This window comes from Rhinoraja longicauda, chromosome 1 (assembly GCF_053455715.1).
Source record: "Rhinoraja longicauda isolate Sanriku21f chromosome 1, sRhiLon1.1, whole genome shotgun sequence".
NCBI classification, from domain to species: domain Eukaryota; kingdom Metazoa; phylum Chordata; class Chondrichthyes; order Rajiformes; family Arhynchobatidae; genus Rhinoraja; species Rhinoraja longicauda.
In genome coordinates, this window is record NC_135953.1 from 22,265,558 (window position 1) to 22,337,646 (window position 72,089).

Consider the following 72,089-nt stretch of genomic DNA (forward strand, 5'->3'; position numbering starts at 1 on the left):
TTAGTAAAAATTGTAAATTGTCCCGAGTGTGTAGGATAGTACTAGTGTACTGGGATTGCTGACCGGTGTGGACTCGGTGAGCTGAAGGGCCTGGTTTTGCGCTGCATCTCTAAACTAAAACTCAACTACTTCAGAGCCACTCCAGATTATGTTGGCAAGTGTTTTGCCAAACAGCAAGAGCCACGCTAGAAATGTGTGGTTGGAATTTGCCGTTGAAATTTGGGGCAAATTCTTGTTGGGAAAGCAAAGCTGCTTGATTCAGTCTCCTATGGGATTCTTAACTTTTAATTACCGTTCCATTTCACACAGCCATCACCATTGCCTTAATTTGCAGAATGAACATTGGTGTGGCTCAAAGAATGAGTTCTGATCAGTACTTCCCAGAGCCTGATTACCTCCTGGCTGCTTTCTTATAGGAAGCAGCAGGCAGGAAGAGTTATGTAAATTATTGGCAAATGTTTATCACTTATGGGACGATTGGTGCCATATTCAGCGTTCAAATGGCTATTATTTCCTCTCTAAGTGGCTGCAATGCTCCTCATTGGCCCCTTAAGGGTCATCTGCATCCAATTACTGCATCAGCCAATGAATTCTGAATCCCCAGATCTGGCACTGGACAGCTTAACTGTCTTTTTACCACTTTACATAATGCAATTTCATTACACTACATGAAATAATGCAATTAGCTGTGTTTCTATTAGATTTAATTTAGCCACGGGTGGGTGACTTTACTGTGACCCAGCGTGTCACGGCACAAGCAGTGAGATTGTTTTTCTAAAACCGATGACAAGCATTGGAGAAGGCAATTCAATGACATTCGGATTGTTTCGTTTCAGAGATGCAGCGTGGAAACAGGCCCTTCGGCCCACCGAGACCGCACCGATCAACCATCACCCGTACACTAGCTCTATCCTGCACACCAGGGACAATTTTTACATTAGCCAATTAACCTGTGCACCCGCAAGTCTTTTGTGAGCGGAGACATGAGCACCCGGAGAAAACCCACGTGGTCACAGGGAGAATGTGCAAACTCCGAACAGACAGCACCGTTAGTCAGGATGGAACCCGGGTCTGTGGCGCTGTAAGGCAGCCATTCTACTGCTACTCCACTGTGCCGCAATTAATTGTTTGAAAAACTTTCAACAATTTTTTTTTAAAGTCTGGCAGCATGAGTGGTTAACGAGCAACAATGCTGACAACATTGAGGTTATTTTAATTTGATTGGAATTACAACTGAGCATCAGCCAAAGACTAAATACCAATGTGTGAGAAGCAAGTCTGAGAATCATAATCTTTCCACTGTGATTTCAATGGTAACTAAACATTTAGTTTAGACTTTAGGGATATAGCATGGAAACAGTGGCTTTGGCCACTGTTTTTCCAACTTTGGCTCACTAAGCCCACGCTGACCATTGATCATCTGTTCATATTATTTATCCCACTACACATTGGGGCAATTTACAGAGGCCAATTAACCTACAAACCTGCACGTCTTTGGGATGTGGGAGGAAACCCAGAGGAAATCCACGTGGTCACAGGAAGAATGTGCAAACTCTACACAGACAGCATCTGAGGTCAGGATTGAACCTGGGTCTCTGGCGCTGTGAGGCAGCAGCTCTCCCAGCTGCGCCACAGTGTTGACTGATTTTTTTAAATGGTATTCATTTTTGTGGATTATAGCATTACAGGGAAGACTAGAATGTACTGCTCTTCCCCACATACCCTGGTACCACCTTCTCAGACCACTGCTGCCCTGGTGAATATTGGGGAGGGAATTCCAAGATTCAGACCCAGTGACCTTCTGAGGTCAAATATGGGATTGAGATTGTGAACACTGACTTGGTTTCAAACGGTTGCCAAGATGAGTGATGGAATCAGTTGCTAGTGTCAGTGACAAGGTCCAAAGACCATGGTGTTTGTCTTGCCAACATTTAGCAAATTTGCGGATGACACAAAGCTGGGTGGCAGTGTGAACTGTGAGGAGGATGCTATGAGGATGCAAGGTGACTTGGACAGATTGTGTGGGTGGGCAGATGCATGGCAGATGCAGTTTAATATGGATAAATGTGAGGTTATCCACTTTGGTGGTAAGAACAGGAAGGCAGATTATTATCTGAATGGTGTCAAGCTAGGAAATGAGGAAGTACAAAGAAATCTGGGTGTCCTTGTTCATCAGTCACTTAAAGTTAGCATGCAGGTACAGCAGGCAGTGAAGAAAGCTAATGGCATGTTGGCCTTTATAACAAGAGGAGTTGAGTATAGGAGCAAATAGGTCCTTGTGCAGTTGTGCAGGGCCCTAGTGAGGCCGCACCTGGAGTACTGTGTGCAGTTTTGGTCTCCAAATTTGAGGAAGGATATTCTTGCTATTGAGGGCATGCAGCGTAGGTTTACTAGGTTAATTCCCGGAATGGCGGGACTGTCATATGTTGAAAGAGTGGAGCGACTAGGCTTGTATACACTGGAATTTAGAAGGATGAGAGGGGTTCTTATTGAAACATATAAGATTATTAAGGGATTGGACACGTTAGAGACAGGAAACATGTTCCCGATGTTACGGGAGTGCAGAACCATGGACCACAGTTTAAGAAAAAGGGGTAGACCATTTAGAACGGAGATGAGGAAAAACTTTTTCACCCAGAGAGTAGTGAATCTGTGGAATTCTCTGCCTCAGAAGGCAGTGGAGGCCGATTCTCTGGATGCTTTCAAGAACGAGTTAGATAGAGCTAGAAGGTGATAAATCTGTGGAATTCATTGCAACAGATGACTGTGAAGGTGAACCTTTGGATATTTTAAAAACGGAGATTGATTGATTCTTGATTAGCAAGGTTTAGTTTAGTTTAGTTTAGAGATACAGCGCGGAAACTTATCCTTCGGCCCACCAAGTCCACATCGACCAGCGAACCCCACACATTAATGCTATCCTACACACATTAGGGACTATTTACACTTATTGAATTGAATTGAATTGAATTGAACATATTTTATTAGCCAAGTATGTATACATACAAGGAATTTCCCTTGGTGCTTTGCTCGCAAGTAACAACACGATATATAGTAGACAATTAAAATTAAAACATTATAATTTAAACATGTGAAGAATGAAATAACATACCAGAGCAAAAGGAGGCTACAGACTTTTGGCTGTTGAGTAGAGCTACTGCTCGTGGAAAAAAAGCTGTTTTTATGTCTGGCTGTGGCAGCTTTGACAGTCCAGAGTCGCCTTCCAGTGGGAAGTGCTTCAAAGAGTTTGTGGCCTGGGTGAGAGGGGTCAGAGATGATCTTTCCCGCTCTCTTCTTGGTCCTTGCAGTGCACAGTTCATCGACGGGGAGAAGGTTGCAGCCAACAACCTTCTCCGCTGGTCGAACAATGCGCTGCAGCCTCCGGATGTCGTGCTTGGTGGCTGAGCCAAACCAGACCATGATGGAGAAGGCGAAGACAGACTCTACAATGGCAGTATAAAACTGGACCATCATTGCCTGTGGCAGATTGTGTTTTCTCAGCTGCCGCAGGAAGTACATCCTCTTTTGGGCCTTTTTGGCTCGATGGTGGCCTCCCATTTAAGGTCCCTGGAGATGATGGTTCCAAGGAACTTAAATGACTCCACAGATGTGACTGTGGTGTTGTTGATGGTAAGTCGGGGGAGGGGAGGGGAGGGGGAGCTCTCCTAATGTCTACAATCAATTCCACTGTCTTTTCAGTCAGAGATATGTGAATCTGTGGAATTCTCTGCCTCAGAAGGCAGTGGAGGCCAATTCTCTGAATGCATTCAAGAGAGAGCTAGATAGAGCTCTTAAGGATAGCGGAGTCAGGGGGTATGGGGAGAAGGCAGGAACGGGGTACTGATTGAGAATGATCAGCCATGATCACATTGAATGGCGGTGCTGGCTCGAAGGGCCGAATGGCCTCCTCCTGCACCTATTGTCTATTATCTATTGTCTATTGTCTTAAGAGCATTGAGCTCCAGGTTGTTGTGATGGCACCAGGACGCCAGCTGTGTCACTTCCTGACCACTTTGTCTGGCGGTCTCGGTGCTGGAGGATGAAGTGCAGACCAAGGTTGACTGCGTCACATCCACTGATCTATTTGCCCGGTATGCAAACTGCAGGGGGTTTGTGATATTTTTCAGGTGGGCCAGAACAAGTCTTTCAGGGGTCTCCATGATTACCGTGGTCAGTGGGATAGGCCTGTTGTCATTCATACTAGTAATCCTTGGCTTTTTGGGTATGGGAACAATAGTGGAGACTTTGAAGCAGGCAGGGACAGTGCAGGTTTGCAGGGACCGATTGAAAATGTCTGTGTAGATCGGTGCCAGTTGTTCGGCACAGAGCTAGATGGTAGAGGGGGAAACATTGACCGGTCCTGGAGATTTCCGGCTTTTCTGTCTTCTGAATAGCTTTTCCACCTCCTCAATTGCTATTGTTAGTGATGGAGAAGTGGCCAGACTGATGTTGGGCAGCAAGGAGGGGGTGGGTAGTGGAGGAGAGCCCAGTCTTTGCAGACTGGAGTCAGGCTGTAGTGGGTGTGAAATGGTGATTGGGGAGGAGTGGGTGGGGGAGGGAGGGAGGGGGTACCTGGGTTATGTTTCTGTCTATCGAACCCGCAGTAAAACTCGTTCAGGTCATTGGTCAGCTGACGATTGTCCAAGGAGCGGGGGCTTTTCCTCTTGTAGCTGGTGATTTCTTGCAAGCCCTTCCACACTGAAGAGGAGTCATTACCTGATAACTTGCTCCTCAACTTCTCAGAGTACTTTTCCTTGGCAGCTCTGATTCCTCTCAGCTTGTACTTGGCCTGCATGCAGAGGTCTGCATCCCCGCTCCTGTAGGCCTCATCTTTAGACTGGCGGAGCTGTCTGAGTTCTGCTGTAAACCAGGGCTTGTCATTGTTGAACCTGATCCTGGTCCTATTGGGAATACCAAGCCAATTAACCTACAAACCTGTAAGTCTTTGGAGTGTGGGAGCAAACCGAAGATCTTATAGTTCCACAGGGGTCGGTGCTGGGGCCGCTACTCCTCACCTTGTATATTAATGATTTGGACGAGGGGAATGATGGCTTTGTGGCCAAGTTTGCGGATGATATGAAACTAGGTTGAAGGGTAAGGAGTGTAGAGAAAGCAGGGACTCTGCAGAAGAACTTGGACAGGTTGGGAGAGGGGGCAGGGAAGTGGCAGATGGAATACAGTGTGGCCAAGTGTGGACTTATGCATTTTGATAGTGGGAATAAATGCGTAGACTATTTTCTAAATGGGGAATGAATCCAGAAATCGGAAGTGCAAAGGGACTTAGGAGTGCTGGTGCAGGACGCCCAAAACGTTAATCTGCATGTCAAATCAGTAGTAAAGACTGCATTTATTTCAAGAGGGCTTGAATGCAAAAACAGGGGTGTAATGTTGAGGCTGTACAAGGCGCTGGTAAGGCTGCATTTGGAATATTATGAGTAATTTTCGGCACCATATCTGAGGAAGGATGTTCTGGCTCTGGAGAGGGTCCAGTGGAGATTTACAAGAATGATCCGAGGAATGAGTAGGTTAACATATGATGAGCATTTGTTGACACTGGGCCTGTACTCGCTGGAGTTTAGAAGAATGAGGGGGGACCTCATTGAAACAAACAGAATAAGAAAGGCTTGGGTAGAATGGGTGTGGAGAGGATGTTTTCACTAGTGGGAGAGGCTAAGACTAGAGGTCATAGACTCAGAATTAAAGGACGTTCTTTTAGGAAGGAGATTTTTCTTTCGTCACAGGTTGGTGAATGTGTGGAATTCTTTGCCACAGAAGGCTGTGGAGGCCCAGTCAGTTGATATTTTTAAGGCAGAGATAGATAGATTCTTGATTAGTGCAGGTGTCAGAGGTTATGGGGAGAAGGCAGGAGAATGGGGTTAGGAGGGAGAGATAGATCAGCCATGATTGAATGGCGGAGTAGACTTGATGGGCCGAATGGCCTAATTCCTCTCCTATCGCTTATGACCTTATGACCTAAAACCCACGTGATCACGGGGAGAACATACAAATTCTGTACGGACAGCACCCATAGTCAGGTTTGAACCCGGGTCTCGAGCGCTGCAAGCACGGTAATAGAAACATAGAAAGGCAGCATAGAAACTGTAAGGCGAACTCTACCACTGTGCCACCGTCCCGCCCCTAAAAAGGCCATCACTGGGTATTTTAAAAAAAGAGAAATTAATAGGTTCTCGATTAGTACCATCGTCAAATGTTACTGGGAGAAGGCAGGAGAATGGAATCAAGAGGGGATGATAGATCAGCCATGATCTATTGGCAGAGTAGATGCAATGGGCCGAATGGCCTAATTTTGCCTTTGACTTATGAACTTATGAACTCTAACGTTGTTCTCCCACCTTCTCCCCGTAACCTTTGATGACCTTACTAATCAAGAACCTATTCATCTCTGCTTTAAAAATACTCAATGAAGGTCTCCATGGCCGCCTGTGGCAATTAATTCCCTCTGGCTAAAGAAATTCCTCCTCATCTCTATTCTAAAGGTATGTCCTTTTATTCTGAGCCTCTCTGGTCCTAGACTCTCCCAGGCAAGCAGATGTGGACAGTGAAGAGGCAGTGAATGGTGAAGTCTTAATTCTGCATTGTCTCCATCTACAGACAGAGACTAACATTAATCTGATGAAAGGACATTAACCTGAAATGTTAACTTTGCTTCTCCCCCACACCTTGGGCCCGACCATCAAAATATTTCCAGTCTTTTCAGATTTATTTCAGATTTTCATCGTCTTTTCAACAAAAATTGCTCTTCGGTTCTCAGTCACATGAACGGTGACGTTGAGAGAATACCAAACTTGTATTGGTCACATTTCAAAAGCTGAATAAAGGGACATTTATGTTTTTTGTTTACTCCCCAAAAATGTTGGATTAGTATATTTGCTTATTTAGCAAAAATGAAATTGTCTTTAACGCTGCTGTATCAGTATTTCAGTAAACATTTTCATAAAGCCATGCAAATTATGGAGATATTTAAAACCAGTTTGTTTCTAACCTTAGCTCCATTACATTCTGCTCATCCAAGGGGTAACATAAACTATTCTGTCCAATTTGCCTCAGTTGTGTTCAATGTGCAGAGCAAGTGAGCAAGATCTAATGGACTGTTACATATGCTGTTTATCACTGAGCTGTGTGTAGTTCATAAGGGGCAACACATTACAAAATGATTCTATTTAATTATTAACCAGACTCTGTCTGCATTCATGTCAATCTGCACTATGTGGCTGGAGAGTACTCAGCCTCTGCCCTGTCCCTATTATACGACAATTCACTTTTTACGCACACACACGCACACACTCACACACACACACACACACACACTCACACACACACACACACACACACACTCACACACACACACACACTCACACACACACACACACTCACACACTCACACACATACACACACACATATATATAGTTTTGTAGTTTAGAGATACTGCGTGGAAACAGGTCCTTCGGCCCACCGAGTCTGTGCCGACCAGCGATCCCCACAAACTTACACGACCCTACACTTGGGACAATTAACAATTATAACAAGCCAATTAACCTACAAACCTGTACGTGTTTGGAGTGTGGGGGGAAACGGGAGATCCCGGAGAAAACCCACGCAGGTCACAGGGAGAAGGTACAAACTCTGTACAGACAAGCACCCTTAGGATCGAACCTGGGTCTCTGGTGCTGTAAGGCAGCATCCCTACCGCTGCGCCACCGTGATATATATATATTGTGTAATATGTATCTGATATATATATGCTTTGTTTCCCTCAAATTTTCTAACCTTTTCATCCCACCATTCTTTTTCTGTGGCCAAGGTAAATAAGCTGTTCCATGGTAGAGTGAGTGTGGAGAGGATGTTTCCACTAGTGGGAGAGTCTAGGAAGAGAGGCCATGGCCTCAGAATAAGAGGACGTACCTTTAGAAAGGAGATGAGGAGAGATTTATCTGGTCAGAGCGTGGTAAATATGTGGATATTTTTAAGGCGGAGATTGTTAGATTCTAGATTAGTACGGGTGTCAGGGGTTATGGGGAGAAGGCAGGAGAATGGGGTTGAGAGGGAAAGATAGATCAGCCATGATTGAATGGTGGAGTAGACTTGATGGGCCGAATGGCCTAATTCTACTCATAACCTTATGGCATTACTCACTCTTTACAACCCTATTGATATCTGAGCTATGAACATTAAATATTCAGGTTGATTGTAAAGCTAGCTTATTTATCAGATACATTTTTTTCTCTAAAACTTAGTTATTTTGAAACCAATTTTCATTATTTATTTAATTGTTAATATATAAAAAAGGCATTAATATTTAATGAGTGTTTAATAATGTGGAAGCAGAGCGGGCCGGCAAATCCAACTTCCACCTTCTTGCGATTGTTTCATCTTTCAATCCTTTTAGTCTTAAACTCAAGTGCGGTAGTGCAGCAATAGTACACTAGCACTATCCTACACACTGGGGACAATTTACAAATTTACAGATGCCAATTAACCTACAAACCTGCACGTCTTTGGAGTGTGGGAGGAAACCGGAGCATGCGGTGGAAACCCACGTAGGTCACGGGGAGAAGGTACAAACTCCTGTAGTCAGGATCAAACCCGGGCCTCTGGCGCTGTGAGTCAGCAGCTCTACCACTGCACCAGTGGCAGCCACATTTGGACATTCATGTGTGCTGTCGTTTTACATGTTAATGTAGACAACAGACAATAGGTGCAGGAGTAGGCCATTCGTCCCTTGTAACATCGCTCTCCAATGCTGTTTTAAACAAGAGGCTTCCAAAACTCATTAGCACCAGGTGAAAAAACAATACCATTGAGCTTCTGCTTCTGAAATTCTGGGCATTACTGATCAAACCTTTTGCTGGTGTCGGCACATGGACGTCGAATTGAGAACTCAACAGCCAGGCCATAATGATAACACTACCAATAGTCTTCCAGTTGCCAGGAACTATGAACGCTGAGGGCATGGACAGTGCTCCCAGATTTACTGGCAGGGACCTCTAGGGAATTGAAGATTATATCTCCTGCAATTTTGGAGGGGGGCACATAGTCTAGGGACATTGTACTTCTAAAATAGGTGACAGAATGTGTATGTAGTACTCAGCCAATTAACTCGTGAAGTCATGAAGTTTCTTGAGAGATTTTCGACTGTGTGGGAATTCTCACTCTTGGAGAAGCTAAATCTGGCCAAGTCCTGCCAGCATTGGTTGACTTAGAGGGCACAAAGTGCTGGAGTTACTCAGTGGGTCAGGCAGCATCTTTGGAGAAAAAGGATGGGTGACATTTCAGGTTGGGACCCTTCTTTCGACAACGTGACCCTACATCACCCATCCTTTTTCAAAAGAGATGCAACCTGACCTGCTGAGTTACTCCTGCATTTTGTGTCGATCTTTGGTATAAACCAGCATCTGCAGTCCTTTGTTTCGACATATTAGTTGACTTGGTATCCTCCTGCTTCCCTCTTCCCCCCCCCTGCCCCCCAGCAAACAGGATCTCCTTCCTGACATCTGTCCTTGTTTAGTTTAGTTTAGTTTAGTTTAGAGATACAGCCGGGACACAGGCCCTTCGGCCCACCGAGTCTGTGCCGACCAGCGATCCCCACACATTAATACCATCCTACTAGGGACAATTTCAATTTTATCCCAAGCCAATCAACCTACAAATCTGCACGTCTTCGGGACGTGTGTGTGGAAGGAAACCGAGACGTGTGTGTGAGACGTGTGTGTGGAAGGAAAGATCTCAGAGAAAACCCATGCAGGTCACGGGGAGAAGGTTCCTACTCTGTTTAGAGAGCACCCGTGGGCAGGATCGAACCCGAGTCTCTAGCGCTGTAAGGCAGCAACTCTACCGCCACACCACTGTGCTGTTGGGTAGCGCTTTTGCATGTCACTTGATGTGAATATGGAAGCTGCCTTCCTCTCCCCTGTTTCTGACTGCTGTCTATTTTAACAGAAGCTTATGTGTTGCTGCTGAGTGGTTGTAGTTGGGGCATGTGTCTTTGAGGGTGAAGACCTTTGTTGCACAGTGAGGTGATAGAAGATGCACAAATCTGGGAGAAGTCCCGCTGAGAATAGCACTGGTCTATTTTAATACATGTATGAGGCTGTAAGACTTTATTGCCTTCTATCATTGCGCTGTGGTGGATGTTTATGTTAGTTTTATATAGTTGTTGTGTCTTGCTCCTTTTTTGGTATGACTGTATGGCAAATCAAATTCCTTGTATGTTCTTACATACTTGGCTAATACATTCTTTGTATCTTGTATCTTGTATCTTGTAAACACACAAATTATGTCGCAAATCACATTTTACTAAACTCATAGTTGTTTACTGGCAACATATTTGACATAATTGCAGAATACAATCATGTTTTAGTGCACCAAGTAGAGTCATAGACAGATACAGTGTGGAAACAGGCCCTTTGGCCCAACTTGCCCACACTGGCCAACATATCCCAGCTATAAAATTATGTAAGGACTGGACAAGCTAGATGCAGGAAAAACGTTCCCAATGTTGGTGGAGTCCAGAACCAGGGGCCACAGACGAAGAATAAAGGGGAGGTTATTTAAAACTGAGGTGAGAAAAAGCTTTTTCACCCAGAGAGTTGTGAATTTGTGGAATTCTCTGCCACAAAAGGCAGTGGACGCCAATACACTGGATGAATTTAAAAGAGAGTTAGATAGAGCTCTTGGGGCTGGTGGAATCAAGGGATATGGGGAGAAGGCAGGTACAGGTTACTGATTGTGGATGATCAGCCATAATCACAATGAATGGGGGTGCTGGCTCGAAGGACCAAATGGCCTCCTCCTGCACCTATTTTCTATGTTTCTGTACTAATTCTTGTTTGGTTCGTATCCCTGCAAACCTGTCCTATCCATGTACCTGTCTAACTGTTTCTTAAATGTTGGGATAATCCCTGCCTCAACTACCTCTCTGACAGCTTATTCCATGCACCCACCACCCACAAACATGCAATCCAAATAGATGCAATCCAATTTCTTGACATAAAACACTCTTGACTATTGACTCTTGACTCTTGACACCTTATCAGTAGAGGGTAGGAGTGTACCTCTGAATGACCTTAGTTTTCGTAAATGCTCCCAGCCTCTAGATAACGTTCCATAAATATAATATAATATAAGGGAGTCAAATAATGGAATGAATGTGCCATGTTCTTGAATTTACTGTAACATTATATTCTGTGACCGAAAAAGACCCGTTAATTCCTACTCTTTGCTTCCTGTCTGCCAACCAATTCTCTATCCATGTCAATACCCTACCCCCAATACCGTGTGCTCTAATTTTGCACACTAATCTCTTGTGTGAAGAAGGGTCTCGACCCGAAACGTCGCCCCATTCCTTCCCTCCAGAGATGCTGCCTGTGCCGCTGAGCTAGCCCAGAATTTTTTTGTGCCTGTCTTGCTTCATTCGAGAACTGGTTTTACAATTCTTCCACCGGAGATGTTGTGCCATAACCTATGTCGTAACGTTGTAGCAGCCACCTGATCTTGATTAGGTACGGGCAATTAATTCTTCATTAGTTACCAACAAAAGAAAGAATATCGCTCTCGGTGCCCCGGCGTTCTGCTCAGATGCCAGATTCCACAAGTGAGAGCTGGCAACGCTGGAAGGGTACAAGCTGGACTGACATGTTAATTTTTTTATTTTAGTTTCAGTTTGTCTTCGGACCACCATCACACATTTAATTCGTTTCCCATCTCATGTAATAAGAAAAGGTTTCCCTCAGGTTATGGGAGCTTGTAGAACAGCCGTCTTACAATTACAAAAGTAATTGGTCTATCGTTTTCTGCCTGTGGAACTATTAACTAATCTCACTTTTTAATCTTTTATTTTTTTTTCCTTCAGACAGAATATGTGGCATAAACACCCCTCACATCAAAATGTCATCTTCATTACCTCAAGGCAGGCTAAACTTTATTGTATTTCATATTTCCAAATTGACACCCTCTGGAAATTGACTACAAAATCCATTATCATTTGTATATTTTAATTATGCAAATGCATCTCCTCATACGCCTCGACGACTACCCTGCAGGGAAGCTGAGATACATACTGGGTGATTACAATGTATCCAGTTGAGTCACTTTAATTGTAACAGGCTAATTACATTGTTTCATTAAGCTTCTCTCACACCGCAAACACACACTCACACAGCGACTGCTTGTGATTATGGCAGCAGTTTAACCAGTGCCAGATCCACTCCACGCTACAGGAAAATAGGAATGTTACAAAAGTTGCCCTCCGTGGCAACGCTGTCGGTCTCCTTCCTCTGTCGTATGTCTTTTAGACCCGCAGCTCCGTTGAGGCGAGCCAGGCCAACGTGTCATCGTCCAGGTCAATCAGACCTCGTTCACCATTCGGTGGCTGGTATTTGGGGCAACTGGTGACTGTGTGCTCCACTGTCTGTATTGGGTCCCCACACTCGCAGAACCCCACGAGACCCCACCTCTTCATCGCTACTCCATAGCGTCCGACGCCTGTCCTCAAGCGATTGAGGTTTATCCACTGCTTTCGGGGCAGGTCTGCCTAGATGGTTCCGCTGACTTCCACTGGTCTCTCCGTCGCTGTCGGTGGTTGCTGCTGATGCAGAGGAAAAATAGTCGCTCTGCGCTACCTCAACCCGGGCCGTTCTTCATACAGGAGGACTGACAGCAACAAAAGGAGTAGTGTAGGAAGGCACTACACGTGTTGGTTTACACCGAAGATAAACACAAAATCCTGGAGTAACTCGACGGGTCAGGCAGCATCTCTGGAGAAAAAAGGAACAGGTGACGAGTGAAGCAACACTGGTTTTAGTTCTCCGGCATCTTTAGCAGCAAGTATTTGTACCCTCTGTGCTTCTGCATAGCTTTTGGGTATCTGAGGGAAAGTGTGTTTCAAGATTGGGAACTCAACGCCACCTTGCAGCTCATGGTCCACCAGCCATCAGTCATCCCCGCTCTCCTCTATGACTTGTGATATCTTCAGCGGGTACTACATTGGAGCCACCTCTGCAAAATCTCTAGAAAATCCTACAGAAATTGTCTCTGCAAAATCCTACAAATCCTGGGCCCTCAGAACCCTCTCCAATGCTAGCTTTGGAGAGGGTCAATAGACAATAGACAATAGGTGCAGGAGTAGGCCATTCGGCCCTTCGAGCCAGCACCACCATTCAATGTGATCATGGCTGATCATTCACAATCAGTACCCCGTTCCTGCCTTCTCCCCATACCCCCTGACTCCACTACCTTTAAGGGCTCTATGTAGCTCTTTCTTGAAAGCATCCAGAGAATTGACTTCTGAGGCAGAGAATTCCACAGATTTACAACTCGCTGACTGAATTTTTTTTCCTTATCTCCGTTCTAAATGGCCTACCCCTTATTCTTAAACTGAGGCCCCTGGTTCTGGACTCCCCCAACATCAGGAACATGTTTCCTGCCTCTAACGTGTCCAATCCCTTAATAATATTTTCCAGAAGAGGTTTATGTTAACGATCCCAGGAATGATTGAGTTAACATATGATGAGCGTTTGACGCCACTGGGCCTGTACTCGCTGGAGTTTAGAAGGATGTGGAGGGACCTCATTGAAATGTACCGAATAGTGAAAGGCCTGGATAAAGTGTAAGCAGAGAGGATGTTTCCACTAGTAGGAGAGTCTACGACCAGAGGCCAAAACCTCAGAATAAAAGGACATACCTTTAGAAAGGAGATGAAAAGGATTTTTTTTGGTCAGAGGGTGGTGTGGATTTGATTGCCACAGACGGTTGTGGAGGCCAAGTGAATGGATATTTTTAATGCGGAGATTGACAGAGTTTGTCAGGAGTAATGGGGAGAAGCCAGGAGAGTGGGGTTGAGAGGGAAAGATAGATCAGCCATGATTGAATGGTGGAGTAGACTTGATGGGCCAAATGGCCTAATTCTGCTTCTAGAACTTATGAACTTATGAAATCCACCAGCAGGAAAATCAATGGCATCTCCCAGGCCAACATCCCCAGCTTACTGAAAGTAAGCATGCAGGTACTGCAGGCAGCGAAGAAAGCAAATGGCATGTTGGCCTTCATAGCAAGAGGATTTAAGTATAGGAACGAGGAGTCCTAATGCAGTTGAACAGGGCCCTGGTGAGACCATACCTGGAGTATTGTGTGAAGTTTTGGTCTCCTAATTTGAGGAAGGGCATTCTTGCTATTGAGGGAGTGCAGCTTAGGTTCACCAGGTTAATTCTCGGCATGGTGGAGCTGACATATGATGAAAGAATGGATCGTCAGGCAGCATCTCGGGAGAAAAGGAATGGGTGACATTTTGGGTCGAGACACTTTTTCAGACTGATGTCAGGGGAGGGGGCGGGATAAAGATAGAATGTAGTCGGAGACAGGAAGACTAGAGGGAGAACTGGGAAGGGGGTGGGGACAAAGAGGGAAAGCAGGGACTATCTGAAATTAGAGGTCAATGTTCATACCGCTAGGGTGTAAACTACCCAAGTGAAATATGAGGTGCTGTTCCTCCAATTTGTGCTGAGCCTCACTCTGAGGAATGGAGGAGGCCCAGGACAGAAATGTCAGATTGGGAATGGGAAGGGGAGTTGAAATGCTGAGCCACTGGGAGATCAGGTAGGTTAAAATGGATGGAGCGGAGTTGTTCACCGAACCTGCGCTTGGTCTTGCCGATGTAGAGAAGTTGACACCTGGAACAGCAGATACAGTCGATGAGGTTGGAGGAGGTGCAGGTGAACCTCTGCCTCACCTGGAAAGACTGTTTGAGTCCTTGGATGGAGTCGAGGAGGGAGGTAAAGGGACAGGTGTTGCATCTCCTGCGGTTGCAGGGGAGAGACCGTTCCTTCCGAAACTCCCTGGTCCACTCGTCCCTTCCCACCCAAACCAACCCCTCCCCAGGTACTTTTCGAGGGCGACTCTGGACTGTCAAAGCAGCCACAGCCAGACATAAAAACAGCTTTTTTCCACAAGTGATAGTTCTACTCAATAACCAAAGTCTGTAGTCTCTTTTTTGCTCTGGTTTATTTTCACCCACATGTTTAGACCGTAATGTTGTATCCTTATTGTTTTGATGTGTTTATGCTTTATTCTTAATTGTTAACTGTATGTTTGTGTTGTCATTTGTGAGCGGAGCACCAAGGCACATTCCTTCTATATGCATACTTGGCCAATAAACTTATTCATTCATTCATTCATCTCGAAACTAAACTAAACCAAATTTTATGTCTATCTTTGAAATTTACTTAGTTGGCTCAATTGTCGTCTACATGCCTGACACCAGAAATTCAGCCTCCAAAACTAGACAGTGGAAACAATGTGATTATGTTCACAAGGTCTCCTTGAGAAATTATAACATTCTCATTAACTTGTTGGAGCTCCTTGGCAGAATGGAGAAAGAGAATTCTAGATAGTGATGAGACGTCTAATAGTTGGCAGCATACACAGGCTCAGCAAAAATGATTGAATGAGTGCATCTTCTCCACAAACTGCTCACGTGGGTTTCCATTCAAATACCTCACGTGACAGAATCTGTCAGTCCTACACTTGGCCCCATCAGCCACCTCAAAACTCATAGAATTGGCATCGAACCATCTCTCTCAGTTCTAGGGGACGACTTCAAGGGAACTCAAAAAGGGGAATGCAACTTTTGAGGTATTTAATAGACAAATCAAAAAAGCATGTAATGTCAAGCTTTCAAGTGCAATACAATTTGTTTACTTTAGTTTAGATTAGTTTATTGTCACGTGTACCGAGGTACAGTGAAAAGCTTTTTGTTGTGTGCTAACCGGTCAGCGGAAAGACTGTACATGATTTCAATTGGACCATCTACAGTGTCCAGATACAGGATAAAAGTGACATAATCATAGAATATAGAATAGTATAGCACAAGAACAGGTCCTTCGGCCCACAATGTCTGTGCCGAACATGATACCAAGACTATCACTTACCTATCCGCACATAACCCATATCCCTCCATTCCCTTCATATCCATATGCCTATCCAAAAGTCTTTCAAATCAATGTATCTGCTTCAACCACCATCTCCGGCAGCACTTTCCAGGCACTCACCACCCTCTGTGTCTAAAACTTGCCCCGCACATTCCCTTTAAACTTTGCCTCTCTCAACTTAAAGCTATGCCCTCTAGTATTTGAATTTTCCATCCTGCGAAAACGATTCTGACTGTCTACCCTATCTATAAGGTAGTAAGGAGTAGAATTAGGCCATTCAGCCCATCAAGTACACTCAGCCATTCAATCATGGCTGATCTATCTCTCCCTCCTAACCCCATTCTCCTGCCTTCTCCCCATAACCCCTGACACCCGTACTAATCAAGAATGCCTCTCATAATTTTATATACGCATGGAGTATATTGAGTAGAAATAAGGAACTGCACATGCTGGTTTACAAAAGAAGACACAAAATGCTGCCTCAGTGGACCAGGCAGCATTTCTGGAGAACACACATCCCTATCATTTCAGGTCAGGACCCTTCTTCAGACTCGTAAATTTTGTCCAGTTTGCTAAAGCTGAAAACAATAAAAAAATTACAAAGAACTTTTAATTACATTAAAAGAACATCTGAAATAAAAACAAAATATACTTTGAAGGTTAGGCAGCATCTGTGGAGAGAGGAACAACATTATTCTTTTATATTGATAACCTTTCAAATGATGAATGGGGTGGGGAGGAGAATGTTAGGGTGGGAAATCCAGAGCATCCAGACCAAGACTTCATAAACTCTATTCAGCAATGGTGGAATGGCTAAAATCAATAGACAATAGACAATAGGTGCAGGAGGAGGCCATTCGGCCCTTCGAGCCAGCACCGCCATTCAATGTGATCATGGCTGATCATTCTCAATCAGTACCCCGTTCCTGCCTTCTCCCCATACCCCCTGACTCCGCTGTCCTTAAGAGCTCTATCTAGCTCTCTCTTGAGAGAGAGCATTCAAGAGCAGTAAGATGGACAAGATGTGGAAGCAAAGAATGGCAGATGCTGGTTAATACACAACAGGACACAAAATATTGGAGTAACTCAGCAGGGCAGGCAGCATCACTGGAGAACATGGATAGGTGCTGTTTCAGGTCGAGATGCTTCTTCAGACTGAAAAAGGGTCTCAACCCGAAACATCAATTCTCCATGTTCTCCAGAGATGCTGTCTGATCTGCTGTGTTATTCCAGCACTGTTGTCCTTAGCTGGAGAGCATGCAAATTTGAGCAGTGATCTGAAAAGTTTAGTGATGTAGTATGGAATTACATCCATGCTGGCCATCGCTCACCAGTTCACGCTAGTTCTATGTTATCCCACTTTTGCATCCACTCCCCACATATTAGTGGCATTAATTTTTTTAACAGAGGCCAATTAACCAACAAACCTGCATGTCGTTTAGATGTGGGAGGACACCGGAGCGGCGGGGGAAACCTATGTGGTCACAGGGAGAACGAGGTCAGAATTGAGCTGGGTCTCTCGCTCTGTGAGGCAGCAATTCTAACAGTAGATGCACCACTGTGCCACCCCAAAACACAAAGATAATTTGGCTTCAGAGCAAAAATCAGGCAGAATATAAACAAGATAGACACAAAATGCTGGAGTAACTCAGCGGGACAGGCAGCATCTCTGGAGAGAAGGAATGGAGGAGATTTCAGGTCGAGACCCTTCTTCGTCTGCCTGTCCCGCTGAGTAACTCCAGCACTTTGTGTTTATCTTCGGTGTAAACCACCATCTGCAGTTCCTGCCTGCACAGAATATAAACAAGTATGAATTGAAACAGAGCATCAAGCTCGGAGTAAAAACAGCGTTTTGATCCAGAAGCATTTATTTTTGCCTTTCATCATGGTTGAATTCCTCACCTACTGCCCATAAATAGAAGTCAAAATGCAGTGATTCTTTCACATCAAGCAAAATCATGCTTGTACAATCATGTACAAAATCATGAGAGGAATAGATCGGGTAAATGCACAGTCTTTTGCCCAGTGTTGGGGAATCGAGGACCAGAGGACATAGGTTCAAGATGAAGGGGAAAAGATTTAATAGGAATCTGAGGGGTAACTTTTTCACACAAAGGTTGGTGGGTGTATGAAACAAGCTGTCAGAGGAGGTAGTTGAGGTTGGGACTATCCCATTGTTTGAGAAACAGTGAGATAGGTACATGGATAGGACAGGTTTGGAGGGATATGGACCAAGCACGGGCAAGTGGGAAGAGTGAAGCTGGGACATTGTAGGCCGGTGTGGGCAAGTTGGGCTGAAGGGCCTGTTTCCACACTGTATCACTCTATGACTCTATGACTGAGCAGCCATAGATCTGACTGAGGCGTACAAAGTGCTCAGCAGCAAATATACAGTAAAGGATTCTAAATTTCTGCATGGGAGTGAACAATAAAGTCAGACTGGCCAGATTAAGAGGTGATAATCCTATTACTTTACAAGAAAGGAAGACAGACAGCATGACACCTCCTAGGTGGAGTCATGTGGAAGTGGGATGACACACATCTAAAACATTTGGAGGTGAAATGCAAGGTTGATGAAGGTGGACCAATGGAAGACAGGGACTATGAGCTTGGTGGTTGTGTGTTAGCATGGATAGAGGATTGGTTCACGGATAGAAAACAGCAAAAATAGGATAATTTTTAGGTTGGCAGACAAATGAATAGCCATACAAATTAATGTTTCAGTTCCCCATATTACTGAATTGGATGATTTGGGCCCAAATTCAATGTATCTATTTTCTGACAATGCAAGGGAAATGAGACACAGATGCAAAGAATCAGTAAAGATGAACTCCATGGATCAGCCATGATCACATTGAATGTGGTTCGAAGGGCCGAATGGCCTCCTCCTGCACCTATTGTCTATTGTCTATTATCTATTGAAGGGAAAGATGGAGCAGAATGTGGGGACATTCTCAGATCATTCACTTTGGGAAGAAAAATAATAAAACAATAAACGATGAGTAACTAGCATAGATATAACTTCAGGAAATGTGGGTATCGTCTCAACAGGTCAATAAGCAGGTGCTATCTCACTGGCTCTCCACTCTGTCCTGGACCATAAGATGTGCCGTAGAAAGCATTTTATCGGGATGCATCATAGCTTGGTTTGGGAACAGCTCCATCCAAGACTGCATAAATTGCAGATAATTGTGGACACAGCCCAGACCATCACACAAACCAACCTCCCTTCCATTGACTCCATTTATACATTGCAGCCGGAGCTGTACCTCTAAGCTAAACTAAAGTAAACTTGGCAAGATTTTATTTGCTTCATCATTGCCTCCCAGTGGATCTTGATTTCTGGTGCCTCTGGTGGTGGCACATGACCTCTCCGTCCCATTTGTGATTGTCATTCATGTGCAATTGGGCCTGGACTGCAATTCAGCCTTCAAGAACTGAAAGGCTAGAAAAATATTTATTGCTGGCAAAAGGACTTTTTATTGATTGCACAAATGTGTTGGTTGGAGGCACGGGAGACTGCAGATGCTGGGATCTGCAGCAAAAGTAAGAAGAGCTGCTGGAGGAGCTCAGTGGGCCAGGCAGCATCTGTAGAGGGAGATGGTTAGTCGATGATTTAGGTAGTGACCCATCATTGTGGACGAGATTAGATGAAGCGTCTCGACCCAAAATCATCCTCTTCCACGATGCAGTCTAACTTACTGAGTTCCTCCAGCTGCTCTCCTTTTTTGTGTTGTTTGCCTGCTGATGAGACCTATGTAAACTGGATGATCAGAAATGCAACAGAATGGATTTTGCCTGGCCGAGTGTTTAAATCTCACTGTGTTACAAGTCACAAAGATTGGGTTTCATATCATATCATATCATATACATACAGCCGGAAACAGGCCTTTTCGGCCCACCAAGTCCGTGCCGCCCAGCGATCCCCGTACATTAACACTATCCTACACCCACTAGGGACAATTTTTTATTTTTTTTACATTTACCCAGCCAATTAACCTACATACCTGTACGTCTTTGGAGTGTGGGAGGAAACCGAAGATCTCGGAGTAAACCCACGCAGGTCACGGGGAGAACGTACAAACTCCTTACAGTGCAGCACCCGTAGTCAGGATTGAACCTGAGTCTCCGGCGCTGCATTCGCTGTAAAGCAGCAACTCTACCGCTGCGCCACCGTGCCGCCCTAATGAAAAGCATGCGCACTCACTAATGATACCTCCCATTAAAATAAAATTTAAACCTTTTAAACCTTGGTGGGCCTTTTCTCTCTGGTTTGGTCATTTTCTGCGGTTCTGAGTGATGCCAATACAGAAATGAAAGTGGATAAGATTATTAAATGTTGTTTACAGAAAGGACAAGCATAGATTAAGCCTTTAATAGGATTTTTTTCATTGTGAAAATGGGCATTACTCAGCTCTGCAAGTCGCTTCATTGCTGTAATTACAGCCTAAAGTAACTTGGACAATCTGTCAGCTCCAATATGCCGTATCTAAGTGCTGCTAAACTCAGATAAAAATCGTCTTAATTGGAACAACATAAAATTGCTGTCAGCTTCTTGAGGTCATCCCAACACAACCCGTGGGATACTTCTTGTAAATATATGTAGTAATTAAAGCCTGAGAATGCAGTCTTAAACAACAAAAAATACCATCAAATGTTAAAATTACAGCATGTCATAAATTTGTGTCAATTACATATTGTCGTCAAGACCAAATTATATTCGAAGTTTCAATCAGAAAGCTTTTTTCCCTACGTTAAGGGCAAACTATTATTTATTTACTTGAAAAATTATCAGATTTCACATAATTTGCATTATGAGTAAAATATAAATTCCTCTTAGAATTGCAAGGCGACTTTTGCGTTGGTAATAAAGGCATGGCTATATTTGTGGAGTCACACAATGAAGTCTGAAGAAGGGTCTCGACCCGAAACGTCACCCATTCCTTCTCTCCCGAGATGCTGCCTGACTTGCTGAGTTACTCCAGCATTTTGTGAATAAATACCTTCGATTTGTGACAATATAAGGTAAATGAGAGGCACAAATGTCTTCTTTATTTGCTCCCTAACGCAACAGGAATCTTGCCGTGTGTGTCTACAAACTTGCATCCATGCCCTGCGGAGGAACGTTGATCAAGTTGTTCCCTCGCGTACACGTCTCAACGAATGGACATTTCTGGAGTTGTTGTTTCAGTTTCCATGAAGAAATTGAAATGCATTGTTTTGTATCCTCCGCAGGGCATGAGTGTTTCAAAGCCTTTTCCCCACAGGTGCAGGCTGTGCAGTAACTGGTGCTCAGTAGGAGGTCTTCATGGCCTTGTATACCTTGCATTATGGGTTCGGGATCTCCAACCTCTTGGTGACCCAGTATATACTGTTCATTTATAACTTAAGTGCACGGAGATAAGTGATGGTCTTGGTATCATGCTCGGCACAGACGTTGTGGGCCGAAGGGCCTTGTGGTGTGCTGATCTGTGCTCTATGTTCTTAATGCAGAGGCTGATAATTCTTGTAAGTAACCACAGTCGTTATAAATTATAATTGTAAATTGCATTGATGATGCTAAGAGTCAAATGCTAAGAGGTACCATGGAGTTTGATAGTTTCCTAAAGCTCCAGACCTATGTGGCCCTGCTTTCACACTGCTTGCAATCCAGACTCACACCCTGACTCCCAGTATATACTGGGATACAAGACATTCCTCTGTCCTGTTGACACCTTTGTAGTCATCAAATAATTGATTTTGATCTTCCCCTTCTGTGTTGCATCCAAATCTTTCAACTCTCCCATTACCGTTTTCAGTCTGTCTGTTGCACCCTGGCTGATGTTAGTAATTCCATTGGAGAACAAGAAACTGCAGATGCTGGAATCTTGAGCCAAAAACAAAGTACTGGAGGAAGTCAGCTGGTCAGGCAGCATCTGTGGAGGGAATGGACAGGTGACGTTTCGGGTTGGGACCTTTCTTCAGACTCAAGAACTCAAGTCTGAAGAGGGGGTCCTGACCTGAAACACAGAGAGTGGTGAGTCTGTGGAATTCTCTGCCACAGAGGGTAGTTGAGGCCAGTTCATTGGCTATATTTAAGAGGGAGTTAGATGTGGCCCTTGTGGCTAAAGGGATCAGGGGGTATGGAGAGAAGGCAGGTACAGGTTACTGAGCTGGATGATCAGCCATGATCATATTGAATGGCGGTGCAGGCTCGAAGGGCCGAATGGCCTACTCCTGCACCTATTTTCTATGTTTCTATGAAACATCACCTGTTTATTCCCTCTACAGATGCTGCCTGACTCATTGAATTCCTCCAGCACTTTGTGTTTCTGTTTAGGAACAGAATGGTTCTGTTCCTGCTGCAACATCCATCAGGGTGTACTCAGAATGTTGATACTGTCAGAATCATAAAGTCATGTAGCACAGAATCAAGCACTTGACTCAACAAGTCTAGACTGTCCTACCTTCTCTTTACTTTAGACTTTAGACTTTAGAGATACAGCGTGCAAAAAGGCCCTTCGGTCCACCGAGTCTGTGCCGACCAGCGATCGCCTCATACACTAGCACCAGCCTCCACACTAGGAATAATTTTTCCAAAGCCAATTAACCTGCAAACCTATATAACTTTGTAATGTGTGGGTCAACTGGAGCACCTGGAGAAAACTCATGTGGTCACAGGGAGAACGTACAAAATCCGTGCAGACAGCACCAGTAGTCAGGATCAAAGCCGGGTCTCTGGCGCTGTAAGGCAGCAACTCTACCACTGAGCCACAGTGCCACCCCCAAATCTTCTCCTTGTAAGATCTCATATTTAACTGCCTGGCTTTTTTTTAAAAACCAAACATTGTACTCATCATGGAGTAGATTGTCACCAAATTCTACCTGACTTATTACCACCTGCATATTGGTCACATAACCATGGAACAATAGACAATAGACAATAGACAATAGGTGCAGGAGGAGGCCATTCAGCCCTTCGAGCCAGCACCGCCATTCAATGCGATCATGGCTGATCACTCTCAATCAGTACCCCGTTCCTGCCTTCTCCCCATACCCCCTCACTCCGCTATCCTTAAGAGCTCTATCCAGCTCTCTCTTGAAAGCATCCAACGAACTGGCCTCCACTGCCTTCTGAGGCAGAGAATTCCACACCTTCACCACCCTCTGACTGAAAAAGTTCTTCCTCATCTCCGTTGTAAATGGCCTACCCCTTATTCTTAAACTGTGGCCCCTTGTTCTGGACTCCCCCAACATTGGGAACATGTTATCTGCCTCTAATGTGTCCAATCCCCTAATTATCTTATATGTTTCAATGAACATAGAACATAGAACAGTATAGCACAAAGAACAGGCCCTTTAGCCCACAATATCTGTCCCATACGTGATGTCGACCAACTCATCTGCCTGCACATGATCCATATACCCCCATTCCCTGCATCTCCATGTGCCTACCCAAAGGTCTCTTAAATTCCATGATTGTATCGGTGGTGAGTGGAGGGAATGCACTACCTCCATTAAAACCGATGGCAGCTTGTTCCAGGCACTCACCACCCTCTGTGGAAAAAAAATGCCCTGCACATCTCCTTTAAACTTTGCCTCTCTCATGTTCTTTAGTATACATTTTGTATGCATGCAAAGAATCTCACTGTGCATCCTCATATGTGACAATAAATTATTCATATTTCATATTATATTATATTTCAGATACAGCACGGAAACAGGCCTTTTCGGCCCACCAAGTCCGCACCGCCCAGCGATCCCCGCACATTAACACTATCCTACTCACACTAGGGACAATTTTTACATTTACCCAGTCAATTAACCTACATACCTGTACGTCTTTGGAGTGTGGGAGGAAACCGAAGATCTCGGAGAAAACCCACGCAGGTCACGGGGAGAACGTACAAACTCCTTACAGTACAGCACCCGTAGTCAGGATCGAACCTGAGTCTCCGGCGCTGCATTCGCTGTAAAGCAGCAACTCTACCGCTGCGCTACCGTGCCGCCCTATTCCTTCCTATTTGATATTTTCATCCTGGGGAAAAAGGTTCTGACTACCCTATCTATGCCTCTCGTGATTGTGTTTAATTCTATCACGTCTGCACTCAAACTTTGTGTTCCAGCGAAAACAATCTAAGACTGTCCAATCTCTCCCTGTAACTAATGCTCCCTAATCCAGGCATCATTCAAACCTTTTCACTGTACCTCGGTACACGTGACAATAAGCTAAACTGAAACATTCTGTTAAGCCTCCTCTGTACCCTCTCTAAATGCCTGCAAATCCTTCCTGCATTGGGGACACCAGAATTGCACCCAATACTCCAAATGCAGCCTAACCAAAGTGCTATAAAGTTGCATCATGACCACTCTTTCTACTTGTGTTGCCAGAAGAAAAAGAAGCTTGGCAGCGTGCACGATCAGACTCAGGAACAGCTTCTTCCCCATGGGTATCAGGCTTCTGAACAGTCCTTCCATAAACCAAGGTACTGTCCGATTCACCACTATCCCATTGTGGACATTGGACTTTGTGTAAGGAACTGATGTGCTACAATGCGTAGAACTATATTCTGCACTCCGTATCTTCCCCTTTGCTCTATCCATTTTACTTGAGGTTGACTTGATTGCATTTATGTACAGTATTACTGATCAGACTGGATAGCATGAAAAACAAAGCTTTTCATTGCACCTCGTACACGTGACAATGATAAACCTGAACTTAAACCTAAACCTAATGTGCTCCTCAAGTCAAGCAATTCACCTAACCTCAGCCCCAAACAAGACTGCAGAGGTCTAGCTAGTAGGACCCTCTGGTAGGGGCAGCTAGCTCATTTCCAAACATACCCTAGGCATCAAAGCAAGTTTGTCTATCAGAAATTATCAGAATTATCAGAAAAATAATTTCACAGGGAGAAAATCTAAAACAAAACAGCAGGCTGTCGGGTGGCATCTGTGGAGAGCGGTTGTTTCAATGAGTCAATGTTTCTTCTCTGAATCATTTGCCAAAATAAATTTTGCAGGAAGATGTATACATTTCTAAGTTACATTTAATTTTTTCAAGCTGAAACATGATCTTAGATGCTCTTCCCACAGAATTGCTAAATGCAATTGCTAAGTATATCTGTTTAAATCAGTATTTAACATTTAAGAACAATTACAAATGTGATTGACTTTAAGTGTGGACAATTGACAATTCAGTGAACCATATCCATTATTTCTCACTTGGATAAGCTTTCTATCTTCTAACCCTTGTAGGGTAATACAAATAACATGTTCCTCAGTGACCATATATATGTAATGGGAAATTACAAATTGAGCCATCCATTGATCCAGTAAGTATCCATAATGGTTACGAGGGCAATCAAAAGTTGCCACAGCCTGGAGCAATTTAACACTGTGTGAGAATCACTGGTGCAAACAGATGTCCTATCGTACAAAAGTGCAGTAGGTTTCAGTAGTCCTAGAAACATAGAAACATAGAAAATAGGTGCAGGAGGAGGCGATTTGGCCCTACGAGCCAGCACCGCCATTCATTGTGATCATAGCTGATCATCCACAATCAGTAACCCGTGCCTGCCTTCTCCCCATATCCCTTGATTCCACTAGCCCCGAGAGAGAGACACTTATGTAATGGTGCCTTGACTGATAATTGGCAAACAACTCCAAGAGACAAATCAGTCCTCCATAAATGAGCGGCACAGTGGCTCAGCGGTTGAATTGCTGCCTTACAGCGCCAGAGACCCGGGTTCGATCTTGATAACAGGTGCTGTCTGTACGAAGTTTGTACGTTCTCCCTGTGACAACGTGGGTTTTCTCCGGGTGCTCCGGTTTCCTCCCACACCACAAAAACGTGCAGGTTTGTAGGTTAATTGGCTTCTGTAAATTGTCCCATGGAGGATAGAACGAGTGTACAAGTTGATCGCTGGTCGCTGCCGACTTTGTATCTTTGAATTGAAAACAAGATGTCCATACAGTGCATAGAGCAACAGCTGATAACATTACAGAGTTACTCACTAAGTAAAAAGGTGCAGTGAAGCCAGAAGCTTAATTCAAAAGCCCAAGGGGTGGGTTATTTCTATCAAGGCCTTTGCATTTTTGTTTATACCAAATGTTGACCAGTTTCTTCAGTTAGTTTAGATACATGGTTGGGAAATCCTTTTGTTTAGCTCGCAGAATGCGACAAATTAATGTGTTTTTAAAATGCCTGGGGACACTGAGGCAAATTGTCACATTTCCAAAATTATTGTTGTGCCTGATGAATTTTTTGAAAGTCTGTTTATTACAAATAATGATGTCTGATTTAAACACCTCCTGCTGGTTATGAATACTGTTTAATTGGTTACTTCTGTTTACTGCGTCTGGGGACTTGAGAAGGAACTACAGTGATTGATCAAATTAATCCAAGATAGACCAATAATATCAATTGACATGGACATTTACATCAGAAATGTCAACAGATCTATATATGTGCCTGTACGTGAACCAGGAGCCAGGAACCAGCACCTAACAATGTCATGGGTGAAATATTGTGTGAGTTTAACAAGAACATTGAAAAATAGTACTAGGGTGAAAAGTCACGCTTAAAGCGATTGCCATACATGTGCTGTGGGTTTTGCTGGCAATCACAGATTTATTGTCCATTCCTAAATAGCTTGAACTTGCTGGCTCGTGGCTCACCTTAAAAGCTATGCAAGAGTTACCAACACACTGTGTCTTTTTGTCTTTTCATTTCTGGCCTTGTCCAACCATCTGGCAATTGATAACCCCTCTCAAATATATCCACAAAAAGCTGGAGTAACTCAGCCTGACAGGCAGCATCTCTGGAGAGAAGGAATTGGCGATGTTTCCTCCCTTCTCCCCAGAGATGCTGCCTGTCCCGCTGAGTTACTGCAGCTTTTTGTGTCTATCTTCGGTTTAAACCAGCATCTGCAGTTCCTTCCTACACAAATATATCCACGATCACTTGAGGCTTTAAACTTACAAATTTGGGGAAACAGGCCCTTCTGCTCACCGAGACCACCCCGAATATTAGCATTATCCTACCCACTAGGGCCAATTTACAATTTTTTACCGAAGCCAAATAACCTACAAACTTGTACGTCTTTGGAGTGTGTGAGGAAACTGGATCACACTGACAAAATCCACGCACGTCACAGGGAGAACGTACAAACTCCCTACAGACAGCCACCTTAGTCAGGACCGAATCCAGGTCTCTGGCGCTGTAAGGTCGCTCTGCCACTGTGCCGCCCCCAAGGCTTTGTCCTGCCCCCACCTCCCTTCCCCCAACTCTCTTCCAGCTTTCTTTCCCCCCCCCCCACCATAATCAGTCTGAAGAAGAGAGTTCCAACATAAAACGTCACCCGTCCGTGTTTTCCAGAGATGCTGCCTGACCCGCTGAGTTACTCCAGCATTTTATGTCTTTTTGTTACAGTATGACCCAGCCTGTATTGGTTCACACTATAAGAGCCACAGAGAGCTGCCCTCCTGCTGCAGAAACATCCTTTTGTATCAACATCTCTTCAGTGTAATATTTCTTCCTGAAATTTTCCCTCTCTGCACAAGGAAAACTGTTTATACAGAGCAACTGCAGGGAGTAAATTGAAAATCCATTTGTTGAACAAGTACCTTTCAGTTAAAAAAATTGAGGCACAATAATATGACACAGACGCTAATGATGTATTTTACCAGGTGTCATCCATCTTCAAAGAGGTCAGTGAAAAATGGCATTGCACCACCTCAGGTGACGGGGAGAGAAGGGGAAAAAAATGGTCCCTATCCCTGAATGACATGCGGCGTCTGTGACATCACATGAAGCCATAATTGGGAAACAGTAGATCGAGCGGCTCTTTTGATGTGTCAATAAACAAGTTCAAGGTGAGATGTCGGATCAATACCGCACGACAAGCATCAACCGACAAATTTACTGCAAAGTAATTGGGTGCAAAATGACTCAAGTCAACCTTCATGCTGCAGAAAACCAAACAAGCAGCATCCTGGAGGCACTAGTTTGTACATGTCGTGCATTCCTTAAGATAGTTGCCACGCTTGTAATAGCAGCCTGGTTTTTTTTTTCCCCTCCTGCTCACGTTTGGTGGAATATATACCACAATCTATTCCAGTACAAACAAGCTGACAGGAACACTTTTACTTTGACCGACAATGCCACTTTGACAAAATTGCTCAGCAATGAATGAAATGCTGACATTTGGAATAATACACGGGAGCAATTATCACAAAATAATCTGATTGAATTCATAATAACACAAAAACTGTATGCTGTTTATTGGCATCGGAGCTCTGAGATGAGATTATTTTCAATGCAATTACTTAAATTTAATCTGCAGTTACTGAGAAATAACATTATTTTCCAGAGATTCAGTGCATAGTTTACATACAAATTCACAAACTGCCATGACTCGGATATATATTGCTGCTCCTTCGTTACTGAAGATGCGTCTAAATCCTGAAACTCCCTATCCAGAAGCATTGCAAGAGCACATTTACCCCATGCCATGGACTAGGGTGGTTTAGGTTTATTGTTATCACATTGTATCATGTGAAAAACATTGTTTTGCATGATATCCAATCAGTTCAGATAATACCATACATAAATACAATCATGTCACACTCAAGTGCAAGACAAAGACTGAAGGGGAAGATACAGAGTGCGGAATATAGTTGTCAGCATTGCAGTGCAACTGTTCAATAGACGAGGGCCCAATGTTTGTAATGGGGTAGAGGTGAATCAGACTGTTCCGTAGCTTATGGAAGGACTGTTCAGAAGCCTAATAACAGAGGGGAAGAAGCTGTTCCTGAGTCTCGTGGTGCGCACTTTTCAAACTTCTAGCCTTAGAGGGAGTACAGAGAAGGTTCACCAGATTGATCCCTGGGATGACAGGACTTTCATATGAAGAAAGACTGGATAGACTAGGCTTATACTCGCTGGAATTTAGAAGACTGAGGGGGGATCTTATAGAAACATATAAAATTCTTAAGGGGTTGGAGAGGCTAGATGCGGGAAGATTGTTCCCGATGTTGGGGAAGTCCAGAACTAGGGGTCACAGCTTAAGGATAAGGGGGAAGTCTTTTAGGACCAAGATGAGAAAACATTTCTTCACACAGAGAGTGGTGAGTCTGTGGAATTCTCTGCCACAGAAGGTAGTTAAGGCCAGTTCATTGGCTACATTTAAGAGGGAGTTAGATGTGGCCCTTGTGGCTAAAGGGATCAGGGGGTATGGAGAGAAGGCAGGTACAGGTTACTGAGCTGGATGATCAGCCATGATCATATTGAATGGCGGTGCAGGCTCGAAGGGCCGAATGGCCTACTCCTGCACCTATTTTCTATGTTTCTATGTTTCTTAACCTTTTGCCCAATGGGTGCAGGGAGGAGTAATAACTGGGGTAGGACAAGCCTTGGATTATGTTATAAGGTCATAAGGTCATAAGGAATAGGAGTAGAATTAGGCCATTCAGCCCATCAAGTCTACTCCGCCATTCAATCATGGCTGATCTACAGTGCCCTCCATAATGTTTGGGACAAAGACCCATCATTTATTTATTTGCCTCTGTACTCCACAATTTGAGATTTGTAATAGAAAAAATCACACATGGTTAAAGTGCACATTGTCAGATTTTATTAAAGGGTATTTTTTATACATTTTGGTTTCACCATGTAGAAATTACAGCTGTGTCTTCCACTGTGAAGACTGATGCAAAAAAAGTTATTCAACTCCTCTGCCATTTCTTTATTCCCCATTATCCTGCAACATTCTCCAGTTTAACATCCACTCTTGCCTCTTTCTTGCTCTTTATATCACTGAAGAAACTCCTGCTATCCTCTTTTATATTATTGGCTAGCTTACCTTCATATTTCATCTTTTCTCCCCGTATTTTCTTTTTACTTACCCTCTGTTGTTCTTTAAAAGCTTCCCAATCCTCATGCTTCCCACTAATCTTTGCTATATTATACGCCTTCTCTTTTAGTTTTATACTGTCCCTGACTGCTTTTCTGAGGCAGCATGAAGTATATTTAGATGGAATCAATGATGGGAAGTCTGGTTTATGTGATGGACTGGGCTACATTTACAATTCTATGCAATTTTGTGCACTCTTGGGCAGATCTCTTCCCAAACCAAGCTGTGATGCAGCACAACAGTATGCTTTCTGTGGTGCATCTGTAGAAGTTTGTAGGAGTCATTGGAGACATGCCAAAGTTCCTCAGTCTCCTGAGGAAGTAGAGGTATTGGTGTGCCTCTTGGCTGTTGATTTAATATGGCTGGTCCACAACATAATTTAATATGGTTGGTCCACAACAAATCGTTGGTAATATTAATGCCAAGAAACTTGAAGCTCTCAAACCTTTCCACGTCGGCACCTTTGATGTTAATTGAGGCATATACTCCACCACACTTGCGGAAGTTGAAACGAGCTCCTTCATCTTGTGACATTGAGGGAGAGGTTGTTACCCTTGCACCCTGTTACTAAGTTCGCTATCTCCTAACTGTACTCTGTCTCATTATGGTTTGTGATCCAGTCCATCAGTGGTGTCATGTGACAATTTGTAAAGGGAATTAGAGCCGGATTTGGCTGCACAGCTGTGAGTGCATAAGGCCTATGGTAGGGGACTGAGAACGCATCGTTGTTGGGCACTAGTTTGGAGAATTATTGTGGAGGACATGATGTCACTTATTATCATTGATTATGGTCAGTGGGCCAGAAATGTAGATTATGGTCAGTGGGTCGAGGATCCATTGGCATTCATGGGTGCTGATTCCTAGGTCCAGGAGTTTGGAAATAAGTATGGATGGGATTGAAAGCAAAGCTATGGTCGATATGTAGGAGTCTAATAAGGAGCCCTTTTGTAGGTGTTCCAAAGATGAGTTCAGGGCCAGGGCGATGGCATCTGCTGCGGGCCTGTTGCAACGGTAACCTCTCGAGAACAGCAAAGGCCACAACATAAATATTACCTTGCTCACATTGCAAGCAGGAGCAACATAGAAAAAACAGGTGACACCGAACATATAGATGACACTAATCAGATAGACACCCAATAGATGTGGCAATAGTTGGAGGGGAGGATCAATAATCTGGCGGGGGAGTTTAGAGTCAAATGGTTTGGATGGGACCTCCAGTGAGGAGAAGTGACTGTAGTCAGGGGGTGGCTGGCGTAGAGCATTGCTGTTGGGAAAAGGCCTGGCCAGATCTGTTGCTCAGTTTGGGGGAGGTGGAGAGATGGACCAGCTTGAGGATTACCAGCCTGAGACCACCTTTAAGTAATGATAAATCTTCCCACACAAATGCTGTTGCAGAAGGAGAATGGGAAAAGGTCGAGTTGATACAAAATGGGAGGGAAAATGGGTGCTTTGCATGGAATACAGGAGGCCAGAGGGCCTGTTTACCTGTGAAATTACTCTTAAAATCCAAAGGGCGGCACAGTGGTGCAATAATAGAGTTGCTGTCTTACAGCAGCAGAAACCTGGGTTCGATCCTAACTGGATGCTGTCTGTACAGAGCTTGTACGTTCTCCCTTTGAACTGCGTGGGTTTCCCATGGAGCTCCGGTTTCCTCCCAAACTCCAAAGACATAGAGGTTTGTAGGTTGGAGGTATCACAAAATGCTGGAGTAACTCAGCAGGTCAGGCAGCATCCAGGAGAGAAGGAATGGGTGATGTTTTGGGTCGAGACCCTTCTTCAGACTGATGTCAGGGGGGGGGGGCGGGACAAAGAAAGGATATAGGGTGGAGATTTGTAGGTTAATTGGCTTTGGTAAAATTGTAAACTGTCCCTAGTGTGTTGGCTAGTGCCATTGTATGAGGTGATTGGCGGTCGGCAAGGACATGGTGGGCCGAAGGGCCTGTTTCTGCACTGTATCTCTAAAGTCTAAAGTCTAAAATGACTCTGAAAGGTGCATTGGCCAAAACAAAATAGAAAATTTGATTAGAAGATTTTCCAATACTTAAGCAATTGCAAGTATTTAAAGAAATATGACTAATTTCTTGTGGCCAGTGGAGTGCCACAGGGATTGGTGCTGAAGCTCTTGTTGTTTGTGACATATATTCACAACTTGTATGTGAATGTGGGAGGTGCGATTAAAAAATTTGAGGATGACGTGCGAGTTGGTGGTGAGTGGACAGCGGCGAGGAAAGCTGTCTAACACTGGAGCAGAATGTAGATCAGATGGAAAGTTGAACAGAATGTTGACAGTTGAAATTTAATCATGAAGATGTGAAGTGATGCATTTTGGAAAGTCAAAGAGGATTAGGACATATACTGTAAATGATCCCTGGAACACCTGGATAAGAAGGACACCTACGTAAAACTCTGAAGAAGGGTCTCGACCCGAAACGTCACCCATTCCTTCTCTCCAGAGATGCTGCCTGTCCCGCTGAGTTACTCCAGCATTTTGTGTCCTCTTCATAGCTCTGGTTTCAATACCATTATCCTAACCAAGCTCATCTCTGGACTACTGCAACAGCCTCCTCTATGGCGCACCCTCAAAAATCATCAATAAACTTCAATACATTCAAAACTCCGCTGCCCGTCTACTCACACACACCTCGATCCGTGACCATATCACCCCCGTCCTTTATAAACTCCACTGGCTCCCCATCCCCCAGAGAATCCAGTACAAAATCCTCCTCATAACCTACAAAGCCCTCCATAACCTGGCCCCATCCTACTTGACCGACCTCCTCCACAGGCACACTCCCACCTGCACCCTCCGCTCTGCCGCTGCCAATCTCCTATCCCCCCACATCCGGACTAAACTCAGATCCTGGGGGGACAGGGCTTTCTCCATCGCTGCTCCCACCCTATGGAACTCACTACCCCAAACCGTTAGAGACTCCCCCACACTCACCACATTCAAAACATCGCTGAAGTCTCACCTGTTCAGTACTGCCTTCAACCACTGAAGGTCACCTCACCTTCTGTCTCCTTTCTCTGTTCATTTATTTATTTACTTATTTATCTATTTATTCATTTCCCTATGTTCTCAAAATCTCTGTAAAGCGTCTTTGAGTATATGAAAAGCGCTATATAAATAAAATGTATTATTATTATTATTATTATCTCTAAACACATGGAAAAACATAGAAAATAGGTGCAGGAGGAGGCCATTTGGCCCTTCGAACTTTGAAACTTGGAGCCAGAGCGCTCACCTCTGCAACTGGATCCTTGACTTCCTGACCAACAGACCACAATCAGTGAGGATAGGTGACAAATCGTCCTCTATGATAATCCGCAATACTGGTGCCCTGTGTGGATGTGTTCTCAGCCCCCTACTATAGTCCTTATACACTCCAGTATCCCAATATATACCAATCCAATTCTATCTACAAGTTTGCAGATGACATCACCGTACTGGGCCGGATATCAAATAATGACAAGACGGTGTACAGAAAGAGGATTGAGAACCTTGTAACTTGGAGCCAAGACAATTGTTTGAGGATGTCACTTACAGGATAGACGAGGGGAAAATAACAAATATTATATATCTGGGTTTTCAAGAGATATTTATTTAAATACCACAAAACAATTTCAGACATAAATTGAAGTCCGATGAGGTTGGAAATAAAGTAGAAGCATGGATGGAAGATTTGGTAATGGACAGAAAATTGGGAGAAGGAATAACAGGTCACTTTTGTGTTTATAGACTGCTACTAGTAGCATGCCGCAGTAATACATCTTAGCTAATCACTTTATTCACTATTACTTAGATTAAGATATAAAGTGTGGGTCCAATGCCTCTATTCATCTGTTGAGCTCTAACCGATTAATTTGATTAAAATTGCTTGCTACTTATACACTTGTATGTCATGGGCAAAGCTGGAAATGGTCGCAGTTATGGCATACGTGAATCGTTCCTGATAACGGTGAACAGTTACATGATATTATAATTCTAACTTTCAGAGGGCATATTTTGATGCACTCACATAAATGATAATTGGTTGCAGGATTGCGATCAGTTACCTCTGTAGCAGGATAACAGGCAGGCAATCTTATATAATTCAACCTTCTCCATTCAGAACTTCAGTGAAGGTTTTTTTGGGAAATCTAAATATATACTCTGTACGGATTACTAATAGACACTATTCTGGTCAGTTCCTCAAAGAACTCAATCAAATTAATGAGGCAGGACCACAGTTTCCTAAAGCCATGCTGGGAATCCCTAATAACTGTTAAAGTCTCTTAAGTGATCATAAATATCACCCAACAATTTCCTGACACAGCTGTCAGACTAGTTTAGAATTCCCAGGTTCCAATTTTTTTTTTGTTAATCAACTGAAGAACGTGCACCTCCTTCCACTCCACTCCAACCAACTCAGACACCAAAATGTTGTTGGAAATTTGTGTCTATCACGTTTATTTCCTTTATGACTCTAAAACAAACAGAACTCCAGCATTATAATCACAAGTGATAGGAGCAGAATGAAGCCATTCGGCCCATCAAGTCTACTCCGCCATTCAATCATGGCTGACCTATCTCTCCCTCCTTTCAAGAGAGAGTTAGATAGAGCTCTTAATGATAGCGAAGTCAAGGGATATGGGGAGAAGGCAGGAACGGGGTACTGACTGTGGATGATCAGCCATGATCACGTTGAATGGAGGTGCTGGCTCGAAGGGCCGAATGGCCTACTCCTGCACCTATTGTCTATTGTCTATTGTCCTAACCCCATTCTCCTGCCTTCTCCCCATAATGCTATTAATGCTATTAATGGGAGTTGTTGTCTTAGTTGGAATCATAGAGTCATAGGGGTGGACAGCATTGAGACAGGCCCTTCAGCACATCTTATCCATGCCGAACAAGATGGCACATTGGGCTGCTTCTGTTTGCCTACATCCGGTCCATAGCCCTCTAAACCATTTCTATCCATCTACCTGTCCAAATATTTTTTTTAAATTGTAATTGTATCCACTTCTATAGCTTAAGAAGATAACTGCAAATGCTGGTACAAATCGAAGGTTTTTATTCACAAAATGCTGGAGTAACTCAGCAGGTCAGGCAGCATCTCAGGAGAGAAGGAATGGGTGACGTTTCGGGTCGAGACCCTTCTTCAGACTGAAGAAGCTTCTATAGCTTCCCCTGGCAGCACATTCCAGATACAGATTACCCTCTGAGTGAAAAGGTTGCCCCTGAAGTCCACCTTAAATATCTCCTTTATCACCTTAAGCCTGTGCCCTCTAGTTTGAGAATCCTCTGCCCTTCCAAAATCACTTTATGAGCATGAGCATGAGCATGAGCCCCTCATGCTCCTCATGTATACCTCAATTAGGTCACCCCTCAACCTCCAACTCGCCAAAAAATTAACTCCCCCCTATCCAGCTTCTCCCTAGAACTCTTGCCAACTTCTGCATTGGGACCCTGCCCCTCCCTGCCAGGTCAGATTTAAACCCTCCTGAGTAGCACAAGCAAATCTCCCTCTAAGGTGATTTGTCCTCCAACTGATTATGCACAACCTCTGGTACAGTTGACCTCTGCCCCAGAAGACATCCCAATGATCCAAAAACCTGAACCCTTGTCTCAGCACCATTTCCTCAGCCACGCATTCATCTGGCCTATCCTTCTATTCCTGCCTTCAATTGCACGATACACTCAAGGGCCTGTCCTAGTTACACGATTTTTAAGGCGACTGACGGCAACTGTCAAAGTCGTAGCAGATCGCCAAAATTTCCTTTTACCCTACGACAATGACCACGACAATGCCGAGTCAGGTCGATACAAGTTACTTTTTTTGTGAAACTAGCACCTGGCTAAGAGATTACGTGTAAGAACATAACTGCAGATGCTGGTACAAATCGAAGGTATTTATTCACAAAATGCTGGAGTAACTCAGCAGGTCAGGCAGCATCTCAGGAGAGAAGGAATGGGTGACGTTTCGAGTCGAGACCATTCTTCAGACTTCTTCCGAATGGAGAAGGCTAAGAGATTACACCGTCTTCGGAAACATCGCAAAATTCCCACGCTTACCTGACCGTCAAACTGTCGCCTCCAATCTACCTGTCAAATGTCCTGACGGTAAATAAATTGGTTAAACAAAACTATCTTCTGATATCTTCAAATGCCTTTTCTTAATTTAATATTACGTACTTCTAAATGCATCTGCGACAACCTAGGAAACCTGGGGACAGCATGCGACAACGCCTGCAATAAGCTATGATAGCTGGCGACAAGCCAGCTGTCGCAGAGAAATTTCCATCTGGAATTTTTTTCCGCGACGCGCCGAGATCTGCTACGATTGATTGAAGACTCCTCACGATCATGCCCGCGACACCCCGGCGACAGCCTAGTCGCCGGCAGTCGCCTTAAAATCGCCTAACTGGGACAGGCCCTTAAGGGTAATCCAGAGATTGCCATCTTCGAGGTCCTGCTTTGTGAGCTCTTTTGTAAGTCCCTACATTCAATCCGCTGGACCTCATCCCTTTTCTTTCCTATGGCGTTGGTACTGATTTGCACAATGATCTCTGCCTGCTCATTTCCTCCTGGAGGATGTTTGAGTTTAAGTTTGAGTTTAAGTTTAGTTTATTGTCACATTCGTAAGTGATCGGGGCAGAATTAGCCATTTCTGCCCATGACGTCTACTACGCCATTCAATCATGGCTGATCTATCTTCCCCTCTTAACCTCATTCTCCCAATAACCCCTGACACCCATACCATTGATTTGGCCTCCACAGCGTTCTGAGGCATTGAATTCCACAGATTCACCACTCTCTGACTAAAGAAATTCCTCCTCTTCTTCCTAAAGGAACGTCCTTTTATTCTGAGGCTATGACCTCTGGTCCTAGACTCTCCCACTAGTGGAAACATCCTCTCCACATCCACTCTATCCGAGGTGCAGTGGAAAGCTTTTGTTGCGTGCTAACCAGTCAGCGGAAAGACAATACATGGTTACATGGTTAGCATGCAACAAAAAGCCTTTCACTATATCTCGGTACACTTGACAATAAACTAAACTAAACTCAACAAAATATTGAAAGAGTGGACGTAAGGTTTGATTGAGGTGTGATCTTTAAGCTGGAAGGGGCTAATGGGACCCACAGGATAGTCATAATATATCCAGGTACTGGAGGATATTAGCACTCTTGGAATGATGCCACAGTGCACATCAGTGCTTTCAAAATGTAAAGGGCAATTGTATAAAACCTCAATCACTTGCAGCAGAGATGGATGGCTGAAACGGTTACAGTGTGCCCTTGTTAAGAGTTCTTTTAATAGAGTCATTGTCATTGAGTGATACAGTGTAGAAAAAGGCCCTTTGGCCCAACTTGCCCACTCCGGCCTGCATGTCCCAGCTACACTAGTCCCATCTGCTTGCGCATGGTCCATATCCTTCCAAACTTGTCCTATCCATGTACCTGTCTAACTGTTTCCTAAACTTTGGGATAGTCCCAGCCTCAACTACCTCCTCCGGCAGCTTGTTCCATACGCCCACTACTCTTTGTGTGATAAAGTTACCCCTCAGATTCCTATTAAAATTCATGATCTTATAATATTAGTTTCTTGCAGAGCAAGAATATAGAACAAAGAGCAGTTCAGCACAAGAACAGGCCCTTCAGCCCACAATGTCTGCACAGAACATGATGCCAAGACTACCACTTATCTACCTGCACATCACCCATTCCCTGCATGTCCATGTGCCCATCCAAAAATCTTTTAAATGCCACTAATGTACCTGCTTCAACCAGCACCCTTCGCAGCACATTCCAGGCACTCAAAACCTATCCTGCACACCACTTTTAAACTTTGCCTCTCTCACCTTAAAGCTATGCCCTCTAGTATTTGATTTTGCCACCCTGGGAAATCTGGCAGTCTACCCTATCTAGTCCCCTCATGATTTTATACGCTTCTATCAGGTCTCCCCGCAACCATCGGTGTTCCAGAGGAAACAATACAATCTCTGTCTAACCAACAGCTAACACCCTCTAATCCAGGCATCATTCTGCTAAACCTCCTCTGCACCCTCTCCAAAGCCTCCCCATCCCTCCTGTAATAGGGTGACCAGAACTGCACACAATACTCCAAATGCGGCCGAACCAAAGTCCTATAAAGCTGCATCATGACTTCATCAAGATTAATAATCTAGCAATTTTTCACTTTTCCATCTTCTTTATAAAGGACTGCTGGGAATACAGAGGACACCTCTCCACTCTGACGCACTTGGGTGTGAAATTTGACAGCGGTGTGCCGTTCAATTTATTGGATGTACCTTACAGGTGTACTGCAGGTAAACATCCCCTCAGCCCATGATGAATGAGCTCCTCTGAAGCCGATGACTTTGATGAACCTCAGTAGCCAGACCCAATCATTCTTTTCCAAATGGCTTACCCGGCTAAGTACAACTCCTCTGATATAAATTTGTCTTATTGAAAGGAGAAGGGGTTCCGTAATACATTTCATTCTCAACAGCCCTGTTAATAATTTTATGTTGTTCTGTGTACCATGAAGCTGCCACTGATGGATTTTTTTTTACTGAGCAAATCGCTTCAGGTTTTGATGCATTTGTTTTGTCAAATTAAACTTTTCTACCACATGCTTCACCGTTAAAGTTCAATTTGAGCTCATTTTGAATTAAAACATGGGAAGCAAGGAACTACATTAAAAATAACTCCAAATTAAAAGTCCCTTCTTCTCCCAGCTTACTAAAGGCAGCTAATACTTCTCTAAGTGATCCACTACAGGTGCACCATTACACAATCCAGTATATCAGTGAAGAATTGATAGAGGTGGGTAAATTGCAAAGAATAAAAGACTTTTGGACAGGTTAATGCATAGAATAGGATTAGAGGGATGTAAGTCAAACAGAAACAATTGGGACTAGTTTCAGAAAGTACCTTTGTTGGCTGGATGAGTTAATCTGTAAGTTAAATAACTATGACCCTCTGCCCCTATGGGTGACCCTTAGCTTATGGTTGCCTGCCACTTAAATTCACCATCCCACTCTGGCTTTTCTGTCGGCAGCTTCCTGCGCTGTTACAACTCAGCATGTTTTGACCTTCTGGGCTCAATGTCAAATTTTCCAACTTTAAGAAGCTCATTCTCGTTCTTTGTTTAGTTTAGTTTAGTTTAGAGATACAGCATGGAAATAGGCCCTTTGGCCCATTGAGTCTGCGTCAACCAGCGATCCCCGTTCACTTGTTCTATCCTACACACTGAGGACAATTTACATTTTTTACCGAGGCCAATTAACTTACAAACATAATAATAATAATACTCCCTTTGTTCTGTGAAAATAATTTTTTTTTTAAACTGATTCTAGAAATCTAACATACCAGATATGCTGGAAATACTCAGAAGGATGCACCACATCTGCAGGAAGAGAAACAGTGTCAATGTTGAAGACTCTTTATCAGAACTGGGAAGGTGAGAATAAAAGCTTGTTAAATGGCAGAAAGGGTGGGGAAGGAGGGATGTCTCTGGCAAGATAAAGCCAGGATCAAGGCTGGCTAAGAAGGAAACAATGCTATCAGGTCAATCAAGGTGGAATATGCTTCTACACTAACCAAGACTGGTGCAGAGACATCACAGTACTGTGTAACTTCTGTTCCCCCAATCTAGAATCGTTCTTTATAAACTGCAAACCCTTTTACTCTCCGAGGGAATTTACCTCTTTTATTCTCGCTGCAGTTTACATTCCCCCCCAATCCTGCATACGTGAAGCGCAAACGCAACTCGCTGACCAGGTATTGAGGGTAGAGAGTGATTTCTCGGACTCCATGGTCATTGTTTTGGGGGACTTTAACAAGGCCAACCTCAGTCGTGAGCTCCCAAAGTAAAGACTTCATGTGACCTGCCCCACCAGAGGGGCGAGGACACTTGATTACTGCTACTCTACAATCAAGAACGCATATCGCCCTGTTCCTCGGGCGGCTCTGGGTCTCTCCGATCATTGTTTAGTTCACCTTATTCCGACCTACAGGCAGAAACTAAAATCTGCTAAACTTGTGGTCAGAACATCAAAAAGGTGGACAAGCGAGGGCATTGAAAAACTACAGTCCTGCTTTGACTGCACTGATTGGAATGTGTTCAGGGAAGCAGCCACAAGCCTCGATGAGTACACAGACACTGTGACATACTATGTCACCTTTTGTGAGGACAGTTGCATTCCCACGAAGACCCGGGTCTGGTTCAACAACAACAAGCCCTGGTTCACAGCAGAACTCAGACAGCTCCGCCAGTCTAAAGATGAGGCCTACAGGAGCGGGGATGCAGACCTCTACAGGCAGGCCAAGTACAAGCTGAGAAGAGGAATCAGAGCTGCCAAGGAAAGGTATGAGAAGCTGAGGAGCAAATTCTCAGCTAATGACGCTTCTTCAGTTTGGAAGGGCTTGCAAGAAATCACCAGCTACAAGAGGAAAACCCTCCGCTCCTTGGACAATTGTCAGCTGACCAACGACCTCAACGAGTTCTACTGCAGGTTCGAGAAACAGAAACATAACCCTGGGACCCCCTCCCCCCACCCCCAATCACCATTTCACACATACTCAAAGACTGCCTCCAGTTTGCAAAGACTGGATCTGTTCCCACCCACTCCTCCCCAAGCAGCAATTCACACCTACTCAGAAACTGGCTGGAGTTTGCAATGACTGGCACCTCATATTTCGTCTGGGCAGCTTGCAGCCCAGTAGTATGAACATCGACTTCTCCAACTTTAGATAGTTCCTTTGTCCCTCTCTTCCCCTCCTCCTTCCCAGATCTCCCTCTATCTTCCTGTCTCCACCTATATCCTTCCTTTGTCCGGCCCCCCTGACATCAGTCTGAAGAAGGGTCTCGACCCGAAACGTCACCCATTCCTTCTCTCCCGAGATATTGCCTGACCTGCTGAGTTACTCCAGCATTTTGTGAATAAATACCTTCGATTTGTACCAGCATCTGCAGTTATTTTCTTATCAACAACACCATAGTCACATCTGTGGAGTCTTTTAAGTTCCTTGGAACCATCATCTCCAGGGACCTTAAATGGGGGACCACCATCGACTCCACAGTCAAAAAGGCCCAACAGAGGATGTACTTCCTGCGGCAACTGAAGAAACACAATCTGCCACAGGCAATGATGGTCCAATTCTATACTGCTATCATTGAGTCCGTCCTCACCTTCTCCATCATGGTCTGGTTTGGCTCAGCCACCAAGCACGACATCCGGAGGCTGCAACGAATCGTTCGCACAGCTGAGAAGATTGTTGGCTGCAACCTTCCCCCCATTGACAAACTGTACACTGCATGGGCCAGGAAGCGAGTGGGCAAGATCATTTCTGACCCCTCTCACTCTGGCCACAAACTCTTTGAAGCACTTTCCTCAGGAAGGCGACTCCGGACTGTCAAAGCAGCTACAGCCAGACATAAAAACAGCTTTGTTCCACAAGTGATAGTTCTACTCACTAACCAAAGTCTGTAGTCTCTTTTTTGCTCTGGTTTATTTTCACCCACATGTTTAGACCGTAATGTTGTATCCTTATTGTTTTGATGCGGCACGGTAGCGCAGCGGTAGAGTTGCTGCTTTACAGCGAATGCAGCGCCGGAGACTCAGGTTCGATCCTGACTACGGGTGCTGTACTGTAAGGAGTTTGTACGTTCTCCCCGTGACCTGCGTGGGTTTTCTCCGAGATCTTCGGTTTCCTCCCACACTCCAAAGACGTACAGGTATGTAGGTTAATTGGCTGGGTAAATGTAAAAATTGTCCCTAGTGTGTGTAGGATAGTGTTAATAGTGTTAGTGTGCGGGGATCGCTGGGCGGCGCGGACTTGGTGGGCCAAAAAGGCCTGTTTCCGCGCTGTATATATATGATATGATATGATATGATATGATATGATATGTGGTTATGCTTTATTCTTAATTGTTAACTGAATGTTTGTGTTGTCATTTGTGAGCGGAGCACCAAGGCACATTCCTTGTATATGCACGTACTTGGCCAATAAACTCATTCATTCATTCATTCATTCATTCATTCATTCAATGGGTGAATGGAAACAGTTAGACAATGAGAATGGAGACAAAACACTGTAGGAGTTGTGAAAGGCAGAGCTGGAAGACATCAGGCTGGGCATGTCCTCCACCCCCAGAGGGTGAGAAATGGAAGAAAAGGTTGAGGCAATATCACAGATATTGCAGTATCACCTGATACCGAGAGAGAAATAGCAGCTTGAAAGTGCGCACCGCCAAACTCAGGAACAGTTTATTTCCCTCCATTATCAGGCTTCTGAATGTTCCATACTGTAAGTCAGGGTGCTGTCTGATTAATTTCCACCCCTTTGAGGACATCAGACTTTGGAACTTACGTGCCAGAACACACCGCAATACTGAGAACTGTATTCTGCGCTCAAAATATAGAAACAAGGGTCTACAGATCCTTTATTTACAAAATAAAGATACAGAGTTTTGGAGTAACTCAGCAGGTCAGGCAGCATCCCTATCCATGTTCTCCAGTATATATCCCTTTGCTCTATCTATTGGACTTGACTATGAGCTGATTCTTACACGTCTGAATCAAACTGCATCTACCATGTCTCCACCCAAATTTCCAATTGATCCATATTCTGTTGTAGCTTTTAACAACTTACTTCATTATCCACAACTCCACTATTCACAACTTTGTTAAGATGAAGTTTGTAAGCAGTCACAATAGCAAACATGTTCTTCTATTTTTATTGTTTAGTACTGAAATCTCCCAGCTGCAAAATAAATTATTTCTCACTCTTATCATCAACTATAAGGAAGCAGTCCCAGTCCTTCAGAATAACATTTCCATTTTCTGCACTAAGCATCTTTGCTATCATTTTAAGTGAGATCGGCATTTTAGTGCAGTTTAATATTGTATTGCAGAGTACTTTGTGTCTTGGATCTGTGCCAAATGGAAATGATATTGAGAATGATCCAAGTTTATGTCATCATAGGCTCTTATGTACATCGGAGAGGTAAAACCTTCAACTCTCCTCTGCTCAGGCATTCAGTTTGTGACCACATCTGGATGATTACAATTGGGTCTGAAGCTGAATGGCTCTGACACAAACTGAAGTGAGTGTTGGTCAGGAAATAATTGATGAATTGGTGTTGTTTGATGGCACTATTGATGAAACCTTCCATCACTTTATTGATGATTGAAGGGAAGCTGTTAAGCAGGAACTGGCTGGATTTAATCCATCCTGTTTTTAGCAGATGGGCTCAAGTAGAATGATCTTTGTTATGTGTTTGCAAGAGTTATCGTTGTACTGGAACACTATGGCGAGGGAAATTACCAACTCTGGTTCACAGGAGTTTTGCTTTATAAATGGCATATTATCAGTAGCCTTCGCTGCGTCTAATATGTTTGGCTACTTCTTAATGTAATATTGGGTTAACCTAATTGAGTTGCATGCCGGTGTTTGTGATGGTGAGGGGTCATAGAGCAAGGCATGAATAAGGGAGGCGCGTTAATCCAAATAGCTCAAGCCTCCGTTGAAACTCACAAGGTAAGTAAAAGGGCATTCGCACCAGTTATTTCCATGGAGAACCTCCAATCCCACTCCATTAGGCAACGGATCAGCAATAGTCTTTGCATTGGACATGAAATCCAAAAATATTCAGGGTCATGAGTGTCATTACTAACGAATCTGCCCTTTTCATGAAAAGTTATTTGTTTCCACAGTGCTGTTGTGGGGTGTAGATTCAGTGATGATATATATCCAAATTTGTCCGATGTGTGACTTGGAGAAAAATCTGAGAGTGGTGTTTCTACACCCTTCTCCTTCTTGGTGGAAGGAGTTGTACATTTGGGATGGATGTATGGGGTAATCTTTGAGAAGTGCATATTCCAGATGATACACACTGCAGTCAGTAAGGGAATTAATGAACTTTCAGGATGGTTGATGGGGAGCCAGCCAAGTAAGCTGCTTTACCCTGGATGGTACTGAGCCAATGAGTGTTGTTGGAACTGTACTATCCAAGCAAATAGGAAAACACAAATGCTATCGGAAAGATGTTGTTAAGCTATAAAGAGCGCAAAGAAGTTTTATGAGGATGTTGCCAGGACTTGAGGGCCTGAGCTGGATTGGAGGGTAGCTAATGTTACCCCACTTTTTAAGAAAGGAGGGAGAGAGAAAACAAAAAATTATAGAACAATTAGACTCACATCGGTGGTGGGGAAGATGCTGGAGTCAATTATAAAAGATGAAATAGCGTCACATTTGGATAGCAGTAACAGGGTCGATCAGAATCAGCATGGATATACAAAGGGGAAATCATGGTTGACTAATCTTCTGGAATTTTTTGAGGATGTAACTAGGAAAATGGATGAGGGAGAGCCAGTGGATGTAGTGTACCTGGACTTTCAGAAAGCTTTTGATAAGATCCCACATAGGAGATTAATGGGCAAAATTAGAACACATGGTATTGGGGTAGGGTACTGACACGGATAGAAAATTGATTGGCAGACAGGAAACAAAGAGTAGGGATTTCAGAATGGCAGGCAGTGACTAATGGGGTACTGCAAGGCTCGGTACTGGGACCTCAGCTATTTACAATATACATTAATGATTTAGATGAAGGAATTAAAAGTAACATTAGCAAATTTGCAGATGACACAAAACTGGGTGGCAGTGTGAACTGTGAGGAGGATGCTATGAGGATGCAGGGTGACTTGGACAGGTTGGGTGAGTGGGCAGATGCATAGCAGATGCAGTTTAATGTGGATAAATGTGAGGTTATCCACTTTGGTGGCAAGAACTGGAAGGCAGATTATTTCTGAATGGTGTCAAGTTAGGAAAAGGGGAAGTAGAACGAGATCTGGGTGTCCTTGTACATCAGTCATTGAAAATAAGCATGCAGGTACAGCAAGCAGTGAAAAAAGCTAATGGCATGTTGGCCTTCATAACAAGAGGAGTTGAGTATAGGAGCAAAGAGGTCCTTCTGCAGTTGTACATGGCCCTAGTGAGACTTCACCTAGAGTATTGTGTGCAGTTTTGGTCTCCAAATTTGAGGAAGGACATTCTTGCTATTGAGGGAGTGCAGCGTAGGTTCACGAGGTTAATTCCTGGGATGGCTGGACTGTCATATGTTGAAAGAATGGAGCGACTGGGCTTGTGTACACTGGAATTTAGAAGGATGAGAGGGGGTCTTATTAAAATATATAAGATAAGGGATTGGACACGCTAGAGGTAGGAAACATGTCCCCGATGTTACGGGAGTGCAGAACCATGGACCACAGTTTAAGAAAAAGGGGTAGGCCATTTAGAACGGAGATGAGGAAAAACTTTTTCACCCAGAGAGTAGTGAATCTGTGGAATTCTCTGTCTCAGAAGGCAGTGGAGGCCAATTCTCTGGATGCTTTCAAGAGAGAGTTAGATGGAGCTCTTAATGAAAGCGGAGTCAAGGGATATGGGGAGAAGGCAGGAACGGGGTACTGATTGTGGATGATCAGCCATGATCACAGTGAATGGTGGTCCTGGCTCGAAGGGCCGAATGGATCTCCTGCATCTCTTGTCTATTGTCTTGAGCTATCGGGAGAGGTTGGTTAGGCTAGGACTTTATTCCTTGGAAATGTATAAGATCATGATGGAAGTAGATAGGGTAAACGTAGTGTCTTTTACCTAGAGTGGGGGAATCAAGAACCAAAAGACATAGGTTTAAGGTGAGAGGGGAAAGGTTTAATAGGGATCCGAGGAGCAACCTTTTCTCGTAGATAATAGATCTATGGAATGAGCTGCCAGAAGAGGAGTTGAGGCAGGTACTATCACAACATTTCCAATACATTTAGACATGTACATGGACAAGAAAGGTTTAGAGGCATATGGGCCAAACATGGGCAGATGTGGATGGTGCCTGAAGAAAGATCCCGACCCGAAACGTCACCCATCCATTTTCTCCAGAGATGCTGCCTGACTCGCTGAGTTTCCCCAGCACATTATTTCTATCTTTGGGCACCTTGATCGGCATGGATATGTCCTTGATCAGCATGGGAGAGTCTATTTAGAGTCATAGAGTCCACACCTAACTTGTGTCTTGTAAATGGTAGAAATAAGCTGGAATACCAGAAGAGTCATACACTACTAGCAATCTGCTTATTGAACAGTACAGCACAGGAACAGGCCCTTTGCCCTACAATGTCCGTGCTGAACATCATGCCATGTTAAACCTATCTCCTCCGCCTGCACATGATCTATACCCCTCCATTCACTGCCTATCTAAAAGCCTCTTAAATGCCACTATCCTATCCGCCTCCACCATTACCCCCTGGCAGTACGTTACTGGCAACCAGCACTCTTTGTGTAAGAAAATTTGCCCCATATATCTCCTTTAAATCTTGCCCCTTTGATCTTAAAGCTATGCCCTCTAGTCATTGATATTTCAACCCTGGAATAAAACATTCTGACTGTCGACCGTGTCTGTGCCAGTTATGATTCTATATTCTTGTGTCAGGTCTAGCCATAGCATAAATGTGGTTGAGTTTCTGGTCAGTGGTGGGAGATATGGGATGTCAATGTGAGATATTTGGTGTTGCTAATTCCATTGAATATCAGGTGTAGGTGGTTAGACTGTTGTTGCTGGAGGGGTTTATTGCTTGTGGCACACGTGTTACTTGCCACTTATCAGCCCATGGCGTCGCTGAAGCAACTAAACATGACTGAGATCCCAGATCTCCCCCTGTCTCTACCTATATCCTTCCTTTGCCCCGCCCCCCTGACATCAGTCTGAAGAAGGGTCCCGACCCAAAACGTCGCCCATTCCTTCTCTCCTGAGATGCTGCCTGACCTGCTGAGTTACTCCAGCATTTTGTGAATAAATACCTTTGATTTGTACCAGCATCTGCAGTTAGTTTCTTACAAAACATGATTAAGTTGTCATTCCCAACCTCAACCCCGGAATTCATCTCTTGTCAGTGTCTGAACCAGGACTATGATAAGATCTAAACCCAAATGGTCTGGCATTGACTCCATTTATACCTCGTGCTGCCTCAGCAAAGCCAGCAGCATAATCAAAGATGAGTCGCACACCGGCCACTCCCTCTTCGCCCCTCTCCCATTGGGCAAAAGGTATAGAAGTGTGAAAACACACACCTTCAGATTCAGGGACAGTTTCATCCCAGCTCCTATCAGCCACTGAGCTATCCTACCACAATTAAAGAGCAGTCCTGAACTACTATCTACCTCTTAGATCGGACTTTACTGGCTTTTTCTTGCACTAAACGTTATTCCCTAATCATGTATCTGTACAGGTAGGCACAAAATGCTGGAGTAACTCAGTGGGTCAGGCAGCATCTCTGGAGAGAAGGAATGGGTGATGTTTCGGGTCGAGACCCTTCTTCAGTCTGAAGAAGTTACTCCAGCATTTTCTGTCTACCTTCCATTTAAACCAGCATCTGCAGTTTTTTTTCCTATGTATCTGTACAGTGTGAATGGCTCAATTTTAATCATGTATTGTCTTTCCGCTGACTGGTTAGCATGCAACAAGAACTTTTCACTGTACCTCGGTACACGTGACAATAAACTAAACTAAAAAACTCAAACTCAGTAACAGTTTACTGGAGAGTAAATGTCATTTGATAACCAGTTGATGCCACCCTCCAGTGACAGTTTGGTATTTCCTTAACGTATTGGTGGAAAGTGACTCCAAATCTGATAGAATGGAATTACCATGTAGCATCACATGGAACTGGAAAGAATGATGCAAGAAACCTTCCCTCCCAGCTGGAATAACAACTCTGCTCGCGTTCTTTCCCCCTCCGCCTACAATCAGTCTGAAGAAGGGTCCCGACCCAAACCGTCACCTAAACGTGTTCTCCAGGGATGCTGTCTTACCAGCTAAGTTACTCCAGCACTTTGTGCCTTTGTATTTTTTGCAATAACGCTGGCTATTTTTCTGACACACAGGGTTAGGTTTGGACCAGACAAAGGCAAACAGTGTCAAAGAGCAGTGCTCTGCTAAGCTGTGGCTCAGGTGATGTTAGCTTGCTTGCTGCTTGAGCTTAGTTTAGTTTAGTGATACAGCGTGGAAACAGCCCCTTCGGCCCACAGAGTCCACACCGACCAACAATCCACGCACATTAACACTATCCTACACACGCAATTTTACAATTATACTAAGCCAATTAACCTACAAACCTGTCAATCTTTGGAGTGCGGGAGGAAACCGGAGATCTCGGAGAAAACCCAGGCAAGTCACGGGGGGATGGTATAGACTCCGTACAGACAAGCACCTGTAGGCAGGATCGAACCCAGGTCTCTGGCGCTGCAAGGCAGCAACTCTACTGCTGCGCAACTGAGCTGTCATTAATCAAGGTGCAATCCAGTACTCACTTAGAACTGCTTCAAACTGATCCCAAAAACTGGGAAGTATAACTGACCTATTCAAGTTTCTGGTTCTCTGTTATCGAGGATAATCGGTATTAGCAGATATTAAAATGCATAGCGTGACACTTAATCTTCCACTTTTGAATAAAAGTATTGAAAAGCTTGGGAGGAATGGATCATCACTTTTCATTCCACATTAACCTTAGCCCTCACCAAATCTTACACTTTGTCTCTGTGAAATAACTGGGATTAGTGTTTGATAAGACCAGACTTAATAATAATTATATGATGTGGGACTAAACTGCATCTTCACTGAGAAAATCCCACAACAGTTTTTAACATAGTCCAAATGCATTGCACAAATGAAAGGGAGGAGAGAATATTATTTAAGTGTTCTTGTAAGCCATCTTAGACATTAATACTGCAAAGCTACTTATTAATATTTAAGGAGGAAAAAATGGAGCTATACTTTGTTTCAAATAGCCACAAAGACCTGTTACTTATCCATATTCTGCAAAAAGGGGTCTTAAAGCTGTTTGATGCTTTATATCTGGGCTTAAGCACTTTATATCACTCTGACTTCCCTGACTCTAATTAACCTCTCTGCATGCTAAACAAGGACTGTGCATTTCTCAATATGATAAATCATTTATGGTCTGATAAATATCAAAGCAACAATAAAAGTGGCATAGAAGGGTATATGCAATGGGTTTTGAGGAGAGCTTTTCAATAGCCCTACAATCAGTGAGCAATATGGAATGATGTACAAAATTAAACTTCATTTCGAAAAACTACAAGGTACTATGCATTAAAATATTTTCTGTGAACAAATTCATCATTAATTATTTTATGAATGTCAGAAAATGAGTACTGAGAATTGTCAAATAGTCATCAAATCAAATTAAAACGCAAACTTAATCCTACCTCAGCAATGGAACTCCACGGACCAGCTTTTGCACTACTATGGATTGTTTACTATGGACTGTGGACTAATTGCGTTTTGCACTAATATCTTATGTATGGCAGTTCTTTTCTGTTCACTGTCTTGTAGAATTGATATGCCTGTGATGCTGTTGTAAGCAAGACTTTCATTGCAACTTTGCCTCACGGCAATTGTGGATATGGCAATAAACACAAATCTACCTGATTTGACACGACACCATGTCTTTGCTGCAAACATTCTTCCTACATGGAGGTTAGTGGAGGTTTCTGAGAAAGACAGACCAAAGGTGGAAAAACGGCAATACAAAGAGGCAAAGCAAACACAGGGAACTCACTCAGCCGATGGAGTTATGGAACAGCCTACTCCCACTGATGGTTGATACTGACTGAGTGACAGCAGTCAAGGATCAGAAAAGGTTTCTCTTTCTTAAGGCCTATTTTCTGAGACAATCTTCTCATGTGTATTAACAGGAAGGAAAAAGATGAAAAAGCACACCTCCAGATACAGGGACAGTTTCTTCCCAGGGAACGGAATCATTCTATCTATAACTAGAGAATGGTCCTGAGCTACTGTCTACATCATTGGAGACACTCAGACTATCAGATTTAGGAACAGCTTCTTCCCCACTGTTGTCAGACTGCCATAAGTACTAATCTCCCAATCTACCTCATTGTGAATCTTGTGTTTTTTTAACTGCATTTTCTCTCTAACTATAAAGCTATAATGCTTGAACAGGTATTGGGTCGGCCTTCCTGAGGGGGAACCCAGATAGAGTTCCTGGCTGTGTCCTTAGGCACTGTGCAGTCCAACTAGCAGGAGTGTCCATGGACATCTTTAATCTCTCCCTACCCCGTTCTGAGGTAGCCATCTGCTTCAAGAAGACCACTATCATCCTGGTGCCAAAGAAAAGCAAGATCTCATGCCTTAATGACTACCGCTCAGTGACCTTGACATCAACCATCATGAAGTGCTTCGAGAGGCTGGTTATGGTACACATTAAATCCAGTCTACCAAGCAGCCTTGATCCACTGTAGTTTGCCTACCGCCACAACAGGTCCATGGCTGATGCCATCTCCCTGGCCCTACACTCATCCTTGGAACATCTCAATAAGAGTACATCTCTGTCAGACGTCCATTTATAGACAACAGCTCTGCTTTCAATACGTGTAAGAAAATAACTGCAGATGCTGGTACAAATCGAAGGTATTTATTCACAAAATGCTGGAGTAACTCAGCAGGTCAGGCAGCATCTCAGGAGAGAAGGAATGGGTGACGTTTCAGGTCGAGACCATTCTTCAGACTGACCTGCTGAGGTACTCCAGCATTTTGTGAACAAATACCTGCTTTCAATACCATCATCCCAACCAAGCTTATCTCCAACCTCGTGGAATTTGGAGTCAGTGCTCCCCTCTGCAACTGGATCCTCGACTTCCTGACCAACAGACCACAATCAGTGAGGATAGGGCACAAATCATCCTCCACGATAATCCTTGCCCCGCAAGGATACGTTCTCAGCCCCCTGCTACACCCCTTGTACACTCATGACTGTGCAGCCAAACACCAATCCAACTTAATTCACAAGTTGGCAGACGACATCATTGTAGTGGGCTGGATATCAAATAATGATGAGACGGTACGCAGGAAGGAGATTGAGAACCTCATAACCTGGTGCTAAGACTACAACCTCTCTCTCAATGTCAGTAACACGAAGAAGATTGTGATTGACTTCAGAAAGCAAAGTTGTATATACACCCATATCGCAGTATCCTTCATTGATGGCGCCGAAGCATAGATAGTCGAACGTTTCCAGTTCTTAGGAATAAATATTGGCAGCAATTTAGACAATAGACAATAGACAATAGGTGCAGGAGGAGGCCATTCGGCCCTTCGAGCCAGCACTGCCATTCAATGTGATCATGGCTGATCATTCTCAATCAGTACCCTGGACCAACCACATCAAAGCTATAGCCAGGAAAACACGCCAATGCCTCTTCTTCTTCAGAAGGCTTAGGAAATTCGACATGTCCCCAACAGCCCTCACCAACTTCCACAGATGCGCCCTAGAAAGCATTTTATCCAGATGTATCACAGCCTGGTTTGGGAACAGCTCCATCAAAGATCACAAGAAATTGTAGAGTTGTGGACGTAGTCCAGACCCTCATTCAAACCAACCTCCCATCCATTGACTCCATCTACACTTCATGCTGCCTCAGCAAGGCCACCAGCATAATTAAAGTTCAGTCCCACCCTGGTCACTCCCCCTTCTCTCCTCTCCCATCACGCAAGAGGTTCCGAAGTTTGAAAATGTATACCTCGAGATTCAGGGAACGTTTCTTCCTGTTATCTGGCAACTTTAGGGCGGCACGGTGGCGCAGCGGTAGAGTTGCTGCCTTACAGCACTGGAGACCCGGGTTCAATCCCGAATATGGGTGCTGTCTGTACGGAGTTTTATATGTTCTGCCCGTGACCGCGTGGGTTTTCTCCAAGATCTTTGGTTTCCTCCCAAACTCCAAAGACATACAGGTTTGTAGGTTAATTGGCTTCGTGTATGTGTATATTGTGCCTAGTATGTGTTGGATATTGTTAATGTGCAGGGATCGCTGGTCGGCACGGACTCTGTTGGCCGAAGAGCCTGTTTCCGCACTGTATCTCTAAACTAAATTAAACTAAACTAAACTAAACTGAACCATCCTCTCACCAACTAAATTGCGGCCCTGACCTCGGAACTATCTCATGGAGACCTTTGAGGTATCTTTAATCAGACTTTATCAGAATTTATCTTGCACTAAATGGTGTACCCTTTATCCTTTATCTGTACACTGTGGACCGCTTGATTGTAATCATGTACAGTCTTTTTTCTTGACTGGATAGCACGCAACAAAAGCTTTTCACTGCACCTGACGGTTCACGTGACGATAAACTAAACCAAACTAAAACAATCTTTTTCTTGTATCACAGTGCACATGACAATAATAAATCATAATCATAATCATAATCATACTTTATTAGCCAAGTATGTTTTGCATCATACGAGGAATTTCATTTTCCATAGTCATACCAATAAATAGCAACAGATCACACAAAATACATTTTAACATGAACATCCACCACAGTGACTCCTCTGCATTCCTCACTGTGATGGAAGGCGAAAAAAAAGTTCAATCTCTCCCTTCTTTGTCCTCCAGCGGTCGGGGGCCTCTAACCTTCTGTTGACGGGACGATCTTACTCCCAAACCACTACCAATCGGACTTTACTTGCTTTATCTTGCACTAAAAGTTATTCCCTTATCATGTATCTATACACTGTGAATGGCTCAATTGCAATCATGTATTGTCTTTCCGCTGACTGGTTAGCACACAACAAAAGCTTATCACGGTGCCTCGGTACACGTGACAATAGACTAAACTGAACCACCAATTTCAAATTTATGTCACTGGCCATGTCCAAATAAATAATTTGGAGGTCCCTGAATTAAAAAAATTATGATTTTTAATTTAATTTAATTTATTTAAAAAAAAATTTAAGGCCATTGTTTCAGGTCTTATAGACAATAGACAATAGGTGCAGGAGTAGGCCATTCAGCCCTTTGAGCCAACACCGCTATTTCTTCCAATTTCTTCTCGCCTTTTGAATTTCTCTGTTCTTCTTTGATAACTAAATTGAGGCTGACATTAAACAGTTGTTCATACTGGTAAATGTCACGAAAGCTTAAAACAGAGTGTTAATCCCATTTAGATGCTGTGATTTGTGAATTTATCAACTGTTTACAAACACTAATGATACTCTAATTCATGCATGGAACTGAGAGTTTATCACTTGTACATACTTGTAAGTTAATGCTTTTAATGACAGTTGTAAACACTGTAGAGTGCAATGTACTTTACAGAAGCACTTCCTTTTATTAACTGACTAAACAGTCTCAAATCCTTCGAGGATTCAAGGCACCACTCATTTGGCAATAGATTCCTTTTCAAGTCTCTGGCAGGCCTGTGAGCAGCTAGATGTTTTTCATGCTTTCAGTCTTTCATTGTAATAAGGGAGGTTAACATTTTTTTAAAGATGTTAATCGCTGCCTGTTTTGACATCTGTTGTCCCAGCAGTTCTCCTCATGTCTTGAGATGAGGACTCCTAGCCATTGGCTTTTAGTGCATCAAAAATGCCAACCACTGAGATTTCTGCTGTGTCTCAGAGGTAATTTTCTTCATGTTTTTAAATGTTTCTTATATTCCTTAATAACAATGTTGAACATTATGCATGTGCTCCAGTCTGAAGAGGTAGTGAGTTCGTACAAATTTATATAAAGGCTAATTCCCTGATTTGGAAGACGAGCTGCCAATTATGTTGCACGAGGTTAGGTTATTTAGTTTATTTTGTCCAACCTCATTCATGCACAACCTCCCTGATACTATCAGTGTGCAACCACAGCAAACGTAACATTTGTGTTTTAGAGATACAGCATGGAAACAGGCCCTTTGGTCCCACCCATTCCCCGCGGACCACCCCGTATGGCGGCACGTTTCCTACACACTAGGGACAATTTATAATTTTTACCAAAGCAAATTAACCTACAAACCCATGCATCTCTGGAATGTGGGAGGAAACCGGAGCATCTGGAGAAAATCCACAGGTACAAACAACACCCGTAGTCAGGATCGAACTGGTGATTTAAGGCAGCAACTCTACCACTGCGCCACTGTGCTGCTCTCATATCTGAAATGAGACAGTAATTTGGCCTACGCGATCTCCCAGTTGCCAAATACTTTAACTCACCTTCCTGTTCTCACACTGATCTTTCTATCCTGGGTTACTCCAGCATTTTGTGATGCTGCTTGACCTGCTGAGTTACTCCAGCATTTTGTGGCCCATTCCTTCTCTCCTGAGATGCTGCCTGACCTGCTGAGTTACTCCAGCGTTTTGTGAATAAATACCTTCGATTTGTACCAGCATCTGCAGTTATTTTCTTACACTTTCTATCCTGGGCCTCCTCGACTGACAGAGTGAGGCCACACAGAAATTGGAGGACAGGACCCCATATGTCTCTTGGGCAGCTTAAAACCCAACGGTATGAATATTGATTTCCCTAGTTTCAAGTAACCCTTGCATTCCCTCTCTCTCCACTCCTCCTCCACCCTGGTCATCCTGCTAGGTTCACTGTTCGCATCCCCTCATTATCACTTCTTCCACAGCCAACAATGGACCGTTGTGGGCTCCACCTTTCCTGAGTCATTGGTGCCGGCTCTGATTTGTTCTGTACCTTTTCATACCTATAGTTTCTTATTCTCCTGACTCTCAGTCTGAAGAAGGGTCTCGGCCTGAAATGTCACCTATTCCTTTTCTCTGGAGATGCTGCCTGACTCGCTGAGTTTCTCCAGTTCTCGCATTGATCGATCCATCCATCCATCCAGTGACTGGGACAGATTTCATTTTGATATGCCTGGCTGCTCTACCGGGTACTCTGCTCCCCTCTGGTGGAGGGTTGGGGACATGCTTGTGGACAGAATGGAGGGTCTACCTTCAATTTGCAAGCGTGAGCCCGAGTTTCCATTCTCACGCCACTTTAATTTCCTGCTTTGCTCTCACTGTGGACTTCCTGTTATCAGCCTCACACACCATTCCAACAAAACTCCATGTTAAGTATCTGGAGGCAGTACAGCAGGGCTGGGGAGCAAAGATCTGCCCGGTAGAAGTTGGATGTCGGGGATTCATGACAACATCAACCGTAAGACTGATGAAGGACCTGGGGATCAGTGGACAAGCCCTACGCCAGGCCATCAAGGAAACATCAGGGGTGGCAGAGCGGAGTAGCCAGTGGCTCTGGCTGAAGAGGAAAGACCCCATTTGGTCTCCTAAATAAGCCGGCTAGGCAGATGCCAGAATGCACCGCTGAGCCTACTGGAGACGTCGTGGGTCCAATCAGCGAAACATTGATGAAAGTAGGTGCCCACTTGATAACCTCAATGACGTGTCTGCCCAGCCTTTCTCGACATTGGAGGAGCATAGGTGAGTGCATAAGCGTCCCATCACCTCGGGGAGCAAGTTGACATTTGGCACTTTGGATTTTAACATCACGTCCTGTGTATTTGGAAACAAGATCAGCCATTCAACTTCCACCTTAGCTAGATTAAATGGCACAGTGCTAAGAGTGTCCAGGAAAAGAGATGTATCCTTGAAAGAGGCAGAGCATATTGAGAGAGCAATTAGTAAAACAAATGGAATCCTGGGATTTGTAAACCTTGTTCATTCTGTGGTTTTGGTTTCCCTTCCTTTCTTCATTAATTTATTGACCAAAACTCGTTTAGTTTTTTTCTGTTTGTCCTGGAATCAATCAGTTCTACGCTGGTTGTCCATTGAAGTACATACTTGTAGAATCTTACAATCATGCAGCCCTTCAGCCCACTTAGTCCATGCTGACCATAATGCCACTTGTAGTATTAACTCAGATTTTTTCTCAATTGATGTTGCCTGCTTTAATGAACATTTTTCATAGCTCTGATATGCAACTACCCAGCTTGTTTTGTCTCTCTCTAAATGTCCTCATTCATCTATCAACTAGCTGGCTTCTGCAACAGCTTATCGCCATGGCAACCATGCCCCCAACCTATCAGAAGTATTCCCTTTGTCCAATGTGTTCCCCCGTTTACCTTCAAAATACATTCACCTTAGAGGGCAAAGGTATTAAAATTAATTATAATGCATAGATTCTCACTAAATTACATTAAACCGTACAGCAAAATTGTACCAGACTGGGTGAAATTAAATCTCCTTGATTGTGAAATGTGCACGTCACCATTTGGCATTATATTGGCAGTATCGCTAGCAACAATGATGATTTTCAACATTCTTGGTAAAGGGAACATTTGCGTACCTCTGTTGGAAGACTCAGTACGCCACCTTCACGTTCTCCTTCTGTGCTCGCCGGATCTTATCCCTCTGTTCCTTGTCTGGGATAGCGCAGGACTACTGGATTTTGCAGAGTTCTTCCAGGCCAACTCAATGCATTCTACACCTGCTTTAAACAGAAGGGCAATGGAGGAACATCACCTGCCTTGCTGGCCTCGGGTGCACCTATACAAACGTTTACTGAAGTAAGTTCGTCCTTCCTGACAGTGAATCAGCGGAAAGCAAATGGTCTGAATGTAGTCACTGGCCATTGACCTGCTTCAAGAAGAACACTACACCATGGTGCCAAAGAAAAGTATTGGAGAGTGCTTAAATTACTCAGTTCAATGGCTCTGACATCCGCCATAATGAAGTACTTTGAGAGACTGATAATGGTGCACATTAACTCCAGCCCCAAACAAATTTCTGGAGCACCTAGGCCACAGGGACTCTATGTTACACTCCTATTTATTGATTATAGCTCTGCCTTCAACTGAGCTTTTATCTCTCCACTGACACTGCCTGCTCTACTGGACAATTCCAACAACTCTGACCTGCATTTCACAGCCTTTACATGTGCTTTTGTGTTCTTTATTTCTGACAGCCCTCGTTCATCTATCAACCAAATGGTTTCATCAATAAAGACTTGTTTTTTCCCCTCTCTTTTCCAGTTCTGATGGAGGGTGTTTGACCTTTAACATCAATTCTGTTTCTTTTTCCACTGATGCTGCCTGATCAGCTGAGTGTTTCCAGCAATTTCCATCTATATTTTGGATTTCCAACAGCTGTGGTTTTATGATTTTCATTTACTGTTGAATTTACTGCCGTCTTAGGCCTGGATAGAGTGGATGTGGAGAGGATGTTTCCACTAGTGGGAGAGTCTAGGACCAGAGGCCATAGCCTCAGAATAAAAGGACGTGCTTTTAGAAAGATGAGATGGAATTTATTTAGTTAGAGGATGGTGAATCTATGGAATTCATTGCCACAGACGGCTGTGGAATCCGTCAATGGATATTTTTAAGGCGAAGATTGATAGATTCTTGATTTGTGAGGATGTCAGGGTTTATGGGGAGAAGGCAGGAGAATGGGGTTGAGAGGGAAAGATAGATCAGCCATGATTGACGGAGTAAACATGATGGGCCGAATGGTCTAATTCTGGTCCTTTAACTTATGAACTTATGGTCTGGATCCTCTCTAAACACGTCTTCTTTCAAGAAACTCTTTTCTCTCTGATGGTAACTGACATTGCCTGCTCTACAGGGCATTTCCTGACCTGAATTCAATGCTTATCCACGTGCATTTAGTTCTCTCTAACTGTCCTCATTAACCCATCAACCCGATGGCTTCATCAACAGCTCATCATCACTAATGCAGGTTAGGTGGTCATTTACCACTTGCAGATTGTGGGACTGTCCTGCCCGCAAACGGACTGTCACATTTCCCTCATGTAACAGCAATTAAAAGCGAACTTGATGTTGCAAAAGGCGCTCCATAAATGAATTATCGTTCATTCCGTGCGGTGTCTTTTATTGTGACAAGAGTGCTTTAGATTAAAAGTTGGTGTTCAGTTGTACAATAAATTAGATCTTTATCCATTCTTCCAATGGCTTCCCTTTGAGATCAGCCCCCAGCACTGCTGTACACTGAATCCTTTGGGTATTCATGCCAATGCACCGTTCCAATCAATTCTCCTCAATTCCAAACAGATCTGAATGTGATCTATCTACTTAGGAATTGTTTCAATACCACACAAACCCTATCAATAAAAGCCTGAAGACAATCATTTCAGGCTCGTCAATAGATGCTATGAAGCGAAAAAAGGGCAACCGCTCAGATATTTTGACTTTTTTGTGCACTTAATTAAGTCAACAAGAAGCTGTCAGGGATAATTTTCAAAGTATACAGCGTAGCCGTTGACATTTAATAATATTACATTCAATGCTGATTGAAATTGATTTTAGAATCTGAGAAGGGGGAGTTGGGGTCCTAACAACTCTATTTCAATACAATCAAGGACACCAGGCTTCTGTTAAGCTAGTTCATGACAAGCCTGGAGATTTCTAACAGTGGAAACAGTGCAAATACTTATTAAAGAGAAGTCATCACCCAAGGTGTCATCTTGTTTTTCAGATTTTCATTCCCATGCTTCTTTAATTTGATTCCTCTCCCTAAGGCACAGCGTCTTATTAGAATGCAGTTTCCCTGATGCTTTATGCCTGTACTATAGGTGAATGACAGGCTATTTCACCAAGCAGACCTCACGCGGTGTACGGTATTAGCATCCGCCGTTGCCACATGGGTGAAATCTTTAACCATGTGACATTATTTTAAACCTGTCTGTTCAAGTTGAAAAAAAAATAAAAGGTCAAATGCACTCTTTGTCATTTAGCAAAGAAAAATATTATTATTCTGTTAAGCTCAGTCTCTAAAGGAATGAGAATTGGGGACCGGCAGGGAAACAGGGTGGACGGACAGTGGAGATTGCAGAAGGCTGATGAGCTGCAGGGGCTACAGAGATAGCAGGGGTGGGGGTAGGATTGACAACATTATAGAGGCATAGAGTCTTACAGCGTGGAAACAGGCCCTCCAGCATAACTTGCCCACACCGGCCAACATGGTCCCATCCACAATAGTCCCACCTACCTGTGTTTGGCCCATATCTCTCTGAACCTCTCCTTTCCATGTACTTGTCTAAATGTTTCTTAAATGTTGCGATAGTACCTGCCTCATTGATAGTACCTGCCTTATTGGTTGGTGGTCACTTTGTCCTCAATCCAGTCCAAGAAGCAGCAGACACATACATCGCCAGATAAACATCTTTTGGATGGGAGGGCGTTACCCATGTAAATACAGGTAAGGTGAAGCCATGCTGGCAATGTCCAAGCTGTGCTTTGATGCTGTCATAGGTATTTTTGAGAGGTTTTATGGGGGTGGAGGGGGGCGGGGGGGATTATGGGAGGAGTGGAGGAGAGTCTGGTTATGATCATCACCAACAAATGTCACTGGAGGCCCTGGTGCCCCTGGTCTATCTCAGCCAACATCATTGGCCAAATGGGTCCTCTTGGGATAACGGGGAATGAGAGCAGTTTAGTTTAGAGATACAGCACGGAAACAGGCCCTTCAGCCCACCGGGTCTACGCCGACCAGCGACCCCCGAATATTCACACTATCCTTCACACACTAGGGACAATTTTTACATTTACCAAGCCAATTAACCTACAAACCTGGAGTGAGGGAGGAAAACGAAGATCTCAGAGAAAACCCACCCAGGTCACAGGGAGAACGCACAAAACTCCGTATAGACAGCACCCGTAGTCAGGATCGAATCCGGGTCTCCGGCGCTGCATTCGCTGTAAGGCAGCAACTCTACCGCTGCGCCACCATGCCATTGAAAGGCTCAGGAAAATTCTGGCTACAATTTTCAATGTTCACCAGAATACCAGGACAAAAAGGAATAGGTGAAGTTTAGGGTCGACCCGAAATGTCACTAATTTCTTTTCTCCAGAGGTGCTGTCTGATTCGCTGAGTTGTTCCAGCTTTTTGTGCCTATCTTCAGTTTAAAGCAGCATCTGCAGTTCCTTCCTACACAGAATACCAAGATAGTTCATTGAATGCCATAGTGCAGTCTATGCCATCTGAGAGGGTAGATAAAATAGCTTTGTTGGGTTATGTATAGTTATTAACAGAATTTTAATCGACCATAAAATGAAAGGATTCACCATCATATACAAACATCCAACAAGGATTTTCCTTTCACTCAAACATTATTTTGAAAAAAATGTCCCATAATAGAGTAATTGAGTCATATAGAACAGAAGCAAATTATGAATTGATTTGGAACATTTGAAGATGTAGGTATTTCAAAATTAGGCAATAACTTTGTGAAATGGGGAGGAAGAATAATTCTGACAAAATACTATATGCAGACATGGGTGGGGGTTCAATGGTTCAATGATTGTTTATTGTCACATATGCACTGCACAGTGAAAGTCTTCTTACATAGATCACACATGCACGAGTTACCTTATTTTGGCGCCATTTACAAAAGTCCTAAGTCCTGTCCAAGCGCTCGAAGTAGTGGAGCAGCAACCGATCCAGGTAAGCCCGAGGCTGCTGCAGGGCCTTCTCCATCGTCCTCGACCGGTTCGGCTATCAAACCAACGTTCCTCTACTCACCCGACCACCTCTGTGTCCCGGGGCCACCTCCCGTGGTTGACCTTGAAGGCTCTGGACGCAATACCCTTGTCCCTCTCCTACAGGCGCACTCCTTGCATCTGTAGTCCCAGCATCTCCCACCCACCTCCTTGACTCTCCTGTCTTCGGGGCCCAGCTCAGTGCCTTCCTGAGCAGGGAACAATCAGTAGGCCCAAGCTGGTTGAGCTGGGATACATGTTTCTTGACAGGTTGAAGGATAGGGAACCTGCAAGACTTCAAAACTCAGGCAGTTACAGTAGGAGATGACATTCTAATTTAAGTACTGTAGGTTTAGGTTTAAGTTTATAATTGTCATGTGTATTGAGGTACACTGAGAAGCTTTGTTTTGCATGCTATCCAATCAGATCTGATAATAATAATATACATAAATATAATGGTCAAACTCAAGTACAACAGGTAGAACAAAAGGGAAAATACAAAGTGCAGAGTATAGTTGTCAACACTTAGTTTGCAGATACAGTATAGAAACAGGCCCTTCGTCCCACAGAGTCCTTGACCGACCATTAATCACCCCTTGAGGGGAGAGGGGAGAAGAGGGAGTGGCCAGGTTGCGACTAGTCCTTGATTATACTCGTCGAGACAGAGTGAGGTATTAATGGAGTCAATAGAAGGGAGGATGGTTTGTGTGATGGTCTGGGCTGCATCCATAAGTTGCTGCAATTTGTTGCGGTCTTGGATGGAGCTGTACCCAAACCAAGCTGTGATGCATCCTGATAAAGTGCTTTCTCTGGTGCATCTGTAGGCGTTGGTGAGAATTGTGGGGTATGTGCTGAACTTCCTAATCCTTCTTGGCCTTTCTTGTGTGCTTTCTTGATTGTAGCTTTAATATGGGTGGTCCAGTAGAGGTTGTTGGTGATATTGACTTCGAGGAATCTCCATTTCGGCGCCATCAATGCAAACTGGGGTATGTGTACGGCCTCGCTTTGTGAAGTCGATCCCTATCTTCTTTGTCTTGCTGACGTTGAGAGAAAGGTTGTTGTCTCGACACCAGGACATGAGGTTCTCGATCTCCTTTCTGTACTCCGTCTCATCCGGCCCATAATGGTGGTGTCGTCTGTGAATTTGAAAATTGAATTAGATTTGTACATGGCAGCGCAGTCGTGGGTGCACAAGGAGTAAAGAAGGCGGCTGAGAATGTTTCTGGGTGCTTTCTTGGTCATAGCTTCAACTTGATTGTTCCAGAACAAATTGTCGGTGATATCTATGCCAAGGAAATTGAAGCTCTCGGCCTTCTCCAAATTGGCATTATTTTTATGCTGATCAGAGCGTGTAACAATGAGCTTCTTCATCATGTTGAAATTAAAGGAGAGGTTGTTATCTTGTCTTTAGGGTTGCTACAATGGCACAGCAGTAGAGTTGCTGCCTCACAGCGCCAGAGAAATGGGGTTGATCCTGACTATGCATGCTGTCTGTTCAGCGTTTGTGCAGGTTTGTAGGTTAATTGACTTCTGTAAATTGCCCCTGGTGTGCAAGATGCAAAACTGGAATAACATAGAACTAGTGTATGGTTGATCATTGGTTGGCAAGGACTCGGTGGTCAAGAGGCCTGTTTCCACACTCTGTCTCTAAACTGAAGACACCATGTTACCAGGCTCTCCATTTCCTTCCAGTATTCCACTTCATCATTGTTTGAGATCCTGCCCACTACAGTGGTGTCATCTGTAAACTTGCAGAATTTGTCCACACGGTCGTGAGTGAGTGTTTAAGCACAGCAAACTCACCAATTAAAAATTTGGCTAATAACCAGAAAATTTAGTCATAGCATCATCGAACAATACAGCAAGGAAACTGGACCTTCTATCCAACTAGTCCATGCCGACCAAGTTGCCTAACCTAGCTAGTCTCAGTTGCCTGCACCTGGCCCATCTCCTTCCAAACTTACACTATGTAAGTGTTTTTTAAATGTGCTTATTTGTTTTAGTAATGTGAATTGAGGTCATAACGTCAAAAGTGATAGGAGCAGAATTAGGTCATTCAGCCCACTCATGGCTGATCCCTCCTAGCCCATTCTCCTGCCTTCTCCCCATAACCCCTGACACCTATACTAATCAAGAATCTGTCTATCTCTGCCTTAAAAATATCCATTGGCTTGGCCTCCATAGCCCTCTGTGGCAAAGAATTCCACAGATTCATCGGACTGAGGAATAAATGAACCTTTCCACCATGGAGAGCTCCCCTGCTGTGTCTGAGGTATGGCTGTGGGAACCTCTGTGCCCATAGAGATGAGAAAGAGTTTACATCAAAGGAATTGCTGCTTACTTATTGATCAATGAGAGATGACAGGAATTAATAACAGTATCAGGTGAGAAGACAAATGTATCTTCTATCTTAGAACAAAACATGGTGCAAGTTCAGAACCTCATATTCACGACTGCCAAAATAACACAATGTTAATTCCAATCATGTGGCATTTAGTCCATCAGTTGACAAACATTTGCATCTAAATTATGCTAATAAATATGTCAATGTCTTCACTGTAAATGGGTTAATATCTAAAAATGGTGTACCAAGTACTTTTAAATTTAAGATAGACAGAAAAAGCTGGAGTAACTCAGCGGGATAGGCAGCATGTCTGGAGAGAAGGAATGGGTGACGTTTCGGGTCGAGACCCTTCCTCAGATTGGTTAGAGATAAGGGAAACGAGAGATATAGACGGTGATGTGGAGAGATAAAGAAAAATGAATGAAAGATATACAAAAATGTAACGACAATAAAGGAAACAGGCCATTGTTAGCTTTTTGAATTTAAATTTAAAATCTAAATGTTAGCTTTTAGTTACTCCAGCATTTTGTGTGTATCTTTGGCTCTTAATCTGTGTAGACTTCCTGGTTTTTCTGCTTCTTTTGAATGCTTCCGTTTGGACCGTTTGGGAACTTTTACTGAATCTTCCTCATTGCATCCCAGAAGCATGCAAAAGAAGCAGAAAAACCGAGAAACCTACACGGAATAACATCCAAAGAAAGACACAAAATGCTGGAGTAACTCAGCGGGTCAGGCAGCATCCCTGGAGAAAATGGCGAGGAGACATTTTGGGTTGGAATCCTGCTTCAGACTGATTGTAGCAGGGAGAGTGGGGGTAAAATCTGAAGCAAAGGAAAATAAAAGGACAAATCGGGGCCTGGTAGGCTACCTATTGGCTAGAGACAGGTGTGAGCCCAAGACGGATATATAGTTGCAAACTGTGGAACTCGTAAACTGGCTTTTAAAGAGGATGGGGGAAGAAAGAGGGGGGAGCTGACAAATGAGGCAGGGGCAAAGGAGGTTTTTGTAACAGATCAAAAATTGAAAAATTCAACGTCCACACCGTTGAGTTGTAAGATACCCATGTGAAATAGGAGGTGCTGTTCCTCCAATTTGCGTGTTGTCTCACTTACTCCAGCTTGAACTACTCCAGCTTATGGAAGGACCGTCCAGAAGCCTGAGAATAACTGACTCCATGACTCTAGGCAACTGCACACGGAGTTGAAAGCATTGTTAAAGTTCCATAGTCCTTTGAAGGGAAGGCAGAATGTAAACAGAAGAAAAGCAATGTTCCGCTCAGTTCGTGTTACAATAGTATGACCCTGGTTAAAAAGTCAAAGAAGACAGACGTCTGTAACACCTTATTGATTTTTCTATATTTTTTGAGGGGGGAGCCTGTCATTGAAGTGTTCACATTGATAAATTCCAATGTCAGAAAAAATCAATATAGCTTTACTGATGTACATTTCCAGCATTTTCTGCCAGGATGGGTTTTTTTTGGTAATATGAACAACTGCACAATCAAGGACAATGCTCTCTATTGCATTTCATGACTTACGAGCAGTTTTTAATAGCGTGATTGTTTTATGCACAATCCCAAAATTGCACAATTTTTGCATACTTTTAATGGAGACATTGAAACATTAAAGAGAAATTGAACAAAACAACGCACCATAGAAGAACAGTTCTTTTAACTTTTTTAATGCTAGAAGGTGAGGTAATGTATTAGAATTGGCTATTGGTTTGGTAAATTCTACAAGAATCATTTCCGTTGGAATTTGTGCTGTTCGGATGAGGGATAGCAGTTCTGGGACTGAAATATTTCTCTCTGCCTGCTATCAGCTTCGAGCATTCAACTTGTTATAAACAGCTCAACGTAGACACAAGGAACAGCAGATGTTAGTTTACAAAGAAAGTCACAAAGTGCTGGAGTAACTCAGCAGGACAGGCAGCATCTTTGGAGAACATAGATGGGAGAGATAGCCATAAATAGTGGCAAGTGATACATGTGAGGGTGAGGGGGGGGGGGGGGGGGGGGGGGGCGGGGCGGCAGCTGTTCGATTGGCTGATGACAAAGGCCAAAGAGGAAAAGACAAAAAATGTGAGTCAGGGTGGACTAGGGCATTTAAGCCAGGGGACCTAGGAAGGAAAATAGGTGGAAGGCCAGGGTTGTGTGGCTCTTTTATGATGCTAGCTGCATTTGGAGGCACTGCCACCGATGGATCCCTCTAATGGTAGGGAGATCCGTATCCATGAGGGGCAAGGTGACTTCCACCACGTTTTGTAATCTCCTTCGTTCCTGGGCATTTGAGTTGCCAAACCAGGCCGGGACGTAACCAGTCAGTTCTATGCCATACACCTGTAGAAAGTTCAAGACTCATCAATATTCTGGATCTCCTCAATCTTTCAAGGAAGTAGAAGCAATGATGGGCTTTCTTTATGATCTCATCAATGTGCTGCACGCAGGACCGATCTTCAGAGAAATGCACACTCAGGACTTTGAAATTGTTAGCTCTCTGCACCGCCAACCCACCGATGAAGACAGGTTTGCGGAACCCTGGTTTCCCTCTTCTTAAATCAACAATCAATTCTTTAAGGTCTGATAGGTAAAAAAGGAAATGTAGAAAAATATCACAATACTGAAACAAGAAGCAATTTGTAACTACAGTACTTAACATGTAGGAAGGAACTGCAGATGCTGGTTTTAACCGAAGATACACACAAAATGCTGGAGTAACTCTGCGGGACAGACTATCCCTGGAGAGAAGGAAAGGGAGACGTTTCGGGTCGAGACGTCTGAAGAAGGGTGTCAACCCGAAATGTCACCCATTCCTTCTCTGCAGAGATGCTACAGTACTTAATACTCAGCAACCATACTGAAGCAGGCTGAGAGCCTACACAAGAACAAGGAGTGGACAGCGGTAGAGTTGCTGCCTTACTGCACTTGCAGCTCCGCAGACTCGGGTTCGATCCTGACTGTGGGTGCAGGAAAATAACTGCAGATGCTGGTACAAATCGAAGGTATTACAAAAAGCTGGAGAAACTCACCGGGTCAGGTAGCATCTCAGGAGAGAAGGAATGGGTGACGTTTCGGGTCGAGACCCTTCTTCAGACTGATGTCAGGGGAGGGGGCGGGACAAAGAAAGGATGTAGATGGAGACCAGGAAGACAGTGGGAGAACTGGGAACTGACTGTGGGTGCTGTCTGTACGGAGTTTTTGTATGTTCTCCCCATGGCCTGCGTGGCTTTTCTCCGAGATCTTCAGTTTCCTCCCACACTCCAAAGACGTACAGGTTTGTAGGTAAATTGGCTTGGTATAAATGTAAAAATTGTCCCTAGTGTGTGTAGGATAGTGTTAATGTGTGGGAATCGCTGGTCGGCACGGACTCTGTGGGCCGAAGGGCCTGTTTCCATGCTGTATCTCCAAACTAAACTAAACAACATCTGGTGGGACTGTAAGAAACAGCTGTTTCTGAACACTGCTGCATAACTCAACTCTCTTTATTGCCAATTAAAAGCCACCAGTTTCATTCACTGATTACAGCTAACCGCTGGCACTTTCAACATATTGTTTTTTCCTCCTAATTACTGGAAACTATTCAGACGAAATGCCTGTGTTACACTCAGCAATCTTTCCTGTACATATTCACAGGTAATGAATCATTTCATTAGCTTAATGGAACCATGTGCCATTACAATGAGTTTTATAAGGTTTCTTTCACCTGCTAACTTCAACCCTGTTTCTTTTTCCACGGAAGCTGCCCGATCTATTAAATATTTCCATGATTTTCTGTTTTGACTTCAGACTTCCATCATCCGTAGTTTTTTAAAAAAGTTTCACAGTCATTCCGGATCTTCTCTGCTGTAATCGAGTATATGTTGAATGTTTATGATGATACACAGTCTGTGCATTATATTCTTTCTCCTCTAATGCTATTGATCTTTTGTGTAGGAAGGAACTGTCGATGCTGGTTTACACCAAAGATAGGCACAAAATGATGGAGTAACTCAGCGGAGCAGGCAGCATCTCTGGAGAAAAGAAATAGGTAATGTTTTGGGCCAAGACCCTCCTTCAGACAGTGTCTGGGGAGAGGGATACCAAAGATATGCCTTTTCTCCAGACATGCTGCCTGACCCGCTGAGTTACTCCAGCATTTTGTGTCTATTTATTGTTCTTTTGTTCTCCTGAAGTCTTTTCTTCTACGAGAACTCTCTGATCCACGTACATAGTCATCTCTTTGATTCTGATTAGATTTGGGGTTTTTAATGTCACGTGCACCGAGGTACAGTGAAAATCCTTTCTGCATGCTATCTAATCAGATCAGATAATACTCTACATAGATACAATCAAGTCAAACTCAATTACAATAGGTAGAGCAAAGGGGAAGGTTCAGAGTGCAGAACATAGCTTAGCACTTCCATCAACAAAGTCCAATGTCTGCAATGGGGAAGAGGTGATTGGACAGTACCTTTGCTTATGGAATGATAATTCAAAAGCCTGACAACAGAAGGGAAGAAGCTGTTCCTCCTTCTTCTTCTTCTTGCGTTTGACGCAGCAGAAGTTATGAAGCTACTTCTGCTTCTGCTGTCTCTGTTTGTTGTCATTCGCCTGACTGAGGTCAGTTGACAGGGCTCTCCGCGGGGAGGTCGACAACATGAGCCTCAAGCTGTCCCTCACTTTGATGGACCTCAAGCTTCTGTACCTTTAGTCCGATGGGAGCAGGGAGAAGAAGGATTGACCAGGGTGGGACAAGTCTTTGATTACGTTGGCTGCTTTTCTGAGGCAATGTGAATTGTGGATGGAATCACTGGAGGGAAGTCCCGTCTGTGTGATGGACTGGCTCCATCAACAACTCTCTGCAATTTCTTGTTGTCTTGGGCAGAGCTGTTCCCAAAAACATCATTGATGCTGCCCTTTCCCAATATGCTTTCTATGGTGCATCTATATGATTCGTCTAGCATGGATCTATACTGCTAAGGTTTTGGTCAAAGACAAGTCCAACTCCTGCCTGTTATTCTATTCTTCAGCATCCACTCCCTCTCCCCCTTGAAATCCACAGAGAATGTTCACATAAAGGCATGATTCCACACTTTGCCAGGACTCGAGGTTGGGGCAGGCTAGGACTTTATTCCTTGGAGCCTCAGCATTACATCTCGGTTTTTGTATTCCAAACAGAGATGTAATGTGACAAATAAGCCCAGTCGATCCGTTGATGAAAGAATGGGTCGACTGGGCTTACATTCACTGGAATTTAGAAGGGTGAGAGGGGATCTTGTGGAAACAAATAAAATTCTTAAGGGATTGGACAGGGTAGATGCAGGAAAAATGTTCCCCATGTTGGGGGACTCCAGAACCAGGGGTCACAGTTTAAGAATAAGGGGTAGGCCATTTAGGACTGAGATGAAGAAAAACTTTCTCACACAGAGAGTTGTAAATCTGTGAAATTCTCTGCCACAGAAGGCAGTGGAGGCCAATTCACTGGATGTTTTCAAGAGAGAGTTAGATTTAGCTCTTCAGGTTAATGGGATCATGGGATATGGGGAGAAAGCAGGAACAGGGTACTGATTCTGGATGATCAGCCATGATCATATTGAATGGCGGTGCTGGCTTGAAGGGCCAAATGGCCTACTACTGCACCTATTTTCTATGTTTCTATACAATTGTATTTTCCAGCCACCTGCATCTTTGCCCCCAATCACTACAATATTCCTCTTAATTTTCTCACCTATTTTCATTCACCCCCTCAGCTATGTCACATCAAGCCATCTGTCTTTATTTCTTGGTATTTGATCACTGTGTTGCCCTCAATCTCAAATGACCAACTTAACACTGTCAGACTTCACTGTTTCCTGCTAGAACCACTCGCTATCCAAAGGTTCGTAGGATCATTGAAGTTCACCACAAAGCAAAAAGGACATTCAGTCTATACAGAAATTTTCAGGTTCATGCCACCTTCCGGCCCTCAATCGATAGCCATTTAGGCAGCATATCTGGAGAAAAAGAATAGGTGGCGTTTCGGGTCGATACCATTCATGTCATTGTTCATTATGTTAAAACAGCAGCAAGTGTCACTCTACTGCTGTTTTATAAAGCAGCAAGATCTGTAATAGCAAAAATCAACAGAACAAAATTATTGGGCTCCCAAAGGACTCAAAGTGCTGGTGTAACTGCGAAAAAAAAAGCTGCGATGATACAACATGCTGGTTGGTGTTTGTTGTTGGAAATAAAGCCCATCGGGTGAGTTCACCTTACTGTGTGTGCCAGTGTGTTCATTATTGATCTGGCGTCATGACTGATGCCAGTGTGTGTATAACCTGAAAGACAGATTTCTGTCTATTTTTTAACGTGTAAAGCAATTATAATTTTTTTCCTGGGTTCAAGGACTTTGGGTGGGAAAAAGAGATAGGAGATGAGAGAGTAGATATTTTTTTTTAGAAGATGGTGATGGAAATTTGCAAAGAAATAGTAGAATACTTCAGAGAAGGCAGCAATTTCTGACATCGGGTCGAGTGAAAGTTTGGACAGAAAGTGATATCTTGGTATTGGTAATATTTATTATTGTAATCTATATACTAAAACTCTCTTTTGTTAGTTTGTTTGTTCCTGAACTACAGCCAAAACAGTACACGATAGTGCAACAATTTTAGGCCCACCTTACTCACCGTCGTCCCTTTGGTGCTAATGGAAGAAGTTTCATTGAAATCGGTGTTATATTTTAAAAAGTTATTCACATTTTAAAGTTTAAATCTATCTCCTAGGGAGGGAGGGGGAGGGAGGGAGGGGGTGGAGGGAGGGGGGGGGAGGGAAGGAGGGGAGAGGATAAGAGGGGTTGAGGGGGGTGGAGTGGGGGGGAGTGGGAGGGAGGGGTGGAGGGAGGGGGAGGGAGGGAGGAGGGGGAGGGGGAGGGGGAGGGGAGAGGGAGGGGGGGAGGAGAGGTTGGGGCCCCAACGGGTCCACTTGGTCTAGTATGTACTAAAATACAGTAGGAAAAACCTTGATTTGCATGCATATTGTATCAAACATGAATACTTTTCAAAATAACAAAATCAAAAAGTAACACTAGGTGAGGAAAATCATTTGGATACCTCTGCCCAGATGAACACAAGCACCAGCGTATGCCCTTCTACCTCCGAGCCATGGCACACCGCTCAATAAAACAATAGGCACTTTACAACTTGCTTTTGCAACTTGCTTTTGCTGCTCCCCTCTGTCCTACTCACTATCCCGCGGTCTAGGCTTAAGCTCAGGGGTGACCGCGCTTTTGCGGTTGCAGCTCCTAGACTGTGGAACAGCATCCCTCTCCCCATCAGAACTGCCCCCTCCATCGACTCCTTTAAGTCCAGGCTCAAAACCTATTTCTACTCCCTAGCGTCTGAGGCTCATTGAGGAGGCGCTGTGAACTGTTTGCGTGCTACTGTATGTTTCATTTTTTTCCTTAGTACCTAATCAGATGTACAGCACTTTGGTCAACGTGGGTTGTTTTTAAATGTGCTATACAAATAAAATTGACTTGACTTGACTTGACTGTCTGAATAACACTCCCTATCTGCCTGTTGCTGGGAGCAATTACAATCACACAGCCTTCAGTTCAAATATGTCAGCATTTTCACTCTCAGTCTGAGCCTCCGCTCCTGTCATTCCTTTCAGAGGTGCCTCCTTTTTTGATTGTAAGCGTGTTCTTCGAGTATGGTTGTCCCACCATTGTCCACCAGTTGTGAACCCACAGGAGTTTACAGAGTCAACTGAATACAAATAGATTTCAAGCAGCAGTGGGTGCAAGCAGTGGCATGCATCCCCTCTGGGTAGTCATGCCATGAGTGGGCCTCCATTTGCTTGGACAGTCAGATACCTTCCACCTTTGGGGAACAGGTACCCAGGCTTTGCCATAACTCCAAGCATGCGTTTCCTTGTCCTTCTGTGAATGTCGTCTGGTTAAATTAGTTATTCTTAAATCCCAAGGATGATTTTAATATCTAAAAGATACAGCAGATTGTTCCTGCCACCTTTCCCTTTCTAATACCATGAGGGCCAAGGCATTTTGAGACTGGGACCCCATTTGCGTGGCTCCACCAAACCCATACACGGATTGAGGCACAAAGTGCTGGAGTAACTCAGCGGGTCAGGCAGCTGAGAACATGGATAGGTGACGTTTCAGGTCAGGACCCTTTTTCAGACTGATTGTAGGTGTGTGTGGGGAATTGGAAGGTGACATTGGGCGGCACAGTGGTGCAGCAGTAGAGTTGTTGCCTTATAGCATCAGAGACCCGGGTTCGATCCTGACTGCGGGTGTTGTCTGTACGGTATTTGTACGTTCTCCCTGTGAGCCCGTGGGTTTTCTCCAGGTACTCTGGTATTCACCCACACTCCAAAGACATATGGGTTTGTCGGGTAATTGTCTTCTATAAATTGCCCTAGTGTGTAAGATAGAACTAGCGTGTGGGTGATCGTTAGTCGGCGTGGACTCGGTGGGCCGAAGGGCCTGTTTCCACGCTGTATCTCTAAATTAAACCAAGCTTGTGTAAGACAAAGCCTGGCACTTAAAACTGAGGTGAGAAGGAACTTTTTCACCTAGAGAGTTGTGAATTTGTGAAATTCTCTGCCACAGAGGGCAGTGGAGGCCAAATCACTGGATGGATTTAAGAGAGAGTTAGATAGAACTCTAAGGGCTAGTGGAATCAAGGGATATGGGGAGAAGGCAGGCACGGGTTACTGATTGTGGATGATCAGCCATGATCACAATGAATGGCGGTACTGGCTCAAAGGGCCGAACGGCCTCCTCCTGCACCTATTTTCTATGTTTATATGTTTCTAAGTCATAGATTGATACAGGTGAGTGGGGTTTTTGCTTAGCAGATGGTTGGACTTATGCCAGAGATAAAATGATAGAAGGTGTGAGACAGAAAAACTGTCATGAATTGTGAAGCCAGAGGAAGGAATATAGGTGAAAGAGGAGTGAGAGGGAAGAAATAGGTGCAAGTCCAGGTGGGGCACAGGGGAGAGTAGGGGTTGGAGAATGGGTGAATGGGAGAATGGGAGGGGGGGGGGGGGGAAGAAGGGAGATGGGAGGGTGGTTTGTAGTTACATAAAATTGGAGAATTCAATGTTCAAATCATTGGATTATAAGATACTCAAGTGGAATATGAGGTGTTGTTCCTCCAGTTTGTGTGTTGTGACAATCTGGCACTGGAGGTGGCCCAGGACAATGAGGTCAGGTGCCTTGAGTGGCTTATAGCCCAACGATATAAACATTGAACTCTCTAGCTTACGGGAACTATAAAAACCTCCCCCCTCCCTGCTTCTACCTTAACCCTCCCCCCCCCCCCCCCCCCACACACACCCCTGCACCCCATCTGAGCTTGCACCTATTTCTCCCCTTCCCCTTCCTTTCCACCTACGTTCCTTCCTCTAGCTTCACAATGTGCAATTCTTCAATCCTTTTGTCTCACATCTTCTGTCTTCTCTGGCATTTGTCCGCCATCTGCCTAGCTCTCACAATCCTCTCACTTGTATTAACCTGCAAACCTATAACCTGCTAGGCTTTGTCCTGCCCCTCCTCTCTAACAGCTTTCTTTTACCCCCCTACAATCAGTCTGAAGAAAGGTCCCTACCTGAAACATAACTTATCCATGTTC